The sequence below is a fragment of the Manihot esculenta genome, chromosome 12 (genome assembly GCF_001659605.2).
Source record: "Manihot esculenta cultivar AM560-2 chromosome 12, M.esculenta_v8, whole genome shotgun sequence".
In the NCBI taxonomy this organism is placed as follows: Eukaryota; Viridiplantae; Streptophyta; class Magnoliopsida; order Malpighiales; family Euphorbiaceae; genus Manihot; species Manihot esculenta.
This window is the reverse complement of record NC_035172.2, coordinates 30,804,503-30,876,591: the sequence shown is the minus strand read 5'-3', so window position 1 is coordinate 30,876,591 and position 72,089 is coordinate 30,804,503. Positions and strand designations below refer to the sequence as shown.

The window sequence follows — 72,089 nt, the reverse complement described above, 5'->3', positions numbered from 1 at the left end:
AAGCCTCAAAGCTAATAGCAAAAATGGGACTAAGTCTTTGCACAATCATATAGAGAAATGTGCAAAGAAAGGCAATCAAAACATAGTCAAATGTCTAGAGAAGCAAAAGTAGATTTCTATGGATAAAAGAAGTGATGGAAAAGTGCATTTTGGAAACTTTACATTTGATCAAGAAAAATCAAGAAGGGAGTTAGCATGTGCTATTATATTACATGAGTATCCACTTTCCATTACTGAACATGTGGGATTTAGAAAGTTTGTTGCCAGTCTTCAACCACTCTTCAAAATGGTTTCTCGAAATACCATTAAGAAAGATGTTTTGGATATCTATGATCTTTAGTTTAATAAATTATACAAATCTTTGGAGAAACTCAAGAGTCGAATAACAATCACTACTGATATGTGGACATCAAATCAAAAGAAAGGTTACATGTCTATCACAACACATTATATTGATGACTCTTGGGTGCTACAAAATCGGATTTTGCGGTAAATTTCTTTTATCTCTATCTTTGTTATTATGAAGATTTGTTTTCAATAAGATTTAACTCGATATTTTATTAATTTTTTCTTATTTTTATTATGTAGATTTGTGTATGTCCCAACATCTCATACTAAGGAGGAGCTTGCCAAATATCTAATGGAGGCTTTTAGCAAGTGGAATATAGAGACTAAAATTTCTACAATCACTGTAGATAATTGCTCTACTAATGATGGTATGCTTTCTATTGTGATTAATAAATTGTTTGGTGATCTTTTATGTGATGGGGCTGTATAGCATATGAGGTGTTGTGCACATATTTTAAATCTTGTTGTTAAGGATGGGTTAGCCACTATTGAGAGTTCCCTTTCAAGGATTAGGGATAGTATAGTATTTTGGGTAGCTTCTCCTCAACGAATAGAAAAATTTGAAGAAATGGCTAGACAATTGAAGATTACTTGTACAAAAAAGTTGAGTTTAGATTGTAAAACAAGATGAAACTCAACATATCATATGCTTCAAACTGCAATTGAGTACAAAGATATTTTTCCTAGATTGAAAATTAGGGAAAAGAGTTACAAGGATGTGCCTACTTATGATGATTGGGAAATGGCAAAAAGAGTTGCAGAAAAATTAGAAACTTTTCATAGCATCACTGAAATATTTTCTGGGAGAAAATATCCACCTGCTAATTGTTTTTTCATTTCCATTTGCCAATTGCAAAATTCAATAGTGGAATGGATGAGTTCTGATGATGATGTTATAAAGTCAATATCTGCCAGAATGTTTGAAAAATTTGAAAAATATTGGAGTATGGTTCACATTGTTTTGGCTGTTGCTGCCATATTGGATCCACGGTATAAGATAAAAGTGGTGGAATACTATTTTCTAATGATTTATGGTAATGATGCATCGAATGAGATTGAACAAGTTAAGGTTACTTGTTACAACTTACTTAATGATTACCAATCTCGAGCTGTCAAGCCAAAATCTCAAAGTTCATCTTCAGTTCCACCTATTTCAATTTCAGAAAATCAAGGTTTTTTTAAGAAAGACTTTAGTAATCTAGTTGCATTCTTAACTCTTCTTCCACTAGTGTCCATGTGAAATCTGAATTAGATCATTTTCTTGAAGAGCTTGTTTTACCATGGATGCAAGAATTTGATATTCTTAATTGGTGGAAGATAAATGGGATAAAATATCCTACATTACAAATGATTGCTAGAGATTTTTTGGCTGTACATGTGTCTTCAATTGCATCTGAGTCTGCTTTTAGTACTGAAGGTAGAGTTGTTAGTATTCATAGAAGTAGACTCCATGAAGATACTTTGGAAGCATTGATGTGCTCACAAAATTGGTTATGGTCAGAAATTGAAGGTAATTACAACAATAAACTCTTATTTTTATTTTATTTTATTTTAATGTAAAGCTGATAAATGTTAATAATTTTTTCTATATTACTATGTAGCTGGTTGTTCAAATGAGAGTATATCTTGTTTATGAGATGCTGAGGATGATGTGAATTAAATCATGCATTTCACAATTTTAATATGTAAGTTTGATTTTTATTCCATTATTTTTTATGATAATGTGTATTATTTTACAATTGTGATATTCTAATTTTTCTGTATTTATTTTTTTGAAGGTTTTCAAGCACAATTTGATATTGGGGATTGAAATAGCCAATTGAATATATTTTATATTCAATCAATGTAGTTTAATGAACTTTTGGAATATTTCATTTGTTCAAAATTTTATGTTGGATAGATAATTGATTAATGGTTGTGTTATGATGAATTTGTAATATATTTATTTTGTTTTAGTATATCTAAATTTCCTGATTCAGGTTTGTTATTTGGGTTATAATATCCAAATCTTTAAATTTTTTATCATTGAATTGAAGTAAAAAAATCAGGTTCGGTCGGGTTCGGGTATTGTACGGGAATTGTTAAACGGATTTGGGACTGGTACGGATATTAAAATTAAAATACTAAACGAGTTTGGGACGGATTCAAAAATCTTACATATAATCGGGTTCGAATTTGGGTACTCTCAATTTCGCAGGTACCCTACCCATTGCCATCCCTAGTGATGCTCACCTAATGCGATTCTCCGTTTGATAAATTATTCCCACCCAATGTGGTCCTCCATTCTATAAGAGAAGAACAATATGACCGTCGATTGAAGTTTGCAACTAGAATTCGAAGTATAAAAAGAACTTTCGAATGGAAATTTACGAAAGGAAAATAACAGTTTTCGGAGATAAGGCTTACGAGAGAAGAAAAAATAATGTGATTAAGTTAGAAATTTGAATTTGGAGATTTAAGACATACATAAATGAGGTTATTTTAATTTTTTTTCTTTTGGACTAATGGGAAAAATGAGTATAATTTAACGGAAATCTTTTACAATTGACGAAATTAAACGGTAAAGGTATTTTAATGTAATTTTAAAATTATAAGAATATTTTAATTGGTTAGGGTTTAGTATAGGGCACAATAATAATTATTCTAAAAAAAAATTAAATCAGAACCAAAACTTAAATGAAAAATATTTAAAGTTGATTAATTTGGCTAAACATTTAAAATAGAAATAATAGTTTTTAAGGAAAATAATTTTCCAGAGACAAAGGGCACAATAATAATTTTTCATAATATTTTTTAATATTTAAATTTAAATATTTTTAACAGAATTAAAACACTGCTTTCAAAATTATTATCGAATATCGAATAGATCTTGAGATGGAGACAGGTAACGTAGAATGGAGTGAAAGATGCTGAGTGCAACAACTAGTGTCTCCCCTATATATGTAGAGTCCAAAGGTAACTGCTTCTGTTTGTGGATAACAACTAAGCATCAAAATTATTGCTTTGGTTGTGGAATATATATATATAAAGATATAAAACATCCAAATTTCAGGATTTCCTTTGTTAATTTCTGCCCCCACTTCACATGCACAATTATATCAATTTTACTATGTAACCTCATATCAATCAGCTGCTGCTGCTGCCTCTTGGGCCTCCTTCTTCTTATGCCTGTCGATTTTTTTGCATTTCTAATGACTAATTCTTCCCACTAGTGTCCAAATACCATCTCTTTCAGTATTCATCTTAAGGAATTTTCAAAATTTTTAAAAAATAAATTTAGGTTCGATTTTATTTATTGCATCGTTAGTATATATTCTTGCATTGATGGGTTTAGATGAAATGTAGGGTTTTGCAATGATGCTGACAAATAACTTATCGACAAACATAGTCTTAGTAATGCTGGCAAATCACAAAGCAAACTCATCCTGAACTGTCACTTACGTGACATAGGATGTAAGTTGAAGAAATAGAGTAATGGGTCAAATCAGAGGAATGAAACTAATTTATCATTTGTTTAGAATAAAAAATTCATTTATTTTATAAAAAATTTTAGTTTTAAATAAATAATTAAGTACAATATTAATGTGATAATGTTAAATTTGAATAAGTCTTCTAAAATGAATTAGATTTAGTTTAAATTTAATATGGTATTAAATAAATTTTTTATTGATATTGAGTTTTTTATAAATATTTTATATTTTAGTTTAATTATAAACGTGAATGGTGTGATGAATGAAATTTATCCGTTTAAAAAAAGATAATGTGTCTTTTATAAACATTCTTCTTTCTTCAATTAAATTTGAAGAGTTTGATGAATGAGATTTATAAATTTTAGAGTGAGTTAGTACTAATTTAAATTTAATAAATAAAATATTATTACAGATGAATTTATTATATATTAGGGAAATTTAATTGAATAAAATAAAAATTTAAATAAATTAACAATGTGCTAATTAATTTTTTATATAAAAATTAAAGAGTAAATTATTTTTTTGACCTTAAAATATTAAATATTTAGAATTACTTTGCCCGGTCTGATTGAGTGGTTGAAAATATTTTACTTACTTTGAGTCTCATACTTTTAATATGCTATTAAAAAAATAAATTTAAAATCACATTTTTAATTTTAATTTTTTAGGAGTCCTCTATTATAATTAAATTTAGGGAAATTTATAATTTAGTTCTTGGGTATTGCCATTATTAACAAGTCAGTCCCTATATTTTTAGAAACCTATTAAAATGTCTTTATCTTTTCTCTCCGTCAACAAAATAGTCATTCTGTCTATTTTTGCAGTTAAAAATATAGTAAAAGACCAAATTATCTATTCTTTTCCTCCTCCTCCATCTTCATTGATTCTTCTTTTTCTTTTATTTTTCTTCGATTTTTCTTCTCCTTCTTCATTGATTCTTCTTCTTCTTTTATTTTTCTTCGATTTTTCTTTTTATTCTTCTTCTTTTAAGGAGGAGCAAGATATTTTTATTCTTCTTTTTTCTTTTTATTCTTCATCATCTTCTTCTTCTCGTTCCTTTTCTTTTTTTTCTTCTTTTTCTCCTTCATCATCATCATCTTCTTTTTTTTAAGGAGGAGAAGGAGGGAGAGGAGGATGAGGGACTATTTTATTGACGGAAAGAAAAAATAAAGACGTTTTAATAGATCTAAAAAAAGAAAATGACGTTTTAATAGATTTTTAGAAATATATGGACTGACTTATTATTAATAATAATATTTAAGTACTAAATAAAGGTTTTATTTTAGGCAAAATTGGATTTTAAAAATTTTATCTCTTATCATTTATCTATTTTTAATGGAAAAGGTAACAGAAGGACTATTTCGTTGATGGAAAAAAAAGTCAATGACGTTTTAATAGGTTTCTGAAAATGTATGGACTGACTTGTTAATAATGATAAGATTTAGGGACTAAAATGTAAATCTCCCTTAAATTTATTTATCTCACATTATCATTTTTAGACGAGGTTAGCGTAAATGGCTAACGATTCAAAAGAATGAGGTATTATTTCATTATAAAATTAATTTCATGACCGCATTTGAATACGCGTGATTATTACAAAAAAACATTAAAATAAGCTAAAAAAAAATTTTACTTTTAAAAAATTTAAAGTTTATTGCCATAAATTTATAATAACAAAATTATGATTATAGAGATTTTATAATAAATTATAACTATTTAAAAAAAATAAATGGTAGCAATAATAAATATTACTGTTAATTATTTATATTGTTGTTGGTATATATTTTTTTTATATATTTTGTGATAATTATAGGTTTTATTGTTATAGATTAATTAATATAATAATAAAATTAATGTCATCGTAAAATTTTTTATTTTTAATTTTAATATTTTTTAAATAAAATTATTATTTAGTTTTTATAAAAAAATTCATTAGTTAATTACTTATTTTTAAAAAATACATTAAAATATATCTAATATTTTAAAAAGCCTACTAATTAATTCTTTTATTAATTTTACTCTTAAATATTTTACTATTTAGTGCTTATAATTTTAAAAAATTTATTAATTAATTTATTGAATTTTTAAAAAATTTATTAATTAAACTCTCAGACATTTTAAATTTTTTTATAATATTTAACAGTTAAATTAATTAATGAAAGAACTAATTAATAAATTTTTTAAAATGTTAAGAATTTTTTAATATATTTTTTAAAATTATGAAACTAATTAATAAATTTTTTAATATTATAGAAATTAAATGATAATTTTTTATTTATTATAATGAATATATTTTACGACTTTTCATAGATCCGCTCTGAAACTTGTTGGTTATGTTAAAAACCATTGAAAATTTAAACATGAGGTCTGATTATCTAAAATTTTTTATATCATTGATAATTAAATAAAATAAAAATCATTAATTTATCTTATTGCCAAGCATAAAAATCATTCCATAGTATTAGCTACTCCGTTTGGATACATGTAATTGAGCAATTTGTAAGAAAATCATATGAACACTGGATTTCTCCATCCCAGTCAGGGCCAAGCCCTCGATCGCAGCTCATCATTCAGAAGCCCACACATCCTCTGCACTAACAGGTCAGGCCCTTTCGAGCCTTGATACCGGGCCCCTCCGAATTTCTCAACCAGGCCGGCCTCGCCTTTACTGCACCTCGGACCGATCTCCTTTGGGCCCAGCTTTGCTCCTATCTTCCGGCCCAGTCCAGAACCAGAAGGAAGACTCATTCATCTGCCTTGTGGACCCCTCTATACACGCACAAGGAGAATCAAAGGTCGTTACGCATGGAGCAGAGATCTGATTCCCTCGTACGTTCGTATCAATGTAGCAGGGACAGGTGGACCAACGATATACGTTCTGTTAGCACGTCACTAGCAGACAAAAGGAAACATATAAAAGGAGAAATACTCTCCTCTAGGTCTAAACTTTTTCTAGTTTTACAGAACCCCTTGTAAAACTCTATTTCTCTGGATCTCAGATCATCAATTGGCGCCGTCTGTGGGAAAACGAAAGAGATCTTTTCATCACCGGAGTTCCACTCTTAACAAAACCCACTGAGATCCACGATGGCTAATCACAACGAAAGCAACCTTAACATCCCAAATGACCTGAGCTCTGCCCAAGAGGGGCAACCGTTCTCCTTTTCTAGCCCTACAACACTAAACAACCAAACACCCATTCCTCTCAATCCCTCGCCAAGCTTGGCAGGGAATGCTCCCACCGCTACCTTATCCAACCAGGACCTTCAAACCATGACCCTCCAACTACAGAATACCGCCCACTGGTTGGGGCAGATAATGCAACAAAGGGGCCTCAGCACCCCGATGAACACACTCCCAGTGGTAGAAGAACCCCAAACCAATGAGCCCCAATCTATCCCCGACCGCCTTCAAACCAGCAGCCGCGGTACCGGGGAAAGGGAGAGAAGAGCCGGAGAAGAGGAAGAGCCAGAGGCCCGAATCCATGGAAGGAGGGTGAGGGAGATGATAGAAAATGATGAGGCTGACAACTATTCTGCCGGGACAACCAAGTGGACCAGAAGTGAAGCAGAGGAGGAGGAACACCGCCTGGAGAAGAAGCCCAGGCCGGAAGAGGAGGACGTGGACCAAAAGTTGCAGAAGTTGAGAGAGCAGCTCTTGGCCGAGCTGGGAAAGAAGGATCAAAGCCAAACCTTCCTGCCCACTTCTTCACCTTTCTCAAAATGGGTACAGCAGAAGACTGTCCCTAAGAAGTTTATGATGCCATCAATGGCGGCTTATGACGGAACTGGTAACCCGAGGGAGCACGTCATGAACTACAAGACCTTCATGGAACTGCAAATTTTATCGGATGCCTTGATGTGCAAGGTATTCCCAACGACGCTTTCGGGGCCAGCGCAAGCGTGGTTCAACAGCCTGGAGACCGGAAGCATTGGAAGTTTTGGAGATCTGGCCACTCGCTTCATCAGCCGGTTCATCGCCGGGGTGCCAGCGGATAGGAAGACGAGCTATCTAGAAACAGTAAGGCAGAGAAGGGAGGAATCGCTTAGAGAGTATGTAACTCGTTTCAATGCGGAGGCCCTGCAGATTCCCGAGCTCGATGAGGGAAGGGCGGTGGAGGCCATGCAAAAGGGGACGACCTCTGCCGAGTTCTTCGGCTCATTAAGCAGGAAGCCTTCGACCTCACTGGCCGAGCTGATGAAGAGGGCTGAGAAGTATATAAGGCAGGATGACGCTCTGGTGACAAGCCGATTCGCCAAGGGAGTGGCAGGCAAGGAGAAAGCCCCGGAGGAAAGGAGGCCGGAGAAGCATGAGAAGAAACATGGCAAAAGGCCTGAGCCTTACAGACAGCCCTGGGAGCGAAGGGACCAAAGACCTCTTCCCCCTCGGGTCTCAGAGCAGAGGCTACTCCCTTCATGGGTTCCGGAGAAGCCGACCCCACTTAATGCCTCTAGAGCCGAAGTGCTCGTAGCTGTCCAAGACAAGGAATTCTTACAATGGCCCAAACCCCTGAAATCGGAAGCCGACCAGCGAAATCCCGACAAATACTGTCAGTTCCATCATACTCATGGTCACGACACCAATAACTGTTTCCAGTTGATTGCAGAAATCGAGAGGTTGATAAAGAGAGGACACCTGAAGAACTTCGTGAAGAAACCGGAAGGACAGAGACCTCAGCCCAATCCGACAGTCCAAACACCGAGAAGAACGGGAGCTAATCCTGTAAATGATGGGTCCAGTGGGACCATCAATATGATCATAGGAGGCACAGGAGGTCGGATGAGCCGAAGGGGGAAAAAGAGGAGCAGAGAGGGAGAAAACAGCAGTGTTGAGGTCATGCAGATTGCCGAACACTCTTCAATGACCATCACTTTCTCCTCGGAGGACGCTCAGGGTGTTCAGATGCCTCACAACGACGCCCTTGTTATTGAAGCCGTCATTCACAACTACCGGGTAAAGAAGATCTTGGTGGATGACGGGAGCAAGGTGAACCTGCTGCCTTACCAAGTCTTCCAGCAGATGGGAATTCCTGAAGAACAACTGGTTCGGGACCAGGCCCCGATTAAAGGGATTGGGGGAACACCAGTGACGGTGGAAGGGAAAGTAAAGCTAGCCCTTACTTTGGGAGAGGCACCAAGGACTCACACCCATTATGCGGTATTCCTGGTGGCTAAACTCCCCCTGAGCTACAACGCGATCCTGGGAAGACCTGTGCTGTTTGACTTTGAGGCCGTCACCAGTATCAGATATCTGGCGATGAAGTTCCCAACAGAAGCAGGGGTGGGAATAGCTCGGGGAAGCCAGGAGGAAGCAAGGGCAGTGTACTTAGCTACGGTAGCGGAGCCGAGCTCAACAGAGGAAGGGCTGGATTCAGAGGTCTTAGAGGTCAGGGACGAGAAAACAGAGGCCAGAACAGAGCCGGTGGGGAAACTGGAGATTTTTCCCTTATCAGAAGTAGAAACAGATAAAGTCTTCAGTCTCAACGCCGGCCTCACCAAAGAGCAGAAAACCGAGGTCATGGCCCTGATCCGCAGTCACGCGTCAAGCTTCGCCTGGAAGCCTTCTGACATGCCTGGAATTGATCCTGAGGTGATGACCCATAAGCTGAATGTCTTCCCCGAAGCTAGACCGGTAAAGCAGAAGAAGAGGGTGGTAGGAAGGGAGAAGCAACAGGCTACCAAGGAGGAAGTGCAGAAGTTAGAAAAGGCAGGCTTTATTAGGGAAGTCATGTACCCGCAGTGGTTAGCTAATCCTGTACTAGTCAAAAAGGCCAATGGCAAATATAGGATGTGCATAGATTTCACTGACCTAAATCAGGCTTACCCCAAAGATTGATATCCCCTCCCTGATATTAATAAAATGGTCGATTCTACGGCCGTTTTTGATTATATGTCGTCTTTGGATGCAATGTCGGGTTATCATCAAATCCCAATGGACAGGTCGGACGAAGAAAAGACCTCGTTCATAACAGAAGATGGGACTTATTGCTATAGAGCCATGCCTTTCGGACTGAAAAACACCGGGGCAACTTACCAAAGACTGATGAACAAAATCTTCAAAGACCAGATCGGCAGAAACGTAGAAGTTTATGTGGACGATATGGTGGTCAAGAGCTTAACTTTCCAACAGCACGTGGCAGATTTGAGGGAGGTGTTCGGAATATTAGATCAGTACAGAATGAAGCTGAATCCAGCGAAATGCGCCTTCTTCATCAGAGGAGGAAAATTCCTGGGATACATGGTGAGTGGGAAAGGCATCAAGCCCAACCCGGAGAAGGTAGAGGCCATATTGAATATGCCAGAACCGACCTGCGTAAGGGACGTCCAGAGACTAACCGGGAGAGTAGTGGCACTTAATCGATTCATGTCGAGGTCGGCAGAAAAGTGTTTACCATTCTTCAAAAAGTTGAGGAAAGTGCCAAACTTCGAATGGACAGAAGATTGTAGAGAAGCCTTTAAAGAACTCAAAAGTTATCTCAGCTCGCCTCACGTGCTTAGTAGTCCCATAGAAGGTGAAGAACTTCTGATATACCTGGCAACCTCTGAACAAGCAGTCAGCATCGTATTGGTAAGGGTGGAAGAAGGAGAGCAGAAGCCTATTTTCTATGTCAGCAAGGTGCTTAAGGATGCCGAGGTCAGATATTTGAATATTGAAAAGATAGCATACGTTCTACTACTGGCAGTCCGAAAGTTCAGGGTCTATCTGGAAGGCCACCAAGGAGTAGTAATGACAGATCAACCTTTGAAGAAGATTCTGCATAGGCCGGAGACCTCAGGCCGGATGCTAGCATGGTCCGTTGAGATTAGCCCCTACTGCCTAGAGTATCGACCTCGAACAGCCATAAAATCTCAGGCCCTTGCCGACTTCATAGCAAAGTGCACATTCAGTGAGGAACAAGGAGAATCATCTTCAGAAGTATCGGGGAAGGAAAGAAAGGAAGCACTCTTCCAAAAGTTCAGCTGGAAATTATATGTCGACGGGGTTTCAGGCGCCGGGGGCAGCGGTGCTGGAATAATGCTTAAGGGGCCTGGAGAATTTAAGGTTTGCTACGCCCTACGCTTAGAATTTAAAGCCTCCAATAATATGGCGGAGTATGAAGCCCTAATAAACGGGATGCTAGTGGCAATGGAAGTAGGGGCGACCGATCTCGAAGTAAATAGCGACTCACAACTGGTGGTCAATCAGATAACTGGGGCATATCAGGCCAGAGATCCCACCATGCAGAGCTACCTGGCAAAAGTAAAAGCAATAGAGGCCGAACTCATAGATCGGGGAGTTACCATCAAATTTCAAAGAATACCTCGAGAAGAAAATGAGGAAGCCGACCTGCTTAGTCGGTTGTCCAAAGAAGAATTAGAACAGCTCCTCGATGAAGTGTACATACAGCACGTCCACACGCCTGCTTTTAATAAAACAAACACGGTATTGCAAGTGGAACAAAGCCCGACTTGGATGACCCCATACCTAGAATATCTGGAGAAGGGAAAGCTCCCTGAGAATAAAGATGAAGCCAGAAAGATAGCAGCTCGCGCTGCCAATTACCAAGCAGTAAGAGGGACCTTGTACAGAAAAGGGAAATCCAGCCCATGGCTCCAGTGTTTGAGCCCGGAAGAGGCTACAAAGGTGATGGAAGAAATACACAGGGGAACGTGCGGAGCTCACGAAGGGGCAGGGACATTAGTCAATAAAATATTCAGGCAAGGGTACTACTGGCCCACTGTCAAAAGCGAAGCAGAAGAGTTTGTCTGAAGGTGCGATGTATGCCAGAGGTTTACTAACGCCATCAATGTCCCGGCTACTCCTCAGTCCAGCATATCCAGTCCATGGTCGTTCTCACAATGGAGAAAAGATATTCTGGGACCTTTTCCTAAAACCACGGGACAGAAAAAGTTCGTAGTAGTGGCTGTGGAGTACTTCTCAAAATGGCCAGAGGCGGTGGCAGTCCCCACAATCACAGCCCGGCAGATGATAGACTTTGTGTGGGGTCATATCATCTGCAGATTTGGCATACCAAAAGTGCTTATCTCAGACAATGGCAGACAGTTCGACTGCAATACCTTCAGAGCATTTACGGCAAACATGGGCATATGGCATAAGTTTTCTTCGGTGGCCCATCCTCAAACCAATAGCCAGACAGAGGTCACCAACCGAGCAATCCTCCAAGGGCTGAAAAAACGACTGGATGGGGCAAAGGCGAATTGGGCAGACGAGCTCAACAACATCCTGTGGGCACTCCGAACCACCCCTAGAGCGTCCACTAAGGAAACGCCCTTTGCACTTGCTTACGGCACAGAGGCCGTAGTCCCAATCGAGTTACAGGTCCCCACACATCGAATCCAGTTCAGCAACGACAGCTCCAACGGAGATAAATTAAGAAGCAACCTGGATGCCCTGGAGGAAATCTGGGAAGAAGGTCAAGTTCGAACGGCCGCCTATCAACAAAGGGCAGCCCGATATTACAACCAAAGGGTGAGGGAAAAAAGCTTGAAGGTGGGAGATTTGGCCCTAAGAAACTTGGAGGCTACGGGAAAAAGAGCAGCAATGGGCAAGTTGGCACCGACCTGGGAGGGCCCATTCAGGATAACAAAAGTGGTCAGGCCAGGCGTATACCGAATTGAAGATATGCAAGGAAACCCTGAGCCCCATGCTTGGAATATCCAGCACTTGAAGAGGTATTTCCCTTGAAATATTGGTAAAGAAAAATATTATACTCTGAAAAGCACAAATGAATAAAATAACACCATTCTTTACACAATTATGTTATCTCTATTATGAATGTCACTTCTCTTTTAAAAAGAAAGAACAGAATCTGAAGACCCTGAGACACAGAGACCTCAGAGGAAGAAGACCGGGATCCCTTAGAACTCCTGGGAAAACAAAACAAAAACGGCCGGTAAGGATCTTAAAAGACCTCCCGGAGCATGAAGACCGGGATCCCCTAGAACTCCCGAGAAAACAAAGAAGACCGGGATCCCTTAGAACTCCCGGGAAAACAAAACAAAAACGGCCGGTGAGGATCTTAAAAGACCTCCCGGAGCATGAAGACCGGGATCCCCTAGAACTCCCGGAAAAATAAAGAAGACCGGGATCCCTTAGAACTCCCGGAAAAACAAAACAAAAACGGCCGGCGAGGATCTTAAAAGACCTCCCGGAGCATGAAGACCGGGATCCCCTAGAACTCTCGGGAAAACAAAGACGACCGGGATCCCTTAGAACTCCCGGGAAAACAAAATAAAAACGGCCGGTGAGGATCTTAAAAGACCTCCCGAAGCATGAAGACCGGGATCCCCTAGAACTCTCGGGAAAACAAAGAAGACCGGGATCCCTTAGAACTCCCGGGAAAACAAAACAAAAACGGTCGGTGAAGGTCCTAAGGGCCTCCCAGTGCAAAAATTCCAATATCATATGCAGGGACAACCCATAAAAACACGTCTCCGATCTCACGCGAAAGACGAGTCCCAAGCTACCGATGAAAAACAAGATTCCGACCTCTCGAAGGAGCTCGGGGCACAATAGCCAAAAGCGCCACAGCCCCAAGCCGACCTTAAAAAGTAAGCTCGGTACGACACCAACCTCGCGAATTGACCACTGGCGCTGAACTAGCTAGCCCAGAGAGAGGTCTAAACAGCAAAGAACCCACAAAATGCTCGAGGATAGGCAGCTCGGAAAAAGAAAGGTTAAGTCCGACCTCACAAACGAGCTCAGAACACCAAAGCGAAAAAAAAAAAAAAGGCCAAAATTCCGAACTCCTGAGCTCGCGAAATAAGCAGCGTTACGGACTATAGGCATAACAACCTAAGCAAAGAGCAAAGCACCGAGCTCCCAGCTCGGATAGACTCATAACATACAACACTCAGATAGAATGAAGCTAAGTATAGAGGAAATAACAGAGAACCGAGCTTCCTCTATGAAAAGGCCCATAAAGGCAGGAACGTATAGGAGGATAACTGAAGCCATGCAAGTACAAATAAGGTACAGGGATTTACTCCCTCACTAATTATGTAATAAGTACTGAGGAAGTAAAGGGGCAATCCGAGGAAAAGCTAATGACACGAAGCAAATAAAACCTCAGCTCCAGCCCCTGTAAAGATAGAACTAAAGGCAGAAAGACGAGCCTTGCTCATCATCGAGACATGTACATGATCTGACTTACTATCATTCAGCAAAGGCTGTGCGCCCGAGCTCACATTAATAAAGTAACAAAGCGGAACTCACGAGTGCAGCTAGCCCAGCTCGGAAAGAGCTTACGAATAAGAATGCCTTTTGAAAAAAGGAAAAGTTTATAAGTCAGAGACTAAACCCCTGGTTAAAATTTTCAGCCTTGATTAGCTGAGAGACAAGAGATGAAAAACGATATAATCAATTCTTTACAAAGTTTATTAAGCACAGCTTAAGTGTTTCTTGTCAAAATCTTTAAAACTTAAACAAGTCAGACTGTTTAACAGAATAAGTGGTCCGATGAGGCTAAAACAACAAGCAAAGTAAATGCAAGTGAAATTTCATTAGAGCATATTACAACTTATTCATCTGATGAGGTCGAAGGAAAAATAGTCCTTAAGGGACTTACATTTCTAAGAATGTCATCGCCTACATTATCTTTATTTACATTCGCATCTGAAGGAGATCGGACACCCTCCAATTCAGATTTCCCAACGCCCACAACAGGCGCATTCTCCAGCCCTGGGCCGAGGTCACCCCCTTCAGGCTTGGGGTCGTCTCCTTCAGTTCCGAGGTCCTCCATATCTTCCCCGTCCAGCTCGGATTCTTCCTCAGGAGACCCAGCTGTAGTGAGAGAGGTTCCTCTAGGCAAGGGGAAATCATCTTCCCCATATAACACATTCTCGCCATCAGAATCCACTTCGGCAACTCGAAGTTCTGCCAGAGGGGTATCAGGAGCATGTCTGGCTTCTCTTAAACCCCGATTATAGCCAGTCCTGAACATGCGGAAAGCTTTCTGCCAAATAGCAACCTTCATCTCCGTAGAGGCTTTATACTCCGCAAGCTGTGACTCACAGGCCTCAGCTATAATTGCCTTCAGCTCAGGGGAATCCTTGTAGTCCTGGAGGTGAGCTTCACAGGCCTGCTCAATCTTTCTTTTTAGCTCATCCGACTCCTGATACTCCTCCAGACGCTTCTCACACTCCAGCTGGATCTTGCCCTCAGCATGTCTGGCTACCTCGAGCAGGGCCGAACATTTACGTTCTAGAGTCCTAACTTCATGGCTAAGCTGTTGATTACGAAGTTTGGACTCCTCCGCCGATGAAGCCAGATCTCTGATACGTTCAGAATTTGTGCTCAGCTCCTGCTCAAGGACCTCCACCTGAGCTAAGGCCATCTCTTTTTGAATATTCACCTTATCCAGGTGAACTTGAAGTCTTCCTAACTCAACCTTTAGGGCCTCGTACTGGCACTGGACCTCATCCTTCTGGCTTATGGCCTCATCCCTCTCACGAAGGGCCCCCACCATGGAGGACAGCTGCTTCAAAACCTCCTCACAGCGGACATCAGCAGCAGTTGCCCTCTCGTCTGACTCCTTTAAAATCTCCCGGGTGCGAGACAACTCTGCTTCCAGGGATTTGGCATGTTCATGCGCCTCGGCTGTTCTCACATCAGCCCTTTTGAGAGCCTCCAAAGCTGTATGTAGCTCGCGTTGGAGAGACTCGGAGTGCTCTCGAGCAGCTGTGAGATTGCCCCTAGCATCGCCGGTAGTAGATAAGTTCTCTTTCAGACGCGCCTCCTCAATCCGGCGATTCACAGACTCCCAGAGAGAATGGTCGCAAGCATCTACCTCCATGAAGAGGCCCGTCACCTAGTACAAAAGAACAACCATCAAAAGAAAGAAATCAAGAGAATCAAAAGAGAAACAGAAAGACAATTTACCATCAGAAGCATCTCCCTGATTATATCCCCGAGCTCCTCTCGAGACCGAGATCGGAACGACGCTTGCTCCCTCGTAGAACTGGCTAGAAGACCAGTAAGAGCAAGCAAGCGTTGATCTGAGGCCTCCATAATCCCACCAAACATCCGTTCTCTAAGGATTTTGGCAACTACACTGGCCGGAGATTGATGGGTGATGTCCTCTGTGTTCAGAATATCGTTGTCTGGAGCAGACAACAGAGGCACAACGGGAACATCTTTTCCTTTCCCAATAGGAGGGAGGGCTGGAGATGGTCCTTTAGAAGCCCTGTGCTTCTTCCGAGCAGGAGCTGGGGCAAATGCTTCAGGGGGGATGGACGCTTATCCCCGACCTTTGCTATGACGCCCTCAGACCCAGATCCAATCCCCACTGGGGCAGGGGCATCTCTGGTAGGAGCCTCTGGGACACTGTCCTCAACAAGAATGACCTCTAGTCCCGTCCTAGGAGCCTCCTCTTCAATAATGGGGGACTCAAGTCTTCCCCTTGGTGCCCCCTCAAAAGGAAAAGCAGGATCCGACTTCATCTGTTCCATGTCCCTTGCCTGCTTCACAACAACTAGAGAAGTTTCCTGCGCTTCCTCCGTAGAACCCTGATCAGACTTAGACTCCTGAACAGGTTTCAAAGCAGAGGCCGACCTGCCACGGCTAGACGGCCGAGAGGACCTGGTACCACGGGAACTCGGCTTAGGAGCTCGAGAGGAAGCTCTGGCAAGAGGTCGGCTAATCTTCCTAGAAGACACAGTCTGAGCCACCTCTTCAATGACTTCAGACACGCGACGCCCAGCCCGAAGGGCATCTAGGGCAGCGTTCATGCTTTCCCGAGACAGAACTAAGTTTTTTGGGGGCTTGACCTGGTCCATCTTAACGTCAGAAGCTGCCAAAAAACACAAAACCAGAACTAAGGAAAAAGCAGAATTGTTAAACAAGGCACTATACCCGTGTCTCGGATATCCCTAAGGTTAGACACGAACATACACTTCTCGACGTCATACTTCTTGTCAACAGAAGTCAGTCGAAGATACCCCACCTGCTCGGTAAGGTTTAGTTGGGGCAGGTCGTTGCAACCCAGGGGGACATCCTCCCAGCCTAGCCACACTCCCCACGATAAATCGGTCTCTTTTCTCAGCTCTGCCACAAGGAAATTCTCTACCCATCCCTTTATTGAATCCTTGTAGCCCGTGAAAAGAGACAATCCACTACGGGGAGAAAAATAGTAAAAATTCTGAACCGATCTAACGAGGCGGAAGAAAGTGGCGAATAGACACGCCGTGGGTGTAAAACCCCAACTCAAGCAGATAGATTCAAAACAACACATGAACAAAATGGAATTTGGGGACAACATCCGGGGGGTTATCCCAAAGTATTGGAAAACCTCGATGAAGAAAGGGGTAAAAGGGAAAGTCCTTACCGAAGTCCCTCTGCTTAAGGAAGAAGACTATGCAACGACCCCTTTGGGGATCTATCAAACCAAGAGGGGAAGGGTTTGGAAGAACTACCCTTTCATTTTGGAGAGGAGCTCGAATAAGATAAAGCGGAGTGTCTAAATACCCCCGAGAAATATACTTAGTTATGGAAGAAGGAGTAATATGCGACTCGAGGTTAGCAACATCGGGAAGTTTAGAACCCTCCATGGAAGAATAAGAGAGCGTACCTGAAATGCAACGAGGTTGAAAAAGCAGAAGAAATCGAAGGAAAACAGAGAGCAGAAGAGAACAAGTTTCCTCAGAAGGCAGAGAGAATTCGAAATGAAAGGCAATAATGAAACGAAGAGTTACTCTGGACAGTTTTGTCTTGGAGCGGCGCGGTCATTATTACTCTCGAAGTTTACCCTCTCATCAGTCGAGCAATAACTGCCGAGAAGGTAAAGGGGCAACAATTGAGGACCACTAGACTCCCCCACCCCTGTCAAGGGTCAGGCCCACGGCAATAGCCCATCATCCAAAGGCCCACACGCTATCTGCATAAAACAAACCCAACTCGTCTAGACCTTAAGACCGGGCTCCACCTGGATCTCTCACCCAGGACGGCTCGACAGATAAGATCTACCTCATCACCACTCATACGATAAATACTGAGGAGGCAAAAGGGCACGTCGTCGAAAGATCCAAGGACGCAAGCAGAGGGAAGCATGATAAAGACCAGACCTGCTCATCACCTAAAAAGGTACATGATCCGACTTATCATTGTTAAGCAAAGGCTACGAGTCCGAAGTGATGAGGACGTCGTGGAATCATACAAACCTGTGGGTCAAGACCTCAGCTCACTGGTTAAAAACAGAGCTCACGGGTACGGTTAGTTCAGCTCAGAAAGAGTAAATCGAAAGCTCAGTTGGCTAAATGAACTCTAGTTCCGATTGGCTAGAAGGCGAGAAGGAAAAAATGATACAGCGAATTCCTTAGGAAAAATTACGAAGCATGCAGTCTAAATACTTCACTCATGATAAGGAAGGAACAGCTTGAGTATGAACGAAAAACAAAAATTTCATTAAAAGAAAAATACATTACAGCATGTTACAAATACCTACATTACAGGATAAAAAGCTATCCCTAAAGGATTTACATGCCCGGATACATCATCATCTATGATTACATCACTGTCACCTACCCCACCATCTTAACTTTCGATTCAGAAGAATTCTCATAGTTCGGAAGATGAGCTTCACAGGCCGGCTGAGCTCTATCTTGTTATTATAGGGGAACTGAACAAGTTGATCCCCATAAGCATTTCTCACTGTTTCATCATAGGCAGGCTTCCTGCCGCCCAAGTGTGATGCACGATACACTCGAGCAAGCCGAGGAAAACCGGCGAGGCATTCTGAAGAGCAATGGAACAAGTGAATATTGCAAATCTACACACATACTATGTTGGACTAATTTTAGCAGGTTACCCTTGCTAATATTACGTGTGTAGACAGCATCTCGTATCTCATAATAAGCCTCAGAAACCATGTTATTCCATGAGTTCGAGTCAGGAGCAGACATCAGGGACACCACGAGAATCTCCTTCTCCTCCCCGGAAGAAAGAAAGACAGGAGCCCGGGCAGGAGCAGGGGGAAGAGGTTGTCCGGACGACCTGGAAAACATGATTCTGGCAACTTGTCGAATAACCTCCCCCACCGATCGCCCCACTAGGAAGACGTCCGAAGCAACGTTCAAGCTCCCCATGGGCAGCATAAGAATCTTAGGGGGCTTAATCCGCTTCATCTTCATCCCAAAGGCTACAAAAATCACAAAAGCAAGGTTAAAACAGACCCCATGAGAGACAAAGCAGATTCGAAAGAAATAAGGGAAGGGTAAACCGTACCTCTTTCACATGACAAAGAAAACTAAACTTGCATCTTTTGGGAGATTGATCGAACCAGAGGAAGGAGGATCGGAAAGAGAGATCCCGTTGTCCGGATAATGAGCCCAAGGATGAGAAGGAGGTGTTATTAATATATAGCCAGAGGCTGAGATTTTAATGTAAGACAGGGCGACCTTATACTCTAGGCTAGCGGCATCAGAATCCTTAAAGGCTATTCACAAAAGAGGAAAGAAAGCGTATCGGGAAGATAAAGGCAGGAAAGTGAGGATAACAGTATGCACAAAGAGCAGGGGAAAGCTAGAAATAGAAAAAAGACGGAGAAGATTTAAAGCTACATGTGACAAAAAGATGAAAGGGCGTCATGGAGCAAGCCGAATTCAAACAGGCGCGGTCATAATGATTCTCGATGTTTACCCCCTCGACAGTTGGGGCAATAACTGCCGAGGAGGTAAAGGGGCAATTGATGACCACTGGATTTCTCCATCCCAGTCAAGGGCCAAGCCCTCGATCGCGGCCCATCGCTCAGAAGCCCACACATCCTCTGCACTAACAGGTCAGGCCCTTTCGAGCCTTGATACCGGGCCCCTCCGAATTTCTCAACCAGGCCGGCCTCGCCTTCACTGCACCTCGGGCCGATCTCCTTTGGGCCCAGCTTTGCTCCTATCTTCCGGCCCAGTCCAGAACCAGAAGGAAGACTCATTCATCTGCCTTGTGGACCCCTCTATACACGCACAGGGAGAATCAAAGGTCGTTACGCATGGAGCAGAGATCTGATTCCCTCGTACGTCCGTATCAATGTAGCAGGGACGGTGGACCAACGATATACGTTCTGTTAGCACGTCACTAGCAGACAAAAGGAAACATATAAAAGGAGAAATACTCTCCTCTAGGTCTAAACTTTTTTTAGTTTTACAGAACCCCTTGTAAAACCCTATTTCTCTGGATCTCAGATCATCAATTTATTTTATTCTTTACATGACTCATTGTTGAGATGAGGGCTCAAGAATAAGCATGAAATAGGCTTAATGAGAAAGGACATCCAAGTCCATCCATCTCATCACCGATAGAGACTAGATAGCGCCATAGGCACCAAAGGAGCAGATGCATCACCGCCACAAACAGGCAGGAACCAAGAGCTTTGCAAATGCTGCTTGCTCCAAGCTACCAGGGCTCTCTAAAGGGAACTGTTTCAACCATCTTAGACACATTATTTCCCACTAAATTGTGTACTTTCGCTCAAGTAATTCCGATATTAACCGTAATAATTTAATTAAAATTAATTTAAATAATTTTTAAATATATTTTTATTTAATAAAAAATAATTAATTTAAATTATTTAATAATTTTAATCTAGTCTCGTACACGGTGGACGTGGGACGGAATCTCCCACATGACTTTTAATTCTATTCAACAAAAGAGGGTCAACATCATACCTACATGTATAGATACCAAGTAGGGGTAAGCTAAGGTAGACGATGGCCTCAAAACTCTATACAAGCAGGTGAAATTGGAGTGTACCAATAACCAATAATGGGGCTAGTTAGACTTGTGTGCTACATTATTTGAATATTGGACCCAAAGAGACACTGAGATGTAAAATCACATTTCTGAGTTGAGATCGACCCATGATTTTGTGTCTTATGAACCGTCAACATTTGCAACTGGATCATGATGTTACATGAGTTGAATTCTGTACTCACAAGACCCCCCCCCCCTTTTTTCTTTTAATTAATTATTTGATAAATATAATTTGTTATAATAACATCTCATAATAATATAAAAAAAATTTCCATTTTAATTAGTTCTTCTTAATTCTAAATTTCATTGAAGTCAATCACTCATTTCATAGTGAATATGAAGAAAAGAAAGAATGACTTCACGTGCGAGTAATTATATTTTTTAAAGTGAGATTTATTATTTAATTTTTAAATATTTTTATTATTAATAAATCAGTTTTTACATTTTTAAAAATTTATTAAAATATTTTTATATTTTTTTTCATAAATAAAATAATCATTCCGTCTTTTTTTCTGTTAAAAATAGATGAGAGATGAAATAGAAAATTTTTAAAATTCAGTTTTACTCTCAAATAAAATATCTTATTTAGTATATGGGTATTGTCATTATTAACAAGTCAGTCTCTATATTTTTAGAAATCTATTAAATCATTTTTATTTTTTTTCAAATCTATTAAAATATTTTTATATTTTCTCAAATTTATTAAAAAGTCCCTATCGTTTCTCTCCGTGAATAAAATATTTCTTCGTCCTTATAAAAAAAGAAAAAGAAAAAGAAAAAGATGAAGAAAAAGAAGAAAAAAGAAGAAAAAAAAGGAAAAGAAGAGAAAAGAGAAGAAAGAGAAGAAGATGATCGCTTTCTTTTCCTCCTCCTTAAAGAAGATAAAAGAAAATGAAAAATCGAAGAAGAAGAAGAAGAAGAGGAAGAAGAGGAAGAAGAATCGAAGGAGAAGGAGAAGGAGAAAAAGAAGGAAAAGAAAAAGAGATGGTAATTTGATATTTTGCTATATTTTTAATGGCAGAAATAAATGGAAAGACTATTTCGTTTACGGCGAAAAAAGATAAGGGCGTTTTAATAAATTTCTAAAAATGTAGAGACTGATTTATTAATAATGATAATATTCAAAAAATAAATTATAAATCTCCTTTTTTAAATTTTTTTTTATGAAATTATCTTATGAATTTAAAATTTTTCATTTGTAATATTAACAAAATATCGTTGGAAAATTTGATAATAATGTTAAGAGATTTAAACTTTATTGAAAAATCCGTTCATAATACTGGGTTAAATATAATAAAATTAAAATTTGTATGCCACAAATTAATAGTTTAATCCGAGAGTGGAATCCATATGAGATGAGGGAGCTTCTGTTGGGTTACAGAAATGAAGGAAGGGTAGGGACAATCTCTTGGTCTCATCATGTATCTCTCAAAGGATCATGTGGACATCACCATCTTCATTCTTCCACACCAAAAAGACAACACAGCCTCAGCTAAATCTCCACCTTCCTTCTCTCTTTCACACATGCTCACGTGCTCTTCCACATGACCAGTTTCCCTCCCATGGACCCTTCAACTTTGAAACGGCATTGCCTTTCTGCTCTGATATATATGCAACTTCATTTCCAATTTTCAATTTCTATCCTCCAATAATTTCTTACAATATCCATCTTCTTGAATTCTGAAAGTATAAGATACATGCTTGACTCAAGCCTACAGAGGTTTTTGAGGAGGAATATGAGACTCATAAGCTTGATCTCTTAGTGCACTTTACTTTCCAGCTTGATCATATAATCCTTATCTGAATGAACAACTCTAACACAATATACAAATAACAGAGAAACCAAATATAGAAATTCATACGATTGAGACTTGAGGGATCAAATTTTATCTTTTTTAATTTCTGATTCATGGCAAAATCATAGAAGGATTCACCTTCTCTTCTCTAATCCCACCCTTTTTCTTGACTTCTCTTTCGAATCTCTATTGACTGTCTCTATCATTATGACAAATATTGAAATTAACTGTAAAAATTTTTACAATTATATTAATTTTTATGCTATATTAAGAGGGTATTTGATCAGTTTATAAACTATATTTTCAAGTTGATTTATTTATTTTAGTAAAATATATTTGGCAGGGACGTCCCTTTTTTCTCCATCTTCCAGACTGCAAAAAAGAGACGGAGACTTTTGTGGATGGTAATAAATCCCACGTGGAAGCTCCTACCTTTAGCCGCCAATGAACATGTAGCCATCTCATCCTTTTGGAATCCACTCCAGCTCCTCAAGCCCACACCACATACCTCCATCTGTACGAATTCACCCTTCCTTCTGCACATTATTACCAAAATGCCATCCATTTTAGTACAACACAACTCCCCTTGTCCAAAAGAACTCAGTTCTAAAATGGGTATCCCTCAGTTACTCTGTCACAGTTGTTTTTGTGAGGCTGAAAATGGATATTATACAATATTTTTGCTGGAGAAATGATGAGAGAGTTGAGCTTCTAATGCCATTATTGCTCAGTTTGTAAGCTTCTTGCCCAAAATTTGAAAAAGGGTCACAAGTAAATTTAAAAAAAAAAAAATCAGTTGTGAAGATAGATAGACATGCACATTGGAATCTTGCTTCTTCATTCTGAAAACCCTGAGGACTGACCAGCTCAAGCTTCCCAAAAAAAGAGGAAAATTGCTCTGAGCTACTTTGGCCTCATCATTATTTCAGTACCTGATGGAGACATGATCCCAATAAAGATCCTTTCTTCTCTGCCATGGTGGAGCTTGATCAGGACGAAACTGCACCCACCAGTGCTGCTAACATGTCCTCCAAAAAGAAAGAGCTTCTGTCCACTGCCATGAAGAGAACCAGTGAATGGTTTGAATTGATTCTTCTGTTTCTTTACCCTCTTGTTTATATATGTATTAATTTTCTTGTTTGTTTTCTGGAAACTTGTGTAATTAATGGAAATGGAACCATGAACTTTTTCAGGATTTTCTCACAGGAAATCCCCAGCGATGTCACTGTTCTTGCTGGAGGAGCTTCCTTTTCATTGCACAAGGTTGGATTTCTTAATCTTGATTCCTCTTTCTCAGTTCAAAGTATCATTACACTTGCAAGAAACTTCTTTAGAAATTGAATTCTAAGACCTTATCTTTCTTTCAAGTTGTGTCCACAAATCAAATCACGAAGCAACAGGCTTAAATTTTCCATTGTTAAATTTTATTGTCTCTTTTATAAATTGCTTGTATTGAGAATTGTTTGTTGGTCTCCTGTTCCTATGGCAGTTTCCCTTAGTCTCAAAGTGTGGATATATAAGGAAATTGGTATCTGAATCTAATGATGCTGATGTTTCTGAGATTCAAATCTCTGATATCCCTGGCGGGGCAGAAGCATTTGAACTTGCAGCTAAGTTCTGTTATGGGATAAATTTCGAAATAAGTACAGAAAACATAGCCTTGCTTCGATGTGCGGCTGAGTTTCTAGAGATGACTGAGGATTATGCAGTTGGAAACTTGGTGGCAAGAACTGAAGCCTACTTGAATGAAGTGGCACTTAAGAGTCTTGCTGGGGCAGTTTCTGTCTTACATCTATCAGAAAATCTCCTTCCACTGGCAGAAAAAGTGAAATTGGTGAGTAGATGCATTGATGCAATTGCATTCATGGCCTGCAGGGAAAGCCAGTTTTCAATGTCAGGCAGATCTGATAGCAGCAACGAGGGCGTTCTTTCTTCCACAGTTTCTCAACCAAAGCCCATTGTTGATTGGTGGGCTGAAGATCTAACTGTTCTTAGGATTGATATCTTCCAAAGAGTTTTGGTTGCAATGATGGCTAGAGGGTTTAAACAATATGCTCTTGGTCCCATTCTTATGCTCTATGCTCAGAAATCACTACGAGGTTTGGTGAGATCCTAAACCTGGAAACTTAATTTGATTCAATAATCTGGCCTATGTGTTTGCATTGCAAAACTGTTCATTTTGTTGCAGGAAATATTTGGAAAGGGAAGGAAGAAAATTGAACTGCAACAAGAGCATGAAAAGAGAGTTATTTTAGAGACAATTGTAAGTCTTCTGCCAAGGGAGAGGAATGCACTATCAGTTAGCTTCCTATCCATGCTGCTACGCGCAGCGATATATCTCGAAACGACAGTTGCTTGCCGGCTTGATTTGGAGAAGAGGATGGCCTTGCAATTAGGGCAGGCTGCCTTGGATGATCTCTTGATTCCTTCATACTCATTTACTGGAGACACATTGTTTGATGTTGATACAGTTCAGAGGATCATGATGAATTACCTCGAATTCGTAGTCGAAGGAAACCGAATGGCATACCAAGTAGATGATGAGTATGTTTCTCCTCCACCAACTGACATGGAAAGGGTTGGGAAGCTGATGGAGAACTACTTAGCAGAAATAGCCTCAGACAGGAACTTAACTGTTTCAAGATTCATTGGTGTTGCTGAACTTATTCCAGAACAATCAAGGATAACAGAAGATGGAATGTATAGAGCCATAGACATCTTCCTCAAGGTTCACTCTCTAATTTTAAATCTCTCCTTACATTAATACTAATTTTTGACAACAACCCATGTGCAAATTAGCTCCCATTTCTCTTCAAGTGAAGTTTCTGCTTTTGATTCGCTTGTCTAATCATAATTCTTCAGGCCCATCCTGCTTTAAGTGACATGGAGAGGAAGAAAGTGTGCAGTTTAATGGATTGTCAGAAGCTGTCAAGGGAGGCTTGTGCTCATGCTGCTCAAAACGACAGGCTTCCTGTGCAGACTGTGGTTCAGGTGTTATACTACGAGCAACAGCGTCTTCGAGATGTCATGAATGGCAATCTCATGGTTGGTGATTCCCCTGCACTCCCTGCCAAAATGAACTTGTACTCCACCGATATCCATCCTGTTTCTGATGAAATCTCCAGCCTGAAGAGAGAGAATGAAGACCTAAAACTCGAGCTTGTAAAAATGAAAATGCGATTGAAGGAAATCGAAAGGTCTGGTGGCAGATCAGCCGCAAGCAGTCCAATGTCCATCTCCAACACTACGCCATCTGCTGATAAACCTCCGTTGCCTCGAAGATCATTTATAAATTCAGTGTCCAAAAAGCTTGGACGGCTTTATCCTTTCGTGCGTGCTGATGGTGATTCTATTTCCAAGGGTCGGCCAAAACCCAGCAAGAATCGGCGGCATTCGATATCCTGAAACATGGGTTTCACCAGTGGCTCTGCATTGCATGGAGTATAGTGTCTTTTTCTTTTTGGGAGCTTTGTGTGTAAGACAGGCTTGAGAAGACTAGTAGCTAGCTTTCTGTTTTCGTTTTTCGCTTTTATCTTTACTTTCTGCTTTTTGTGTGATACTTCTTGTAAATAACATTGCCATTGTTTCAAAGGCTAATTACTCAAATTGATGCTCCGAAAATGTCTGAATTTGTTCAGATGTGTAATCCAAGCGGTAGCCAGAGGAGAGGAAAGAAAATGTAGTTTCTTTTTTTCCCTCACAGATGGACGCATGAATACAAGGTTCAGGGTGAGAAATAATGTACCGTTGCAAAAAAATTGTGTTGAAAGCTGTTCTAGGCAGCGATAGAGCATTTCCAAATAGCACCATCTCTTTATCCGTAGACAAAAGAGCCAGACTGGAACAAGGTGTACGAGAAGCAAGGCGGTACCCCATGACTAAATTTGCCATGAATTATATAGTTATATGATTTTTTTTTATTATAAAGAATATCTTAAACTATTATTAAAAGGTTAAATATATTCAAGTAAAATAAAATAAATTGATTAGAGCATAGCTCATATTCAGATTTTGATAAAATTTTTAATAATAATTTTAAAATAAATTTCGATAAAAAATAAAATTTAATATTTTTAACTTTCACAGTATAATACAGAAAATTTAGACTTTTAATGACTCCAATTGACAGAATTTTGGGATGACAAAAAAGTTTCTATTAGAGGTGAGTAATATTAATTAAAAACAAATGATGAACTGAATTAATTAAAAATTTAATTTGCTTTTTTACTCTTTTAGTTTAATTCGATTTTATTTTTAAAAATTTTAATTAATTCGATTCGATTTGATTTTTATCATAAAAAATAAATAAAATTTAATGATAAAATATTATATTATTTTTTATAATATAAAAAGGTTAAACTTTAGATTAAAAAATATAAAAAAAAAACACATTAAAAACATAACTAATAAAATCGAATTAAATCAGATCGATTCAGTTGAAATCTTTCTACTCAAAATCAATTTGATTCAATTTTTATAAATATTAAAATTTCAATTTTTAATTTATTTAATTCGATTTAATTTTAAACCTAAAAATACTAACCCATTATTTCTATAATACTTTCCCAAGTTGCTGGGACTTAGCCTCCCCTTTAAGTAGAATTAGAATAAGTTATATCTAGCCAAGAGTAGGGTTACCAAACTTGAACTATAACAATTAAAAAAATAAATTATTCTAATTCTATTTTTTTTAGTTATGATCTAAATTTTCAAAATTTCAATTTGGTTCAATTACTTTTGGAAAAATTGAAATTGTGAAACCACACCGATGTGTATTTTGCCATTATGCCTTTGGGCCCAATAGTCCATAGTATTGATGATTGCAGACTTAAGTCCTCAAGCCCATGTCGCCAATGCAAGCCCAAGTGTCCAACTGTTCAAAAGCCCCAAGGCGGATAACATTGTAGTTTTTTTTTTTTTTTTTCTCTCTCTCTTGTTTGGAAGTTTTTCTATTTTTTTTTATATATACAATCACATGTATCCCTAATTTGCTAGATTGATATTAAATCTTAACACACCTTTTTTGCTGATGATTATGTGTTCTTTACTAAAACATCCCTTTAAGAAGCCAATCGAATTTTAGAAATTCTTGATGAGTACTCTCATGCTAGTGGCCAATGTATCAACTATTTCAAATCATGCACATTTATATAGTTTTAATGTTTTAAAATATTTGAATATTGAGTTTGATTTTATATTGATTCATTTGAATTTTGATATTTTGAAAAGTTAAATAAGAATTAGAGAATAACAAAAGAAAAATCGTATTCGGACTCTATATTCTGAAATTAAAAGAGTCGCGGGCGTAATTAAATTTACAAAATAATAAGAAAACATAGTCATACTTGAATTCCAACTCCTGAATGTACTGTGTTATGAACTACGTTATGAGCATATACCGTATTTGACGAGAAGAATCAGAGTTCAATTCTAAATCCGAAATGCAAATAAATAACAGTCATCTACCAAAATACATCAGACTCGACTTTGATTTTGGCTACTAGTATTTAGATTAAATTAGGATTTTTAATACAGCTGTAACGAGGGCCCATAAGATTATGCTTGCTAATGGTAACTTTATGTCGAGATTCGTCCTATTTAGGAGAAAACGAGTTTTAATGATAAATTAGGTGTTAAGGTGTTTGTATCTTTTTTTTTTCGAGTGAGACCACATTACCTTTATTAAATTTTTACTACGTGACTTATTTTGTAGTGATAACCCATGATTTACATTGTACGATCCTGGTCTAATATTATTACCAATCATTAATAATAAAATATGGAAATAAAATACATTAAGATTATGGGAAACAATTAATTACATGATTGTATTTTTATTTTTTCATATTCATTAGTTTGAAATTTAATTAAGAACTTGTTTAGAATTATATGTATTATTTTAAATTTTTATACTAAGTATTCATAAACTAAAAGTTCATAGATTTATTAATTGTATTAATATAAGACTAATGAATTTTGTTTAATATATATATACATATTACTAACGATAAAAGTATATTATAGATGTAGATTAATTGTATTTAATTTTAATATTAAGAAATTAGAAATTTGTATATTAATTAATAGTATTAATAAAACCAATAAATTTTATTTAATATATATTAATTATTAATAATAAAATACATTATTAAAAAATCACATTCTTTAAACAGACCAATAGTTAAAGGTCATAATAAGATAAGGGTAAAATGGACAATTGAAAAAAGCAATAGAGCGCCGTTCGTCAATTTTAGGTGAATTTATTTTAGAGGTTGATTTTATTATATTCAGGAAAAATTACTATATCGCGTAATTAATGAATTCATCTCTCTAATTTTAGATCTCAACACTTTTCAGCGTTAAAATTTAATTTCATTAAAATTAAAGGTGTTTCTGTAAAAAATACCGTTAATGATAAAAAAAAAATAATCAAATTATCCTTTTTACAACCCAACACTTTCGAGTTCAGTGTATTTTTTGAATATAAACCAAGTTAAACGAGCTTTTATGGATTCAGTATCGAATAATTCATGAGCAATTTGGTTCAATTATAATGCTAGAGAATGACTGTTCATCCTTCAAATTCAGAGTCTGAAACATATGTTTGAGGTAATAATCCTATAAAATCAGTCAAAGATTTGAAGTCTACAGTAAGACCAGAAATCTTCTCAACTAAGATATATAGACCTTGTATATATGCAGTACCTGGTAGTAGCAGAATGTGGGGTCTATATATCTAAATTATTGAATCCTTTTGGATAAAGAACTTCTGAAAAAGTAGGAATGGCTTAAGGGACAGGGATAGCAGAAGTGCATGCTCATGTTTTTGCAAAATCATCATACAACAGAAAAGATGGTGCCTTTGAAAATCAGAGAAATGAATGTTCAGAAGGGATCTCCATCCTGTGAAAGCTATGCATTTTTGTTTTTTTAAGGAAAGGCAGGCCTTATTCAGATTAAAGACCTTAATTATTGAGATGGGGAATCTGATGTTCATCTGGTGGCAGACAAAAAAAAAAAAAAGAAGCTCCTCTACTTCTATATGGTGGGGTTAGGTTTTCAAGTGTTGGGTTGATTATGAAAAGCATTGAATAGAAGAGGAAGCTGCGAGCGAGTCAAAAACTAGTTTAAGGGAGCTGAAGAAACAATAGCAGTTTTAGAGTTTTCTCTAGCCTGCTTTAATTTGGAAAGGCAACTATGTCTCTCAAGTAGAGAAAAAAATAATAATAATAATAAAAATGTGAGATTCAGTAGTTTCATGTCGGTGGATTAGAGAAAATCTAAATTGTATATAATAACTAGTACGAAACTACTAAATAATTTAGATAAACTATTCTAAGTCAAGTGAAAAGTAGATTTAAAAGCTATTTAGTTTAGTTTAATTCGAATCATTTCAATAAATATAAATAAAGTCACTTGAATCAGAAAAATTATTTTGAGCCGGTGGACAAAGGAATATCTGTGTGAGATTCAGCTATTCTACATAGCGGATTACGTTAAAACTGGCTTAAATAATCTTTAGATTTATTTTCTTCTCGTTCAAAATAATTAACTCAAACTATTTTAGTAGTTTTTGTCAATTCTATATATATATATATATAATCCACGATATATGATTTTTTAGAAATGACAAATGCTTAAAATTCTAATCACCCAAAATAGTTAACTTAAATTATTTAATAATTTTTATCAATTCTATATATATATAAAATCCACGATGTATGATTTTTTAGGAATGGCAAGGACTTCTACCTTAATCAGAGGCCTTAAGAACACTTTGCTTAATGGGTCTGACTAATGCAAATCCAGTCAGGTTTCAGATATCATATGGAATACACATGTGAAAATCTTTTAGCCCTCATTTACTAATTACCAGCTAGCTGGGGATCCTAGCATTTTGAGTAACTGTTTCATAGCAAATATTGAGATGCTGCACTGTTTATCTGGTTGAATGAGAAAGTATGCATCTTAAAGAGATCATATCCAAGAAACTAGAGTAGCTTTCACCTCCATTAAAGGTTAAAGCTCTTAAGCTTTTTCTATTGAAAAATATTTTCCTGATGGGAATGTCCAATAAAAAACAAAAATTTAGTTTAATTAAATTCATCTATGGCTATAGATGTGTAGTAAAGCCTTCAAGTCTTGAGTCTAATGAAGATATTTCCGACATGGATATCATTTTCAGACACGTATAGACAATTCTGTCTGCTTATACAAATTTCAATTGCATCAGCAACTATGATAAGCGATTTGAAGATCTGAGAACAGTCCATTTGCAGATTTTAATAATGGATTTTGCAAGTCAAGAAAAAAAAAACAAGTTATCTCTACACTGGGACACCCATCAGGCGAAAGACTAAACAGAAAAATCCATACAAGCACAGATGATAGAATTAGCATCTAGGAATCAGTCTATAATTTTATCATATTATATAAAGACTTTTTGAAGATATTTCGTTTGTTCAAGTCATGTTCAGACTCATAACTGGGATAAGCCAAGGTTGCTGTTTTAATCTCTCTTGTCTGAATTGTTCATCAACATCAATGCTTGTTGTATTTTCAGTTTGATATCCACCCAATGTGTTCATGTCAGGAACCTGAACAAGCCCCAATTCAAGTCCGCCTGATTCTTCTCTTTTTGTATTCACTATCTGATGCCTTAATGAACTTGTCCTGTTTATCTGGCTGGATCCGGTGGAAGATGAAGAGAAGCTTGGTCCTGAATCTGATGTTAGTGGTGTCTCAGGTTTCTTCCTCGTTCTGTTATAATAGCTTGAAGGGCCCAGCGTTAGCTCAATCTCACTCTCATCTATAAGCTCTAGGACTCTATCTCTGCATGATGATTCTGCAGCGTAATCTTCAGCTGGCCTTTCCAAGTCTAGTTTCATCATGGGCTTCCGTTGCATCTCACGAGCATGATTAGTATCTGCAAAGTTAATATTCTTGAAGTTGCATAATTCTTCACAATGTGTATTAGTCCTGTTGTTACCAATGTTCCTCATCAGAATCTTCTGGATTTGATATAGTCGATGAAGCTCATGCACCTGCAACATCCGAAATCATTACTCAACATATATAATAATAACGACTGAACGAGAAAATGGAGGCAGAAACTAAAGAATCACCTGCTCTTTGAATGTTTCTTCATGTTTTAACATGGCCATTCTCATGTACTCCTTGTCATAGGGCTTAAGAAAATTCTCCATGTTTGAGTTAGCCTTTGAATTGTACACAGAATCCTTCCTTTTAAAGAAGCCGCTGTGCTCAGAAAATGAATCTGGATCACATTTCCAGATTGCTGTGATTCATTTTATCTTCTTCTCATCACTCTTGAATCTGTCAATGGAGGAAAAAGAACAGTGCATGTAATGTTAAACTTAGGAAACACCCTCTGGTTAATGATAGTTATAGCTAGATTCCTTACTTACCAAGCAGTAAGATATTAAAGAAACATTAGTGTCAAGTACTAATATGAAAGGATTATTACATCAACTATTTCAAGTATATTTTGTCTTCAAGCATCTTGTTTTATTCTTACATTTCACACTGTTTTGGACCACAAATCATAGTTTCATCTACAAAAATATCTACCAACACCAGCAATAATTCTATACAACCCATCTTCATTATCCCTTCTCATCAGCAATTCAATGAAGCCCACAATAATTTGCCCTAAGTTTACTTTTCCAAGAAGATTAGTTATTTAATGGTAAACCTCTTTTGATCCAGCATATGATATATAATCTCCATTAAAAGAATTTAGAAACAAGATAGAAGAAGAAATATTCAGTTTGTAATATGGGTATATATAGTATTGTTAACCTCTGAAATGCATATGATCAAGATCCAACAAAAATATTTAAAACACTTAGTTTGAAAAACGTGAATCTGATTGATCACACAGAAGGGAAACTGAAGAAAAATTGATAATTGAAAAGCAGATGTGTGAACAACTTTCTGGGAAATTAAATGTATCCTTTTCTAATATTCCCTGCCATATAGAATTCATAAGAAAAAGGTAGAAGAAAAAGGTAAAAGATAGACGATCTTCTGACCTGTAAGAGATTGAAGGGATTCTGAGAAGATGAAAGCTTATTGTGGTCTGAAGATGGAGAGAATAATCAAAACTTAAAAACGAAATCTTTCTTAGAAGGAAAAAAGCCAACAGATTTTAGTTGTCGTTGCACCAAGAACCTCTCTCAGCTGGTAACAGCCAAAGCTTTGTTTGTTTGAGAGAGAAAGGAAATCATATAACTTGCCTTCATATTCTCCATCAGTATATACTGCAAAAGAAAGAATAAAATAAAAACTGGAGAGAAGAATTTAAGATTCTTTCCTTCTCACACACACACAGAAACCAAAGTGTTGTTGCATCTGGGGTTTGAGGCATGCCAAACAAATCCCAGTGCCTTAGCCAATGCCATTCAAGTTTTGTGAAATAGATGCCCCAGACAGGTCCAGCAGTGCACCTATATAAAATTGGATATAAATATAATAATATATTTATATTTATATTTTTTATCATTTTTGAGGATCACAAGGAACTTACATTGCTCTAGACAATTATCAATAAAACAGCTTAGGCTGCTAAGGTGAATCACATGCAATCAAGAATTCTATATAACCAGCAACAGTTGTCTCAGTTATCTATAAACACATTTTGTATATTTTTCTATGTTAATGCAGATTAATATGAAGGAGCTTAAGGTGGCACCTCCTGCCTCCGCCGACAATTAGATCTCCACCGTACATTAACTGGGTATCTCTTGTAAACAGTCCAAAAGTTAAAAAAGACTGACCACAGGATCTCTAAGCTGAATTATCTCTCACAATAATCACTATTTATCAACGATAAATAAATGGGATTAATTTCTTTTTTCTTCTTTTTCCCTGCAGAATAAAGATCTTGTTTATATATATATATATATATATATATATATATATATATATATATATATATATATAGTATGTATATATATAAGAAGACCCCAGCATAATGATTAATAGTATCTGTAAATATATAGGCCATGTGAATGGGAGATGGGTCAAGAAATTAAATCTGCAAGTTAAATCGTATCAGACGGTCCAGATTAATAAATTCGAACTGATCCAATGAAATATGGTACACATTAAATGTACTTGCTTGTGAATCCCTCAACAATGGTGTATATATATATATAAAAGCAATAGATCTCTTGCTTTCTGTATGGAGAGGAAGAGAGAGAGAGAGAGAGAGAATGAGCTGGATGTCTTTGTCACTGTTATGTTTGGACCATGAAATTGGATCTGATTACGAATAATGATATAAATATGAATTATATATATACTATAAAGAGACAAAATATGCTTGAAGAAGGAAAAGAAAAGAGAAAAATGAATCCACGTATGCTCGTGCTTATCAAGAAATTATGATAACCTTCACATGCATGTAGGGCTTATGTGAGAAAGAAGTTGTTTCTTTCACTGTGTGTTTTCTTTCAATAAACCTAAAATAATGCAGCACTAGAATTTAGAAGAAAGTGAGTGAGAGAGAGAGAGAGTGACATGGAAGCACGCGTTGCCGGTGAGGGGAGGTGCAGCCGTATGGGGAGGTGGGTCCATTGGGGTTGCTGAAAAGGCTGAGCTAGAAAGCCATTGGTGGGGGTGTGAGGGCTGCACTGTGTGGCTACTGTGTGCTTGGTCCTACCAATTTCAGGCTAAAGATAAAAAAAATGATATGATCCATTGTGACTCTAAGAAAACAAAGGAATGGCCACAAATTTGTGTGTTTTCTGACAGTAGAATAGTCATAGATGACAAGCGAGAAGGGTACAGAACAGAAGATATATAGTATTAATTTACTTTTTTTCGTATTCTTTTGTGTTTTAGAAATTCAAAACAAGACTCTCTCTTCCAAATGCCTCTGAGGAATCTTGTTTCTGCCATGTTCATGTCGGTGTGTTTTCCTTCTCCAGCCCTTCCCCCTGGATGTTTTCCAGAATCTCACTGTATGCTTGGAAATTTGGATCCTTAATTAATTATGCATTTTTATTAATCTTTCATGCTCATGCTACAAAAATATATAAAATAAAAATAAATTATAATATAATACTAACCTGTTCATCAAAACTCATTCTCACGTTTTTTGTATATAAAGTTATTATTAACGAATATAATTTAATATATTTTCATTTTGCATAATTTTTTATTAATTAGCCGGTACTAATCAGATTATCAAAAATCGCTGTAATTAATTTTATCAATATAAAAATTAATGGTTATAAAAATTAAAATACATAATTTTTATATAATTATTCTTAAATTTTAAATAATTTCTTTCATCTATTGTTTTATTTAATTTATTAATTTGAATGTTGATTTATATAAACGCCAATTACCTTATGTAAATTAATTAGTCGTAACACAATTTTATTTCCACCTTCATAATGTCTTAGTTTGATTAATCCCTCGACCATTATACTTTCATGCACATTTTTACAACCTAACTATGAAAAGGAAATTTGCATTATATTAGAAGAAATTTATTAATAGAGTTTAATTTTTAATGTTTTATTTTATATTAAGAAATAAACATGTACTACAAAAATAAAAATTAAATTATTTAATTATTAATTTTTATTTAGTAGTATATAGTCAAATTCTTCTTGTTTTATTAAGTATTAAATTAATAAGGAAATGGAATTGATGTTGTCAAATCAAAGCACGTATTTGTGGATAAGTGAAGGATTTGCATGATAATAAACTAATAAAGTATGGATACTTTCACTAACTTTGAGATGCATGTCGTTTTTATAGCAAAATAAAGTTAATTTCCATCGTTTTAGATTAAAAAATAATAAAATTTGTTAAAAACTGCGTTATATATCCTCATAACGTGATAATGCTCCCGGGATATAATTGATAATTTTTTAATTATTAATAATGACAAGCTATCATAATTAATTAACAAATAATAATTTATCCACTATTTAAAATATTGCTAATAAAATTTAAAATATACATAAAATTTATTTTCTAAAACTGTTTAATCATGATTCAATAAACTTAATAGAAGATTATTATGAATATATAAGAGGATGACGTGTGCAATGATTTTAAAATAAATAAGAAGTTGATTTTATGACATTAAAAATGAAGAAAATATAGATTTATGTTGAGTGATAATCATATTTCATGTTTGATTTTAGATTAATTACATTGGTTGGCTTTTATAAATTGTTATGAGATTTAGAAAAAGTAGAATTTCAGGGAATGTGTATAAATTTGGTTCAGAAAGATTACATATTTCTCTTTTATTTTTTTTTTTTATTTTCTAGTGACATATAACCACTCTCATCTCTATCAGACGATCATTTAATTCTCTTCTGATATACATACTATTGATAGGGTTCTGAGATAGTTGAGCCTGCTCTCGTACTTACCATCACGTAACCATACTAGACTTTCCTTTGATGGATTCAAGTTTAGAGTCAGTCCGGTCTATTTTAATTATGAATTGGATGATGCACCGGTAAAATGACTTGCTTAAAGGATTTTACTGGATTTTAAGTCTTTTTTTTTTTAGAGTCCGATCTCAATCCGAGTATCAAAACCTCAATGGTCATCAAGTTTATATTTAAAAAATAATTTTTAAATATACAAATAATTAGAAGGTTATATTAACTATTATTTTCCTTTGCGCAAAATAAAAATTTCTAATTATTTTTATGTAATTTTTAATTGAAGTACAAAAGCTCAATTTTTTTTTTTAATTTCCATTGAGGCCCCTAATCAAAATTCTATAAAGAAAATCCCTTATATATATATATATTTCTTTATCATCTATATAAATGGAGTCTTACTCTTCATCAGCAAACTATGGCTGTGGGAGTAGTAGTAGTTGCTATGCATATGGGCTTTTTTTTTTTTTTTTAAATTCAAACTCTGTGATGATCCAGAGTCATGACCACCTGTCTAGTGAATTATTTGGTTGCTTCTAAAATTAATTTTTTTTATAAAATATTTTTTTAAAATTATATTAAACTATATATCATATTGAATTTAATTACTATTAATTTATAGTACGTTCTAATAATGATGGTAGATAGTGGAATCTGGAATCTACGTATTATTTAATGAAGTGAATTATTTATTTATTTAATTAATCATCTCAAATTTAGAAAAAGATTAATATAATCTAGTTGTTAGTGGAGAAACACGTGGTGCTCAATATCCACATAGGAACCTCTGCATTGGGCAATTTTGAATAATAATAATAATATTTTGGAATTTTTTTTTAATAATATGATTAAAATAAATAAATAAATAGTAGAAATAGACAGCCCTAGGAGTTAGCAATGGGGCACTTGCTTAGTTCTTGTCAAGAACTAAATGGATTAGATGTGTTCCCCATTTCTATAATCATTGATCAATTGAAATTAAAATTTGCAAGTTTTCATCTGAGCCTTTGGTGATTAATTGTGGGTGTTTTTAACTTTAGTGAACCTATACCTAACTTTTGTTTTAAAGGGAAAATTGAGATTTTAATAGATAATATAAAAAATAAAATAAAATAAAATTTTTTTTAAAAGATTGAAAAATATTATTACTTTAAAATATTTAAAGAAATTATACAAAGAGACGAGATATGAATTTAAATTTCTTAACCTGACTGAGAACGAGTCGATGATAAAATTAAAAAAAATAAAATTTATGAAATTATAAAATAAGTTTCTTAAAATTCCATCATGAGGGCTTTTATGCTATTTACTAAGTTTTTCCATTGGCATGAATTTATAATAGATATTGCAAAAAAATAAAAAATAGTAAATAAATTATTTTGTTTAATTTACATGCTAAAATAAAATTTCTTTTTTTTTCTTTAAAAATTAAAAAAAAAATCCATAATTTAAGAGCATCATTCACCAACCAACAACACGCAAAACTAAGAAACGAGGTCCACAAGACATGGACCATATATACTCATCATCAATTCATAAAAATACAATTAAATATAAAAAAAATAATTTTAATTACGTCATCAATCCAAAAGGAAAAATCACATGGACAAATGTAGCAGAACCATCATGATTTAGAGGCCAACGTGGACTCAATTTTCTCACAACTTTAAGAAGAGCTTTTCATTGGAAGATATCATTATTATTATGAAAAAATTATTATTAATTTTTAAATTTTATGGTTATTAATAAATGAATTTTATATTTTTAAAAATTTATTAAAATATTTTTATCTTTTTTTATAACAATAAAATAATTCACTCATTTATTTTTATATTAAAAATATAGTAAAAATTAAATTATCTTTTTTTCTTCGTCTTTCTTTTTTTTTTAAAAACAAGAGAAGCCATTATTTTTTTTTATTTTTCTTTTTTCTTCAATCTTCATTTTTTTTTCTTTGAGAATGAGAAAAAAAGAGATTATTTTATTTAAAAAAAATAAGAATATTTTAATAAATTGGAGAAAAATAAAAATATTTTAATAAATTTTTAAAAATATAGAAATTAATTTATTAATAATAACAATAATTAAAAATTAATTTTTTATTTTAGATTTTGAGAAATTCAGGTTCTATTATATGGGTCCATTATAGTTTACAGCTCAGAATTTGACATCAGCAAAACAATGAGTACTTGAGTATATTATCAAATTCAATTTGATTTTGATAGGTGATGTTCTGATTTAGAAATTATATATGTCACCTACCTAATGGCTTTTGTAAAGATCTTATTCGATAAAAGAAAAAAAGAATCCTCAATCTATTAAAAGAAAAAAAGAGATGCAAATTTTGGCAATCCAATTCTCAAAGAAGATTTAGAAGTTAATTTTTGTACCTATTGAAATGAAAGCATTTGCTCAAGACAATTATAGTTCATTATAGCAGAAAGGAAACCTTTGATGACATTTTGTGGCAGATAAAATGCCTTTGCCTATATTCTTATTGATAAAAAAAAAATTTAAACATTTATATATATATAATTTATATTGTAAATCTATTAAATTTTTAATTAAATTGATTTTTTTTGTCTTAATTTTATATTGATGAGATAGAAATTTAAAAAAAAAAAATACAAAAGCCTAATTTAACTTTGTTTAGCGGTTACAAAAGTCTATTTTTTTTTATAACAACAATGTATCGAATTTTGACAAGAGCGCTATAGTGGACAGCCAACTATTTAATGCGAAACCGACTAAAGAGATAAAAGTGATACATTTGAAAATCCGCCTTCTCAAATAAGTAATTTAATATAATCGATTTTAAGAGCATCTTTATCATATTTTATCATATTTGAGACTGGAGTCACCATATATACAATGAGTTTTAATGAGTGCTGGGCCATAGTCAAGCCTTTGTAGGGGAGTCAGGTCCAAAACTCATTAGAGCCCACTACGTAAACTGACCTATTAGCGTGCAACTCAGTCCACAATCGAGCAGATCGGGCTGACCGGGGCTCGAACTCATCAGAGAGAAACTCAGCTCATCTGACATGATGGGGAGTAGGAGAGCAGACCCAGCTATGCCACGACCCAATCAACACGAGTGCCGGAAGGAAATTAAATGGCCGCATGACGATGGTGAGCAAGCATATACGCTTGTATGTACGGCTTTGTGTGTGATAGCGACAGGCGGTGCTGTAGCAGGATGGCGGTTATGCGTCACTAAAGTATAAGGAAAGAAGGAATAAAAGAGGAAGACGTAAATCATTCAGACTAAATTTACTCACTCATACCAAAACTCTACTTCTTTCTTGATCTCAAACCATCAAGTTTAATTTTTATAGACTTTGGGCTTACCTTTTTAGACATGTATGGACTTAAGGTTTATTTTAAAGGGTATCAGTAATTTTTTTTTTTAAAGTAAAACTACTGATTGTATTAATAAAATTTCATCAAATAAAGAGGGATATCATCCCAAATAAAGAGACGATTATGTCTAATAGATTCTCTAACTAAAATATGAGCAGATGGAGTTGTATTATGACTTTTGCCAAATAAGGAGAATTGCCTATTATGTGTTGCCAAATTAGTGTTTTCAAAATTGTTAGTTGATGCCAATCTTGTCACAAATCCCGTCGGAGCAGCCACCCGATGAACAGGTACTATGAGAAAATCACCCCAACCAAATTTGATATTTTCTTTCTTCAACCTCAACCACAAGTCACATAAAGCCTCCATATGACCCAGTTTCCCACATAACTAGCAAAAAATAGTTAGTTTTTTGTATTGAAACTTTACAGTAAACACCACTATCATCTCCAACAACCTTCTTCTGCCGTTTCAAAGGTTGTCGAATGTCCAAACAAACTTTAACTCTCATAGGGCTCCGCGACATAGCTGAAGCATTTTTCATATCATACTCTTTATAATGGCCAACAAAATCCCCAACAAATTTAGCAAACGTCTCATTATAATAACTAGAAGGGAGATATTTAATCAGAACCCAAAAATCAAAATGAGTTAGAGGGATATAGAGAGGATTTTCATTACCTTGTATCTCCTTCCAAACAAGGAGGAATCGATTGTATAACCAAGAGTCCCCATTCTCTATATTTTCAAAATCAACACTATTAAAAAACCGAAACAGACATTTTTTTGCCTTTAATTCCATAATAAATACCCCCTCTAAAGGTTGCCATAAATCTGCCAAAAAGATCTGTATATTCTGAAAATTGATTGGATTGTACGTGAGAAACATCCCCAGCATATAAAAATCATAAGTGACGATCTGAATATCTCTAGAGCTCTTAATAGGGACAACAACATTTTCTTCTTTATCGATAATCAATTGACGCAGATCGTCTTCCATGGAAAAAGGGAAAGAAGAAGTTAGATTTAAGGAAGAGGAAAAGACAAGAGGAATCAACATATTCTTTTTCATTGATAGTCAATTGACGCAAATTGTCTTTCATGGGAAAGGGGAAAGAAGAAATTAGATTTAAGGAAGATGAAAAGATAAGAGTATCGAGTTACAAAGGGACCACAGAGAAAACTTATATCGAAAGTAATTTTTGGATTTAGCCTATTAGTTAAAGGTATCACTAATTAACCTCACTCTCCAAAGCAAACTCGATTTTGGGGAATAAGTGTTCAAAATTAGCTTTTCCTTGATTATATTTAATATCATTTGCATAATTGACTTGATGGAATTTATTAAAAAAATCTATTATTCGAAATTTCCTACCTAAATTATTTATTAAAAAAAATCAGAGAACTTAATAGAACAAATCTAGTATTTTGGAAATCATTTATCATCTTTCATTTGAAAAGAGAAAATTAATAAGTTTTATTGTTTTTTTTAAAAAAAGGTGACACAGGTCTGGCTTGTGGGTTTGGGTATTGGATGCAAAATTGTGAGCCCAATTGAGCCGCTGCTAATGGCTTGTGGGTTCGGTCCATGTCTGTGTTCCCAAAATGTTAAGACCTGCACATTGGTCCATCTAATTGTTCTTTTACATCAAAATTTTATAATTTCTTTCTAAGAAAATAATTCAATTAAATTATTAGACAATCATCAATGACTATTTCTTTTAAAATGAGTTTTCAATCAAAAGAATAATTTTTTTTAATTTATAAAATAAAAATTAAAATATAATTAAATTTTTATATATAAAAAAAATCATTTCAATCTCTAATTTGTCTCATCTTAAATCAAACTAATTAATAATTAATCTTACTGAAAACCAGAATTAAATTAAATTTGTAGGGACCTCTATTATTATCAAATGATAGAAAATAAATTGTTTTTTATAAATATTTTTTTATAAATAAATTATTAAATATTAGCTATAATTAAAGTGACAGGATGGAAAAAGAAAAAGAAAAGGAGAAAGAGATAAGAATACGATGTAATCCGCCAAACTTTATCTAAAAATTAATTATATTTTATCACCTTATTTAGTAATTTAAAAATAAATTATTATGAAATTATATCTGCTGAGAATAACAAATTCAGCTGAAATAAATTTATTTATTTGTTTATCGTCAATTTTTTTTTATCTCAATTTATTTATCATTTTTTTAATTGCATTTAAAAGAATGCAATAAGGAAGTAATTTATAAAAATTTATATTATTGGAATAATTTCTACGTTCATTATCCTAAAGGTAAAGAGTTTTTTTTTTTTTTTTTGGAAAAGAAAAAGTTTCACAGTCGTTGCCGGAGAATAGTTGGTCGTACGAGGAACTTGCAAAAAAGTCATGTTGAAAATGGGAATGAAAGAATAACTACAACTGTTGAGATAATGACTTAAACAAGAAAGAAACTTCAAACTGTATAAAGTATCATATAAAATTAGAGTAGGCAGTATTTACTTTAAATTAAAAAAAATTAATTTAATTTAAATTGAAAAAAAAATTAAATTTAGTTTAAATTGAAAAAAAAATTAAATTTAGTTTAAATTGAAAAAAAATAAATTATATTAATATAAAATTCTGAAAAACGACGGGAAATATAATATTAATAATTTCTTTTTCCCAAAGATTTTATTGTTGAAAGGGAAGGAGCGTGAATGCGGATGTAATTCAAAGTTCACGTGCTTAAGAAACGTATAAAATGAGGAGTCTGAGATTTATAATTTAATTAATTAATTAAAATTTCAAGAAACAAGTTGATGTGTCTTCCTCGGTGACTGTTCCATTCAAGAACATTTTAATAAATATAAAAAAAATAAAAACATTTTAATAAATTTTTAAAAATATAAAAATTAATTTATTAATAATAATAATATTCAATATCAAATAATATATTTTATTTGAAGATAAAATTAAATTTTAAAAATTTTATCTTTTATTTTTTATGTATTTTTAATAGATAAAAAATATAAAATATATTTTTAAAAATATAAAGATTAATTTATTAATAATAATAATACTTAATAACTAAATAATAAATTTTTTTTATTTTTTTATATTATTAATTTATTTAAATTATAAAATAAAATATTATCTTTTAAATTTTAAAAATTAAATTTAAAATTTATAAATAAAATAAATTCATACCATCTCATTTCAACATGCATAATTATCTCCTTAGCTATCGCTTGACTTATCTACATAATCATATTTTTTTCCACGTGATTACTATTTATATTTAATTTTCCAAAAAATATTATATTTTAAAAAATTACTGGATATGTTTCAAATCATTTTTGGGCATCTTCAAAATTTAGCATTCATTGTTTTTTTAGAAAATTCAACGTATATTCCCCCCTCTAAGTACGCTATAAATTTTAAACTTACACTCAAACTTAGCAATAAATTATATAAACAGAAATTCTACCCCTTCCCTTCTGGCACACACTTTCTTGGTTTTACTCAACACTTGCAATAAATTATATAAAAAGAAATATTATGCTAAGTTTATAGTTTAATATTTATAGTAGCTGAAGATCAATTAATAAATTTTTCGTATTATAAAATTAAATAATAATTTTTTATTTTTTAATATAAAAAAATAAAAAATAAATATTAAAAAATTTTCTTTTGAACTGTAAAAAAATATTATGATATTGATAAAACATTTCCTGGGCATAGTAAAAATTTCCTAAATAATATCTAAAGTAGATATTAAAAGTTTTTTCTATTTATGAATTTTTTTATATCTATTTCTTAAGATAAATATAAATTTTTTTCTATTTTTAATGTTTAATTCTAATTCAAATTTATTTTTTATTTTTAATGTTTAAATTTAATTCATTCTAAATTCTAGATCGCTAAATTTCTCATATAATGTTGGATAAAAGTCTATATATATCAATTAAATAGAAATGAAGACTTTTCTACTAATTGATTAAGTTGTCTAAAGTAAATATCAAAAAAAATTTTATTTGTAAATATTTTATATCTATTCTCTAAAATAAATATAAAAAAAATTATTTCTAATATTTAATTCTAATTTATTCTATAATGTTTCTTAGAAATCTATATATACTAAATCAATAAATACTAAATTAATAAGAGAGAAATACTTTTCTACTAATTGACTAGAGGGCAGAGATTATATCAAAATAATTTCGACGGTAGAGACTACACTAAAATAATTTCGACTGCAGAGATTTATTTAAACTTTTTAAAAGTGGAGGAAGTTAATTAAGAAAAGTAATATTAGCATGAAGGTAAATATTATATTATTATAATTTTTTAATATTTTATATTTAATTTTCAACTCATGATTCATATAATTTTTTTTATGAAAAATTAAAATTAAATTAATCATGTTTCAAAAAAATATTCTTAAACATGATAAATTAATGTATCATTAAATGATAAATATTATATAAATATATTAAAAATTTTAAAATAATATATATAAATAATAATTATATTATTAACAAATTAAAATAAATGCACGTTAATTAATACTGATTTATAAAAAGGAAAAAAAAAATCAAATTGAAAATTCTCCGAATAATTTTGAGTGCGGTTGTTGCTCGACTAAGCAGCAACGGGCTTCCCTTCACTCTTTATAAAAGGTATGTCAAAATCAAGCAATAGTGTTCTTTGTTGGCACCAACCGGGATAATTTGTTGCATGATAACGTTAATGACAATGACATTAACTTCTAAGTCAAACTTCCCTTTTAATTTTTTTTTTTTTTCCATTTTCAAATTTGGAATTTATTGATGATAATGCAAGTGGAATTGGATGCCCATTGATTTTTCGCTAGACGTCCTTTTAGTTTGTTCATGCTCACTTCCAAATTAATAACATAAATTAAAATTCTACTGGACCATTTCTTTTATAATTTTTATTTATTTATTTTATTATTATTCACTTTATATTTATACTTATAATAATATATAAATAGTTTATTATAATTTTATTTATTTTTAAATTTTTAAATAAAATTTAATGTATTTAAAATAAATATAGTTGAAAAGTTCATAAAAAAATTATATTTTTAATGCGTGCGTAAAAAAATAAAAAATTTTGAATGGAAAGAGTATTTAATTTTTATAATTCAATAAATCTAATTATTTGATTTTTTTATTTTGAAAATATATAATTTAGTTTCTTATATTTTTACACAATTAATATTTAGTTTATATATTTTTTTTCAAAATGTTAATTATTTAATTTCCATTTATTTAGAAGTTAATAATGTGTGAAATTATAAAACTGTAATTGCAATTTTTATAATTTTAAAAGAGTTATTGGTAAAAAAAACATGTAATTTTGATTTTGTTATAATTATATTCTATATTTTTTTAATTAAAATTTAATTTTTTAAAATTAATTTAATTGTACATTAGTGTTTTTTATATCTTTAAAAATTAATGAAATTATTATCAATGCCACATCAACATGACACGTCAATGAATTTTAAAGTAAAATTGATAATATTTTAAAATTTTAGAATAAAATTATAATAAAATTAAAAGTATAACATTTTTTTATAATTATTTATTTTATTAATATTATTTTTAGGAGATAGAGAAATAGAAACTGAATTTATAATTTGAGATAGATTACAAATTCTTTTAGTCATTTAACTAAATCAGACTAGATAATTGAATACTTAATTCATGTATTATTAATTTTTTTATATTTCACTTCAAATATTAATATAATTTAGAAAAAAGTGGTAGATTAATATTATACGTGAAAGTTAAAAAAAATAATTTTAAAAAAATATTTTATTATTTTTAATATTTTCAAATTCAATTATGTTAAGTATTATTTTAAATTATTTTTTAATAATTTATAATTAATATATTTTATAAGATTATTTTTTTAACAATAATTTTAAAAATAATATTAAATAATAAATATATTAGACGGATTTAGAAAAAATTACTTTTTAATACTTTATAACTAATATATTTAATAAAGTTATTTCCTTAACGATAATTTTAACTAAAATTCTTTAGTCGAAATAAAATCAAGAAAAATTATTATTATAAAATTATTGATAAAAATTTTAAAAAAAATTAAATAATAATATAATTAATTATTTTTAAATATATTTAATAATAAAAAAAATAAATTAATAATTTTATAAATTTTCGACTGTATAAATAACGATAGAATATATTTAATTAGATATTAAAAAATATAGTTTAATTGACAAAAAATAAAAATATAGGATGAAAATACAACAAAAATAAAATACAGAGCTTTTTTTATAATTAATTCTAAACTTTACTGGCGTGACATAATAACATGGCGTTCACGTGGTAAGTAGTGTGATAATTCCGTTAATTTTTGAATGGTACAAATAACGATAGGTGGAATTAAAATAATTTTAAAAAATTAAATTTTAATTATAAAAAATAAGGTGTAATTACAATAAAATTAAAAATGTAAGTTTTTGTGTGATTAACTATTTTAAAATAACAAATATTTATTGCTTACAATTCATGGGAAGAATTAAACCACTAATGATTTGAAAAGAAATTTACCTATTAATATGTTTTAAAAATAGCAAGATCAAATACTTAATTTATTAAATTGAACTTTATGTAATTTTTCTATCAAAATAATTGACTGATCAACTAAAAAATTTAGTTTAATTTTATATTTTTTAAGTTTTGTTCAATTTTAATTTTAAAAAAATTTAATTATTTCAGTTCAATCTATATTTAATTAATCATGAAAAATTTAATAAAATCAAATTGAATTGATTAATTAATAATATTATATTATATTAATAATATATAGAAATTACACTAATTAAAATTAAAATATTTTAATTAAATTTTAAAATATTAAAAATAATATATAAAAAATAAAAAAAATTAAAAAATTTAATTAGTCAAATTAAACTAAATTAAAATAAATCAAACTGATTTAATTTAAATTTATTTATTCTCTAATTTGATTTGGCAAATTATGCCGTGTATAAAATATATCATGTGTATGTACACCTATCACTTATAAAAATTTAAATTTTTCTTGAACTGTAGATATTGAGATGCACGTGTAAACGCTTTACAGATTCTATGGAATTTTCCACGTATGAAGCCAAGCTAGCTAGCACCTTAAGCAATTGATATCCAATCCATCTACAGTGTAAACCATGACTAGTTGCATCTGCATCTAAAAATTAAGTTATTTATATAATAAAAATAATAACGTATAATATATTGTATAAATTAATTTAAATTTGATTAAAAATAATTTAAAAAATTACTATAATTAAAATAAATTTAAAAATTAAATTTTTTAATTTAAAATACAAAATTTAAACGAGGACAGTAAAATTATTTTCTTTTTGACATAATAGGCCAAAGAAAAAGTCATAAAAACCAATCATATGGCTAGCATGGATTTAGACTTATTATAGATAGGAACGAAAATAAAGCACAATTATGAGGTGTCACGTGAAGATTGATAAAGCAGGTTACACAATTTAGTAGTCGTGATCCCAAGATTTTTGAATATATTAAAATATTTTTAAAATTTTAAAAAAATTGCCCAATGTCACAAAAACATGAATGACCAAAATAAATATAAGTATTATACTCATTAAATGCTTTACGAACACATATTTTAATATGGATTAGAAAAAATAATAAGAAGATCAAGTGGTTTCTCAAACTCAACCTTAAAGTCGAAAGGCGAGACAAGACCAAGTACTGCCGTTTTTATTAAGACTACGGACATATAACAGAGGAGTACTGGCAATTGAAAGACAAGATTGAGAAATTAATAAAGAATGATACATTTTGAAAGTTCATTGGGAGGAAAGGAGATCTGAACCCAAGGTAATCACCCCTAATAGAGAACCTGTAGGGACTATTCATGAAATTACAAAAGGATCCAACAATAGAGACTTGGTCCATAAAAGAATAAGAAGTAGTAGATGTCGAGTCTGGTAAGTTGACCGAATACTAGAAAAGACCATTTGGGGTCCTGAAGGTTATTCGTCTAAGGTATTATAAGTTAGCCAAGCTAGATGGCCGAATCATTCCCTACTCTTGGAATATTTGTAATCTAAGAAAATTTTATTAATAACAGTTAACGGTTTATTTTTCATATTTTGTGCTATTCAGTGAAAGGAGTATTGGGGTTGCTTTCTTCAAAATGATGAAAGAATATTAAGAAAATGCAATAAGGCAACTGCTAGGCTATTTGGGCATTGGACCCATTAAATAAAGGTCATAAGGCAATTTTAGCTAGGCTATCCGGACGTTGGACCCACTAAATAAGGTCATAAGGCAACCGCCAGACCAATCGGGTGTTGGACCCACTAAAATAAAGGCCATAAGGCAATTTTCGGCAAGCCATCTGGGTATTGAACTCACTAAACAAGGCCACAAGGTGAGTTTCGCTAGGCCCGAAGACTAGGCATTGGACCCAATAATCAAGGCACTCATATCAAGTCACAAGACGGGTTCCACCAAGCCAAAAGATTGGACATTAGTCCAACCAAAAAAGGCATTCATGTTAAGCCACAAGGCGGGTGTAATACCCGGCTCGATCAGGCATCGGAATTCGTACCGTCTGGTGGAATTCGTGCATGTCAGTGGTGTTGAGAAGGGTAAAAGAATGTTTTCTATGTTTTGAATAAGTTTTGGATTCAGTTTTGAAGAGAAAAGACTTTGGGGACTTTTGCCATGTTCGGCCGCCGAAGGTAATGTTCGGCCGCCGAAAGTATTTAGATTCGGCTTCCGAAGGTCATGTTCGGCCGCCGAAAGTATTTAGATTCGGCTTCCGAAGGTCATGTTCGGCCCCCGAACGTTGCATAGTTTTGCATGCAGGTTTGGCAGCCGAAGGTGAGTCGGCCAGCCCTCTATTTCAGCGCCTCCAGTCGGTGAATTGGATGGATTTCCGTTCCTTTCACTTCCTGAGGTGAGGCCACGTCCTCCCTGAGTCACTTGCTTTGGTTTTGGTGAAGGGTTTGAGTGAAAAAGAGAGGTTTGGTAGTGTGGAGAAAGTGAAGGGAAGGTGGTGCATGTCCTTAGGTTCAGGTTGATCAGCTTCTGTTTTCAGGAGGTAAGGGCAGCTTTTTAACTTGTTTTAATGATTTATACCAGCTTTTAAAGAGGTGAAGGGTAGAGTTGCGTGTATAGGGTTTAAGTTTAGTTTTTGATGAGTTATGTATAAAAGCTTGTATATGTGTGTTGTTTGTTGTTTTGTTGGGGTTGTAAGTTAGTTTTGGACCCCTTTGTTCATATACTTGAGTATATATGTGTTAAGGAGTTGTGTTATGCATGTTTAGAGAGGTGGAAAGGATGGAGGAGCTAGGTTGCGGGTGAAGCTGAGTTCTTGAAGAACTCAGGTTCGGCAGCCGAAGGAGCATTCGGCCGCCGAACCTCTTGCATGGTGGCTTAGGCTGCCACAGCTTGCCCCCGAGTGTTTTAAGGTTCGGCTCTGTTTAGGGGTTTCGGCCGCCGAAGGTGCCGCCGAAAGTTAGAGACTTTCGTCTCTGGAATATGTTGTGGCCCCCGAACTTTGCCCCCGAAAGGGTTCGGCAGCCGAAAGTGGAGATTCGGCCGCCGAAAGTAGGCGAGTTTCGGCTCTGGACAGGGCATTCGGCCGCCGAACCTGCTGCCGAATGTGTTCTGTCTAGCCTTTCTTTTGCATGCCTTAGGTGCTTGTTTTAGGAGCTTTGTAAGGGGTTTTGGGATGTTGTTTACGACGTGTTTAGAGTGTGTTTGACACCTCATTCGAGTCCTTTTGTGTAGGATTGGACCCGAGAGAGCGAGGAGGTCATCAGTGGTAGGTGTTGCTGAGTCAGTTCTGTTTTCTGCTAGAGGAGCAGAGGTGAGTGGAACTAAACTTAATGCTTTTCATTAAGAAATAAACTACTTCCAGCATCGTTCATGCATCATAAGTATATAGTAGGTTGCGTGCATTAGAGTTCACGAATATGCCGCATTGCATTACGTACTTGTTGTTGTGGGTAAATGCTGAATGATCCAATAGTCTCAGACAGGAAGTCCAGGAGCCTTTGACTACGCCCTGGCAGGTATATGTGAAGTCCAGGAGCCTTTGACTACGCCCTGGCAAATGGTAAGTACCGATGACAGGAAGACCAGGTGCTCGATTCTACGCCCTGGCACAGAGTTACTGGGACTATGTGGTGACAGGTTTACCCTTGATGTGGATTGTCTGTGATATGATGCATTCCATAAGATCATGTGTTAATGACTTGTTTTATTTACTGTTCTACTCACTGGGCTTTAGAGCTCATCCCACTCCCTTAATCCCAGTTTTGCAGGTTCAGAGTAGCTGGGGAGAGTCAGCAACAGCAGAGTGTTGATTAAAGGACTGTATGTGTAATAGCCTAGTGTGGACATGATGTAACTGAAAAGAGTTATATGTAAAAGCATGTAATAGCGTGTAAGTTAGTATGAGATGGTTTAGAATGTGCTTTGCCTAGTGTTTGGTTATCCCTTGCGTATGCATGTATCCTGTTTTTAGTTTCTTGATGAGAAATGAGTCAAACCAGGCTTAATAAATGTTGTGTTGCGACCACTCCAGTACATTGTAACTGTGAGGGAAGACAGGGTGTGATTCCTTTGACCCAAGACCAGACCGTGAGAGAAGATCGGGTTTGAGTCCCGTGACTCTATGGACAGAATTACTGGTGTGAGCCCAGGGGGCTATGTCAGATTGGTGTATCTGATTGTTATTATGGTTAAGTCTGGTAGTTATACAGAAAAAGTGTAAAAGACTAGTAGTCGAGTCGGATCATGTATGGGATGTTTGGAGTTCAGGTTAGGCTTGCTACGGGTTCTGGCGGCCTTAAGCCGATCTGGATCCTAGCGCCGAGCAGTTTGGGCCGTTACAGAGAGGTACCGGTTTCCGGGCTGTTACAGATGGTATCAGAGCAAGGTTCCTCCAAAGTACGGTGTGCGAGCATGTTTGTTCAAGGATTAGAGATCCCACATCGGAAAGAGGTTGCTTCAGTCATAGAAAGGCAAGCACAATAAGTAAATCATGTCCACTAGGTGGTTACGTTTTGTTTTGCATGCTGATGTGAAATGTCATGATATGCTATGCATGTATATGTTCTATGTTCCTATGTCTGTCATATGAACTATATGTGTGCTAATGTTTGCTTATTTGTGTTTTGTGTTTTCAGAAAAGCTAAGATGAGTGGACTTAGTCCGCAGATTGATTCAGATCCGTCTGAAGGGTCTTTTGATGAAAGTAGGGAAGGAATGGATTTGGAGAGAGTAACTGGAGATAGGAAAGAGATGGAAGTGGATGTGCAAAGAAGGGACATAGGTTTGCAGGTGAATATGGACAAAGAATCTTTAGAGGATATGCAGGCCAAGGATTCCAGACTTTCAGGTATAGGAGAGAATGATCCCTCCACTTGGAGTACAGCTACTTGGAAAGGAGTGAAGTGGGGGAGAGATAAAAAGAAAACAGTTAGAGGCATTACAGGGTCAAAGAAAAAGGAGTTCTGGAATAGGATAAACCCTAGGGTGTATAGTGATGCTGGTCCGAGTTCTGGTATAGGTAGATCAAAATGTCTGAGGTGTGGACGGTTGCATAAGGGAGTCTGTCGTGTAGGGATAACAGGATGTTATAGGTGTGGTCAGGAAGGGCATATGATACGTGAGTGTCCTGTTGCGCCTTGGATAGTTCAGTCCCAGCGGACTTTTTCTGGTAGAGCTGTTCAGCAGGAGGCAGCCACATTTGACACAGAGGTGCCAGGTATGTTTATGTTTTTGCATTGTCTGCTGTCTCTATGTTGTGCGATTAGTAGAAGAAAACAGAGTTAGATGATCAGAGTAGCAAGTAAGAAATAGAAATTTTGAGGAAAGGGAATAGCGAGAGATTAGTGAACTAAAGAAACGGTAACGAGAGAGAACTGCTATGAGATGTGGTAACCTTGAGTTGATATTTGCAGTTATAGTCCGTGATCTTTTCATCTCATAGAGAGACAGTACAATAGAAGAGAGTTTAGCGTAGACGAGAGTAGAAGCAGTCTGGGAATAGGTGGTAGTGGAGGCAGAGAAAAGTGTTCTTCTTTTCTTCTGTAGATTCCCGAGGGAAGTTCCGTTAGCGTTAGTTGGAGCTTCACCCTGATTCCATAAGAGGCTACCACATCAAACACGGTGATGTCGGGTACGTTCACTTGGAAGTGTTTGGATGTGTATGCTCTTTGATTTGGACCCTAGTGTTTCGCTTACCTTTCTGTTTGTGAGCCATTGATAGGGTGGGTTTGATGACTTCTGGGCTTAAAGAGGTTTCGTTGGGTTAGTAGACCCGAGTGTGATCCATCTGTGGCAGAGTCAGTCTGTCGGTGTAATTTAGAGTGTGTTGAGAGTAGTGGATGCAATCCAGCTGACCTTATGGTTCTAGAGTTGACTAGTGATGTCAATCTAGGGCGGATTGGCTAGCTACTCATGGTACTACCTGTGTCTGTAGAGACAAGGTAGGAAAGTTCAGAGTATAGAGGCTAGGATGGATCAGAGTGAGTCCTTAGCGAGGACAGAGTCTAGGGATGCCTAGAAGTTGGTGTCAGCCCCGTAAGCTCATAGTTTTTTCAGGAAAGGTTGCTAGGGGGTTTTTGCTCTTGTGAGCAAGGGTTGCAATCAGGTCAGGGAATCAGCCTCAGTACCGTTGCTCGTCTCTACTAGATGTTTCCAGTATGGAAGCTAGGTAGCTAAGGAGTTTTATCTGACTTAGTACCTCACCCTGGAATGTTCCAGAGTTGTGATGGGAAACGAAGGATGAATCCTTGAGCTTTATAGTACCGGTCAATGGTGACTAAGTATAGATTGATCTAAGAAGAACAGCAAGTAAGGATCGATTGTGGTTTTCTTAGGTAAAACCTAGATTTGAGTATGATCTGTTGAGAGTTAGAAGGTGAAAGTTAGAAAAGAGATTAGTATAGAGAGGATAAAGAGAAAAAGGAGTACGGATCAGAGGAGCACAGCGGAAGCGGTACAGTTCAGGAATAGCTTTCGTTCTTAAGTGTTTCCTTGGTTAGTTTTAACATTCGAGGACGAATGTTTTTAAAGGGGGGAAGATTGTAATACCCGGCTCGATCAGGCATCGGAATTCGTACCGTTTGGTGGAATTCGTGCATGTCAGTGGTGTTGAGAAGGGTAAAAGAATGTTTTATATGTTTTGAATAAGTTTTGGATTCAGTTTTGAAGAGAAAAGACTTTGGGGACTTTTGCCATGTTCGGCCGCCGAAGGTAATGTTCGGCCGCCGAAAGTATTTAGATTCGGCTTCCGAAGGTCATGTTCGGCCCCCGAACGTTGCATGGTTTTGCATGCAGGTTTGGCAGCCGAAGGTGAGTCGGCCAGCCCTCTATTTCAGTGCCTCCAGTCGGTGAATTGGATGGATTTCCGTTCCTTTCACTTCCTGAGGTGAGGCCACGTCCTCCCTGAGTCACTTGCTTTGGTTTTATCACCTTGTACTGTTTTAATGGGTTGATGGTGAAGGGTTTGAGTGAAAAAGAGAGGTTTGGTAGTGTGGAGAAGGTGAAGGGAAGGTGGTGCATGTCCTTAGGTTCAGGTTGATCAGCTTCTGTTTTCAGGAGGTAAGGGCAGCTTTTTAACTTGTTTTAATGATTTATACCAGCTTTTAAAGAGGTTAAGGGTAGAGTTGCGTGTATAGGGTTTAAGGTTAGTTTTTGATGAGTTATGTATAAAAGCTTGTATATGTGTGTTGTTTGTTGTTTTGTTGTGGTTGTAAGTTAGTTTTGGACCCCTTTGTTCATATACTTGAGTATATATGTGTTAAGGAGTTGTGTTATGCATGTTTAGAGAGGTGGAAAGGATGGAGGAGCTAGGTTGCGGGTGAAGCTGAGTTCTTGAAGAACTCAGGTTCGGCAGCCGAAGGAGCATTCGGCCGCCGAACCTCTTGCATGGTGGCTTAGGCTGCCACAGCTTGCCCCCGAGTGTTTTAAGGTTCGGCTCTGTTTAGGGGTTTCGGCCGCCGAAGGTGCCGTCGAAAGTTAGAGACTTTCGTCTCTGGAATATGTTGTGGCCCCCGAACTTTGCCCCCGAAAGGGTTCGGCAGCCGAAAGTGGAGATTCGGCCGCCGAAAGTAGGCGAGTTTCGGCTCTGGACAGGGCATTCGGCCGCCGAACCTGCTGCCGAATGTGTTCTGTCTAGCCTTTCTTTTGCATGCCTTAGGTGCTTGTTTTAGGAGCTTTGTAAGGGGTTTTGGGATGTTGTTTACGACGTGTTTAGAGTGTGTTTGACACCTCATTCGAGTCCTTTTGTGTAGGATTGGACCCGAGAGAGCGAGGAGGTCATCAGTGGTAGGTGTTGCTGAGTCAGTTCTGTTTTCTGCTAGAGGAGCAGAGGTGAGTGGAACTAAACTTAATGCTTTTCATTAAGAAATAAACTAATTCCAGCATCGTTCATGCATCATGAGTATATAGTAGGTTGCGTGCATTAGAGTTCACGAATATGCCGCATTGCATTACGTACTTGTTGTTGTGGGTAAATGCTGAATGATCCAATAGTCTCAGACAGGAAGTCCAGGAGCCTTTGACTACGCCCTGGCAAATGGTAAGTACCGATGACAGGAAGACCAGGTGCTCGATTCTACGCCCTGGCACAGAGTTACTGGGACTATGTGGTGACAGGTTTACCCTTGATGTGGATTGTCTGTGATATGATGCATTCCATAAGATCATGTGTTAATGACTTATTTTATTTACTGTTCTACTCACTGGGCTTTAGAGCTCATCCCACTCCCTTAATCCCAGTTTTGCAGGTTCAGAGTAGCTGGGGAGAGTCAGCAACAGCAGAGTGTTGATTAAAGGACTGTATGTGTAATAGCCTAGTGTGGACATGATGTAACTGAAAAGAGTTATATGTAAAAGCATGTAATAGCGTGTAAGTTAGTATGAGATGGTTTAGAATGTGCTTTGCCTAGTGTTTGGTTATCCCTTGCGTATGCATGTATCCTGTTTTTAGTTTCTTGATGAGAAATGAGTCAAACCAGGCTTAATAAATGTTGTGTTGCGACCACTCCAGTACATTGTAACTGTGAGGGAAGACAGGGTGTGATTCCTTTGACCCAAGACCAGACCGTGAGAGAAGATCGGGTTTGAGTCCCGTGACTCTATGGACAGAATTACTGGTGTGAGCCCAGGGGGCTATGTCAGATTGGTGTATCTGATTGTTATTATGGTTAAGTCTGGTAGTTATACAGAAAAAGTGTAAAAGACTAGTAGTCGAGTCGGATCATGTATGGGATGTTTGGAGTTCAGGTTAGGCTTGCTACGGGTTCTGGCGGCCTTAAGCCGATCTGGATCCTAGCGCCGAGCAGTTTGGGCCGTTACAGAGAAGTACCGGTTTCCGGGCTGTTACAGCGGGTTCCGCCAAGCTAAAAGATCGGGCGTCGATCCCACTAAAAAAAGCACTCGCGCTAGGCCACAAGGCGTGTTCCACCAGTCTAGAAGACCGGGCGTTGGTCCCACTAAAAAAGGCATTTATGCTAGGCCACAAGGCGGATTCCACCAAACCAGAAGACCGGATGTTGGTCTCACTAAAAAAGACACTCATGCCAGGCCACAAGGCGAGTTTCACCAGGATAGAAGACCGGGTGTTGGTCCCACTAAAAAAGGTATTCATGCCAGGCCAAAAGGCGGGTTCCTCTAGGCTAGAAGACTAGGCATTGATTCTACTAAAAAGACACTCATGCCAAGCCACAAGGCAGATTCTGCTAGGCTAGAAGACCAGGCGTTGGTCCCACTAAAAAAGGCATTCGTGTCAGGCCACTTGGCAGGTTCTGCTAGGCCAGAAGATTGGGCATTGGCCCAGCAAAAGGGCATTCATGCCAGGCTATGAGACGAGCACAACTACCGAGTGTTAATCCCATTTTCAAGGCATTTGAAGTCCAAGTCACAAGACAAGTGTTTGTAATAAGGTATTAGTCTCAAGATTATAAGAAATCCTATAACATATCTCAAGCCCGAGGCAAGCATTTGCCAGACCATATGTCCGAATGTTAACACCATTGTTCAAAAGCTTTTAAGTTATTTATCTTATCACCACCATGGTGGTTGGGTATTAATCCTTTAGTGGTCTTTTAAAAAAGAAATATATAATTTATGGTTAAATGCTAATCATACAAAACTGTCAAAATAAAATGGAAAAAATTTTCATTCAAATAAAAGGAGTATTACAGGATAGGAGGACATCATCTGTAACGACCCGAAAATCCGGACCGCTACCGGCGCTAGGATCCAGATCGGCATAAGGCCGTCGGGACCCGTAGCAAGCCTACTATGCATCCTGTACAGCTGGTATAATCCCAAACATGATCCAACATTTTCATTAAACATTTAAAACTTTACCTTCAACCAGTTTGACCTGTGTATGCACTATGACTGAGCTCATAGAACCCCTAGGGTCAGCATACCCTACGTCAAACTCGGTCCATCACATGAACAACATAAAATAAAACTCATGTACAAAGGGATTATCCAACTCGGGCCAAGCACAATACTATAACTCTGAACATATAACATAAAGTCATATTACAATATAACTCTTTTACATCCTTACATTACATCATGTCCACTACTACTCTGTTACATATCAAGACCATAACCATATCTCGTTGTCTTCCTGAGCTACCTCTGACCCTGCAAACCTGGGGTTAGGGGAGAGGGGTGAGCTAAAAAGCCCAGTGAGCAGAAACCATAAAAGAAAACAGTTCATTTTAACGTATGCTATCATGGAATGCGTCACATCACAAATATATCACCTCAAGGATGAATCTGTCACCAATAGCCCTCTACATATCAATCTCGTACCATAACAAGTCAACAATACTCTATGCCAGGGGCGATACGGCCACGCCTGGACTCCACATACTCTATGCCAGGGGCGATACGGCCACACCTGGACTACTCATGCTCTATGCCAGGGGCGATACGGCCACACCTGGACTACTCATCTCGTATCATATCGTACATGCCATATCATATTATTTCATATCATGTCATAACATACTGAGGGCTAGAGGATCATCCAGTATCCATCCACATCCTTATCATCGTATTATGCAATGCATCATATTCGTGAATTCTAATGCAAACAACCTATTACATAACATGGTATTCATGATGCATGAACATGCTTGAACATGCTGAAAACATTTGATTTAAAACATAAGGGTTAGTTCCACTCACCTCTGGCTAGCTCTGGACTAACTCTGAAGCAGCTAACACTGCTAAACACCTCGGTTCCTCGGGTCCGATCCTACACAGGTGGACTCCAGTGAGGTGCCAAACATACTCTAAACAACTCATAAACAACTACCCAAAAACCCCCTAAAGCATCACTTAAACATGCATAGAAAATACTCAAGAAAAGGCTGGACAGGGCACTTTCGGCGGCACCTTCGGCGGCCGAAAGTCCCAGACAGAGACGAAAGTCAGGCAGGTTCGGTGGCACCTTCGGCGGCCGAACCCTCTCTCCAGAGACGAAAGTCAGGCACTTTCGGCGGCCGAACATTACCTTCGGCGGCCGAAAGTCTGCTTTCAAGCCAAAACTCAACTTTCGGGGGCAAGGTTAGGCGGCCAATCCCTGCATCCTCAGGCAGGTTCGGCGGCCGAAACCACCTTCGGCGGCCGAACCTGAGTTCATCCAGAACTCAGCCCTTGTGCATTTCAAGCCTCCCAAACCTTTCATACACCCCAAAACAAGCACCCAACTTCTCAAACACATGCATACATCCTTAACCATGCACAAAGGAGCTCAAACAAGCTTATACTCCCAAAAACAACATCTAAAGCATACATAGATAGTTTATGACCCACATAGGCCAAAACCCTCAAAACAAACCAAACCTCACATACTCTCTCCCAATCATGCATACTCTCTCCCATATGCTCAAGGGGCTTGAAAACTAACTTAAACCCCAACACAAACATCACAAGAACATACATTATCATACATTGGGCATAAAACCCACACAAACCCTAACATGCATATCTACCCATACTCAACCATCAAAACCTCTTAAAACTCACTTAAAACTTCGTGAAACGTAAAAGAAAGCATAGATCCACACTTACCTCTTGAAGATCGAGGGTTTGTGCGAGCTCTAACTTGGAGATGGGAGGAAACTACTCCTTGGGTCTCCAAGCTCCCAAAACTTGATCTAAGCTTGAAAACTCTTCAAAACGACCATGGAACTCATAAAAATATGAAGGAGATGAAGAGAAAACATGAAAATGACCAAAGGAGGACATGAACACACCTGAGCTCGAGAATGGGGAGAAATCTCGCCCATTTTCGGTCTGAGGGGCTTTTATAGGTGGCCAGCCAAACCTCCTTCGGCGGCCTAACATGCATGCAAAACACCCCCATGTTCGGCGGCCGAACCTGGTTTGTTCAAACATAGCTTTCGGAGGCCAAAAGCGCTCCCCAAAACCAACTCATGTTCGGCGGCCGAACTTCACTTTCGGCGGCCGAACCTGGCAAAAACCTCCTTGGTCTTTTCTTTTCAAAACTCACTTCTTTTTCATTTAAAACCATGAAATCAGTAAAAATCATTTTAGAGATCACATTTTACCCCTCTAGAAGACTCTGGCATCATCAAAAGTTCCATATTCCGACGGAGATTCCGCCGGAAGGTAGGGATTTCGATGCCGAAATCTAGCCGGGTATTACATCATCAGTCACCTCCTCTCGAGCTTCTAATACGGGTACATCATTGGCTATTATAGTAAAAGCTGGGTTAGGATGGTTGTCTTCAGTTATACCTTCCTCGTCCTCATCCTCGTCCTTCTATGGAAGGATGTCAACTATCCAGGCAAAGTCCTCAGAAGAAAACCGCTTCACCAGCTCCTTCTTGACTGAGTCTTGGCCCTCGATGAACATCTCTCTTTCCTAGGCCACCGTCTCTTGGAGCTAGGCCTCTAATTCAGCAATTCTATTAGAGGCGGCTCAGTTCTCCTCAACTTGATATTGCAGCCCCCGGATTGGAGCTGAAGCATAGCCATTTGATCCTTAGCACTTTTAGCTCGATTCTCAAGGGTAAGTCGGGAAGCATTGGCCTCACCCACGTCTGCCTGGAGCTTGTCCATTTACTATAGAGTTTCTTTCATCGTGCCTTTCACTTCGTCAACCTAAGTCTTCACTCTCGAGCATTCCTCTGCTAGTAGCCTTCTGTCCATTTCTTGAGCACCAAACCACCACCTTAGGACTTTATTATGCACTTTGGCCATGTAGGCGTAGAGGGCACTCTCTAGGGTAGAATAAATGATGTTGTCAACTTCGTCTCGACCCTGTTCAGGCGACGAAAGTCTTGGGGCCTCAGAGCATTCTTAGTCAATAGGACGATTAGGTTGGGATCCTCGAGGAGAGAGGGTGTTCGAGTTAGCGCCAACGCTAGGCATCGATGCTAGAAGGCCACGAGGAATCAACCCCCACGGTCACAAGAATGGGCTCAGTAGAAGTGGAAACTACAACAGAAGGCTAAAAAACTAGGACAGATACAGAAGCACCCATTGCAGAAGACTCAAGCTGTGAGTGACTCAAATCTTCTATTGTAAGTTGGGGAGGAGGAGGAAGCATGATCACTTTTTCTGCTTGGCGGACATGCTTGGGAAAGGGACCGGTTGCTCCAATGACAGCTTTGCCTTTGTGGGCAGCACACGTCGTTTCAGCAAATTTACTTCTTGACCCGACCATATCTGTGTAAATTGAAAAGTAAGTAAGACAGTTTAAAATCTAAATGAAGGCAAAAAGAAAAATACCCTGATCTCTAGATAGGGAAGTGCTCTCTCCAAGGCTGAAAAGGTTGGGCGGGTGAGGATCTCGAGTCTGACTTGCCTGGAGATGACTCTTCCAAGACAAAACGACGTTTCACACCACCTTGGTAATGTCTATTTTCTGAGGGGACCTAGCTATTGTCAAGAGAAAGGCTAATGCCTCGTCCTCATCCCACTTCGATTGGACTCCATCCTTTTTCAGTTCCACCCACAGGTTTCAGCTCGTTCGGAGATGTCCAAAACCCTCGAACACTCAGTGACGAAGGATAAAAACTTATTCTTCCATCGCTTTAATGAAAAAGGTATCCGGTTGAATATCGTCTAGTATTTTTGCCCGCTGAAAAATAAGAACTCTTTATTTCTCCGAGTATCCAACTGATACAGCTAGGAGAAGAGGGCCACGCTTGGCTCGATGTTGTTATTGAAACAAACAAACCGAAAGGCCACCAAGATTCTCTAGCCATTGGGATGTAGTTGGGTGACCGCAAGTTTATAAAATCGAAGGACCCTAATAAAAAATGGGTCCATGGGGAACTGAAAACCCGCCTTCAGATGCTCTTCATAGACAATTGGGGTATCCTCCGTAGGGATCTAATCATTCGCACGGACGCCCGAGGATGGAACAAAGACACATAAGGTTTTTCAAGAAATTTGGTATTGGCCATGAAGACGATCTATGTCTTGCTCTGTTATTATGGATGGGATGTTACTAATTAGGCTACCTTCATTTTTCAGAGCAACCCTTAATAAAATGATAGGAGCTAAGGCACGGATGAAGCCATCGAAGAAGGAGCTTGAGGCAGAACCTCCACTGGGAGTAAGAGAAGAAGAGGAAGTATTCATTCTAAAAGGAAAAAAGAAAACATAAATTACCATGAAAGCAAGGGAGTATAAACAACAAAGAAGGAGTGGCCGAATCTTTCTAGAAACAGAGATGATGATTGTGAGCAAAAGTGATACTTGGAGAAGAAGGGTTTTTATAAAACGGGTTTGATAGCAGACCTTAAATGCGGCTCGAGAAATATGACAACCATCATTGAAGAGCTAGGTAAGCAAAACGACGTGAGTAGGGAAAACCAATATCAATAAGCCACATGCCCCAAATCGTGAGAATAACTGTCACATTCAAATATGAAGAATCAAAAACCAGTGGAGGAACCTCTGATGCTACATAAAAATCACCCAAAGTGAGCCATGAGCTGTTATTACGAAATAAGGCCACATGGAAAGCATCTAATAAGCCGGTATCCGGTCTCACTCGAGGAAAGGAAGATCCAGACACTGTTACGCTCGGTTCTTCATCAAGACTCGCCCTCCCTTGAAGAGGTTGAGCCTTCACATGAAGTTATCGTTAGTAGGCACAATCCAGCAGACTCATGTTATGTCTGTAATCATGAAATCACTGACTAGCTAAACTGGCGAGATCCGTTATTAAATAACCGGCCACATCATCGCCGGATTATTAAAAAATGTCATGTTTAACTCTATCTTCTTAAGTATAAAAGCCAACGATCACAGAAATAAACGTATGCAATTCTCTTACACTATTACTCTCAAGTTCTAAGCAATTTCATTTTGTTGCCCTTCTCTTTAAACTTACCAATTTAAGTGTCAGAGTGGCTGCCATAGGTGTGAACCACTTCACTTTCTCTTTTTTACAGGTTTAATCAATCCCAGCATAACTCTACTTTCGGTCGCATCACAACTTTAATTAATTATATTTTTATAATCTATAAATTTATATTAAACTTAAATATCGAAATGAATCAACCAAATTTCGTCATTTATACCATTTTCCTTTTTCTCATTTATGACCATCTCGATCCTCCATCAAATGAGTATCCTTTAATGTACCAGTTTTAACTACCAAGTAAAGGTCCATGGCCCATATTGAAAGGAAAAGTTATATAATACTATAGTTTTTATTGTGTTAAATATTTATATGGTACAACAAATTAATAGGCGGAGACATTTATATAACATAATTACTTGTTTTGTAAAATAAAGCAATTGCTAGTTAATTACATATTATTAAGATTCATTCATCTACTTGTAGGGTATATTTATTTATACATTTTTTTTTTTATCAAAAGTTAGATAGATTTCAATTTATGCATTTCTATCTTATTGAACGATGGTGATGTATGGAAAAGGAAAAGCTGAAGCAAGAAGCAAACTTAATGTGCCAAAAGGTCTAGTTGTATCCCATTTGTTAAGGCCTTTTTCTCCTTTTTTCTAGGTGTTTCATTCATCTATTGTTTCTTGTATGGACCATGTTGGTTTGGTATCAATTCAAGCCTTATGTATACTTCTCATCAGTCTCAAACAGAACGCCCAAGGGAGGAGCGTAGCAGTTAGCTGATTTACGAAAAAAACAAAGGCGGCCACTGCATCCATGTCTCTTTCAACATTAGCCTCTTGGCTGTCGTAAAAGATTCCCCAATATATATATATGGCCAACTCGCTTCTTTACTCCACTCCTCAGATCAGCCTCTGCTTATAGTTATAGCTTGATAATGGCCATGATGGGTCGTTTCCAGCTTATTCTTCTACTGCCACTCTCTTTCAGTTTGTGCTTTTTTTCTAGTTCTGTGTCAGCTCAGCTCAGACAAAATTATTACGCCAATATTTGCCCGAATGTGGAATCTATTGTTAGAAATGCAGTTCAAAAGAAATTTCAGCAGACTTTTGTCACTATCCCTGGAACCCTCCGTCTCTTCTTCCATGATTGCTTTGTGCAGGTAGCCATTTATTTCCTTCAGAAAATTAAGAAGAAAAAAAAAAAAACCATGACTCCATTTTAGCTTGCTTAATTTGTTTCTGTTTACATATGTATATATAAAGGGATGTGATGCTTCTGTTATAATCCAATCTACTCCGAACAACAAAGCAGAGAAAGACCACCCTGATAATTTGTCATTGGCCGGAGATGGATTTGACACGGTCATCAAGGCCAAAGCCGCCGTGGATGCCATTCCCAGCTGCAGAAACAAGGTGTCGTGTGCAGATATTCTTGCCATGGCAACTAGAGATGTGGTGGCTCTGGTGAGTCCACAGTCCTTGTGTAATTTCTACCTGAAATTTCATTGTCGTAATTCATTTATTCTGTATACGTGAATGTGATGTAAATGCAGTCTGGTGGACCCTCATATGCTGTTGAATTGGGAAGATTGGATGGCCTCAGATCTAGTGCTGCTAACGTTAATGGCAATCTGCCTAAGGAAAGTTTCAATCTGAATCAGCTCAACTCTCTCTTTGCTTCTCGTGGCCTCTCCCAAGCTGACATGATTGCCCTCTCAGGTTCAAAAATTTCATATACTCTACCAATAAAAAAAATAATATATTTTAATTTTACTAGTCCGATCCATAATTTTTTATTTAAGGCATAATAAATAAGGATATATTAAAATAAATTCATTAATTATTATTTTCTTAAAAAAATGAATTATAATTTAGTATGAATAAGGCAAAGTGGATTTTTTTTTTTGGGTAAAATTATAAAGGGAACATCTGTAGATTCTCGTCCCGTTTGACAGGTCAATTTTGTTTTGGACTTTATTTACTTTAATATAGTCCTATGACCTGGCATTGGTTGTTAACTACTCAGCAAATTGAAAAGTCAAAGTTTTGATTCAGTGATGCTAATCACCATTAATCTGATTTTTCTACAGCTGCACACACCCTTGGATTCTCCCACTGCAATAAATTCAGCAACAGGATATACAATTTCAGCCGTCAAAATCCAGTGGACCCTACACTCAACAAGGCTTATGCAGCTGATTTACAGCAGATGTGCCCCAGGAACGTGGACCCCAGGATAGCCATTAACATGGACCCGATCACACCGAACACCTTCGACAACGTGTACTTCAAGAACCTCCAGAATGGAAAGGGACTCTTCACTTCGGACCAAGTTCTCTTCACGGACCCAAGGTCCAGGCCCACTGTTAATACATGGGCCAGCAACTCCCAAGCCTTTGAAAACGCCTTTGTTACCGCCATGACGAAGTTGGGCCGGGTCGGAGTCAAGACGGGTAGAAATGGAAATATTCGTCGAGACTGTGCCGTTTTAAATTAAAATGAAATTCAAGAAAATAGGAAAGATAAAAAAAAAAAAATCTTTATTTGTAGATTGAATAAAATGTGGGAATAAATTGATAGTGAAAAGAGGAAGGTTGAATTTTGAGCAACTTTCTTAATCTAAACCAATAGGGATCAATAGTGTTATGTTGAAATTGAAATAATTTATTAAATTAGATAAATTCTGAATTTTAGTTTGATTTTTTTTATTTAATTTTAATTTTTAAAAAATTCAATTATTTTGATTTGATTAGATCTTAATAAAAAAATTTAATAAAATTAAATTAAATAAAATAATTATTTTATTTAGTTCAATTGAAATTCAACTGACAGAATACATGTAATTGTTAAAAGAATGATATGACTTGACACATAGGGCAGTGGAAATTTGTCCAATTTGCAGCCATGCAATATAATACTTAGTAGCAAACAGAAGAGGCCAAGAGCATGTGATGGTGATTAGCAGTCCACATCAAAAGTTCTGTTGCCAAGCTTATCTTGTTATTCAAAGTGAACGTGGCAGATTAGGATGTTGTTTATGAACCTTGAAATTTAAACCACTAAAAAACAAGATTACAGCTGGAATGATTAATAAAAAAGATTAAGACAGTTTTGCTACTTACCTAGATATTCCTATTATGCACATGTTTCATTTTTTAAGCTGAAGTTTCAAGATATCGTCCGACAAGAAATGCATATCAGGTTTCAATCCAGCAGTATTTTATGTTTTTTCCCTGGAAAGGGCATCCAAGGTTTTGATGCTTTCAGTTTTTTTAACCTCAACCAATTGACTAACATCCAAACAACGAGGTTTTTAAGCTATTTGTTTCCAGAACACTAAAAATCATCATCCCAAGTAAATAAACTACTCAGAAACCTGATTTATAAGCATGCTATCCATATCTGTCAATGATTTTCATCCATGTGAATCAACTACTTTGGGACATGTTTGCTTATCAAAAGTCAGGGCCACACCCACAGAACAGTTGCATTCAATTTAAGCTCTCCATCCTAGAGATCTGTCAAAATGAATTCTCAACTGGAAAAGCACTGCTCTTTATTGATTCCAAAGCATAAGCTGCTGTGTATCCTGCCTGGTGAATTCATTTTACCAGATAACCAAAGATGAACGACTTTTAAAGGGTTAAATATCATTTGAGCTGAAATCACCTGCCATTGTTCTATAACAGCAGTTAAATCTCATCCTTCTCTTTTCTGCAAACGCTTCACCCATCGACCTTGAAAAGTAGAGCATTGTATCCATGTCAATCAATTACTACATTACATGGAACACAAAGTCACCAAGACTGAGTCTTGGGACTGCATAGTAAAACCCTCTAACCAAGGAAGCAGCGGGTTCCTCAGACTAATTTTCCACTTTGAATAGTGCTTAAGAAAACAAATTAAAATCAGCCCTGAATCATATTCAACAAAATTTTTAGTTCGAAGTAAATATATTGATTCATCAGCTTATCAATATACATCCACGAGTCGTGCTCCAATTCTGCACCCGCCAAAGAGAAAATGGAAAGGAAACAGGCGTATACCATCCTAGCTTCTTATTTACCTTGTTATGCCTCTTGAGAGGACATATCCAATTCTTCCTCTGAAGAATTGGATGAAAGATTTGCAGCAGAGATTTTTGCAGATGCATGTCAAATCTACTGAGTTCCTGATTCACTCTCCGCTAGTGTTACAGATCTAACACAGGAAGCAACTATAGCTTAGCAAGCTCAATTGAGTGAGAAACTACAGCTTACTACAATAGTATGATCGATGCTTTGATCTCTTTCACCGCTCATTTAACTCATAGAAGATCGTGTACCAATTATAAAGAAAGAGCAATATGATGCTGGAACTCAAGGCTGCATTTCACATGGTGCACCTCATTCAAAATGCTGTTCCTGACTAACCAAAAAGCAGCTCAGTCATCAAAATCATTTCCTAACGAATTTTAAGCTTAAAGAAGAAAAAAGTATGCACCACACCTTCAATTAGACAGCCAGAAGAGAACTACAAAATCAACCCTTGGCAAAAGGTGGTAGTAGCGAAATCTTGAGATGAATTTTAGGAGAGATGCACAAATATTATATTACACAATTTGAAAAGATTAGCTTACCTGTAACAACAATGACAGAAAGGCATGAGCATATCCCTTTTCATAGTCTGAATTGAACATACATGAATAGCATTTAGATGTAATACCCGACTAAACTCCAGTGTCGGAATTTCCACTTTCCGACGGAATCTCCATCAGAATCCGAAATCCCGAAACTGTGATATTTAGAAGGGTAAAATAAGGTTTTCATAAAATGAATTTGAAATTTTTGAATCGTGTTAAAAGAAAAGAAAGAGAAAAGAGTTTTAGAGGAATCCTAAGGTTCGGCCGCCGAACGTGGTTTCCTCAGCCACCTATAAATAGCCATCAGCTCGAAAATACGAGATTTCTTTCTCCATTTTCGGGCAGAGGTGAGTTCATACACCATCTTTGGCATTTTTGCTGAATTTCTTCAAATCCCTCAAAGAATTCATGTTTTTTCTGCTGTTGTTTTGAAGATTAAATGGTGTTTCAGAATCCTAGCTCTTGGAACCCTCGGAACTCTTTCATCCATCTCCAAAACCTCCCCTTGCTTGCTGCCACTTTAGTATTCTTCAAGAGGTAAGTTGGATCTTCACCTTTCTTCTACTTTCTAAAGGTTTCAGCAAGTTCAATAGGTGTTTTAGGGGGTTTGTTGATGCATGCAAGTTGGTTTTTCTTTTAGTTGATAGGTTTGAGCTTAGGGTTGATAGTGGACGTTTTTCTCTTGGGTTTTGATGATGCATGTTGAGGTTTAGACTAGATCTAGATATCTCTTATGCATGTTGAGGGTGTTCTGTTGCTTTTGAGCTTTTGCATATGTGTTTGGAGGCTTTTAGGAGGCTGCATATTTAGGACAGAATCGGGTTCTGCCTTGCTGGAGAACCCAGGTTTGGCCGCCGAAGCAAGGTTCGACCGCTGAACCTACTTGGGAAGGCAGCCATTTGGCCACCTAAACTACCCTCGAAGATTTCAACCTTCGGATCTGTAACGGGCTTTAGGTTGCCGAACCTGCCCCCGAAGGTTTTAACCATCAGATCTGTGAAGAGTTTTAGGCCGCCGAACCTGCCCCCGAAAGTTTTGACTTTCGGATCTGTGAAGGACCTTTGACCGCTGAACCTGCCGCCAAAAGTCACCTGCCCAACCTTTTACTGCTTGATTTCTATGTATGTTTTGGTATGTTTTTAGGGGTTTCTTGGTGGGTTGTTTAGAGTATTGTAAAAGTTATATTTGGTCCCTCATTTGAGTCCATCTGTGTTGGATCGAACTTGGGAGACCGTAGAGACCTGTAGTGAGATAACTGCTTCAATTTTAGGTGAGCGTCAGACAGAGGTGAGTAGAACTGAACTGATTTATTATTTCAAAGAAATCAAAACTTTATAAGCATGCTCATGCATCACGAATGTCATGTATATGTAATTAGGTTGTTTTGCATTAGAACTCACGAATATAATGCATTGCATAGTTATTGTTGTTGTGGATGAATGTTGGATGACCCACTAGCCCTACAGGTTGAGGCCCATTCTACGCCCTTGGCAATATGTAAGAGAAAGTCCAGGTCGAGACTCATTCTACGCCCCTGGCATTATGAATATGTTATGATATGTTTAAGAGGAAATCCTGAGGAGCACCCATCGTGGGTCGGGCACTATTGGAATTCATAGAGGGTTACTGGTGACAAATCCATCTTGATGTGCATTGTTTGTATTGTGACGCATTCATTCGATCATACGTTTTATTAAACTATCCTTTTTATGTTCTGCTCACTAGACTCTTGTAGCTTATCCCCTTTTCCCCTAACCTCAGGTTTGCAAGATCAGAGTTAGCTCGGGAAAGTCGGCTAAATTGCTGGTATAGCCTTTTGTAATAGTATAGTTGTGGACATGTATTATTTTATGGATTAGAATTGTGTTTTGCCCTAGTATTTGTCCTTGTAATTCATGTTTTCATGATCCTTTATGTAAAAGTTTTAAGTATGAGTTTATGTTTGAACTGAGCTTAAGGCATGTTATATTGACCATATTGGAGTATTTGATGAGGGTTCTAGTATGGGATTTTATATTTTCAATTATGATGCATGCACAGATCGAATCTTGGTTCATGAAATGATTAGGTTTTTGTTATATCATGTGATCATGTATGGAATTTTATCAGGTGTAACAGGATGTATGATAGACTTGATACGGGCTCCAGCGACCTTAAGTCGATCTGAACCCTAGCGCCGATAGCGGTCCGATTTTCGGGTCGTTACATTAGATATCAGGATTTTGATGTAAAACCAAATCTCCTACAGCAATAAAAACTAGGTCTCTGTAATGCATGTTGTATTTGCTTTTCTCCTCTTGAAAAAAACAACTCAGAACTATCACTGAGCAAATAAGGATCCATACAAGCAAATTATATATATATATATATATATATATATATATATATATATATATATATATATATATATATATGAAAATTGCCTTTACATGATCACAAGAATGGAATTGATTTTCGAGGTTTTCAAATTTCATATGGTAAATTTCTTTTGTGTTTGTTTACTTTTCATATTGGGCTACTGGCATTTCATCCAGAAGACAGAAAAAATGAGACCTTGGGAGTTGAAGGGGGTAGTGGTGAAGTTTATGAACACTTTGTTGCACATTATAAAACATGTGAACTCAAACGGATAGATTTTAAGGATATAAATAAGTCAATGCAACAATAATGGAATGAGCTTAAACAGATAGACACCAGAGACACCCATTGAATATTGATATAGTTACTCTTGTAAACAGATCTCACACTCAGAAAGAGGGACAGACACTGTGGCAGATTCTAGAAAAAAGCATAACATCCCAGGCACAAAGTAAGCAGTAGACCAACTATACATGAGGCAAGTAACGGCACAAGAGAACAATACGAGGGAGTAACTATTCAAGCATAATAATAACACAAAGAAAATAATTGCACTTCCACACCAGAAAAAATATATGAAAGTGTGCCTTGGAGTACTACTATTCAACCCACCCATAAATGGCATCCAGTAAAATTTATTGTAAAAAGCTATTAAAAATAGTTTTCTTTTTTCCTTTCAACATGATGGCTCCATCATGGCACATTTTCATGCAGGATTAAAGATTACAACAATGCAATATGTGCCTGTTTAGGACATGGCAGAGATTGAAAACAGAGAATTTATCAGTGCATTCTCAAACTTGGTTTATTAGAACTCCTCTGACAAAGGTGTTAATGACTATAGGCCTGAAAATTGGAAATGTAAGCTTTATTCACAAATATAATAAATTGAACAAACAAACTATAGGGTCAGTTGGAGGAGGAAACTGACCAATTTGGCACCAGTATATTCTTACAATGTCAATGTATTCACACTCTACCATGTCACACCCTGGAGATAATGAGTCCAAAGGCCTACGTACAGTCTGATCAACTTCATCCCACCAAATCTTGTAATACTATTAACTCACAATATCTTGGAACCTAAACTTCCCATCCCACCAAATCTTGCATTAATATTCTTGTTCATTCTTCTGATGCATGAAATAAAACCTTCTCTAGTTGAGTTGGCCACTCTTCTTCAAGGGTCTGAGGGTTTAGTTCTACTGCAAGCTGAAAATCTAACATGGACACTGCAATGGACCCCCTAGTTTTTTAATATATCTCACAGGCCATACACCTTTCAAACCAGATACGGATTGAATCTGTCCTTGGCCTGCACGTTTCCCTCCAGCTAGACCTATACAGGGATTCATCAATCCCTTCAAGTAAACATCCAAGCTGTTATTTAACAAATTGGCACAATCAACTGAAACTTTTATTCCTTCCATCTCCAACTTATGCTCCAACCTCTTCCTTGAAGAATTGGAATCAGGTAATTCACCGCTTTTCTGACATGTCCCCATGTAATAAGAAGATGCTAAGTCATTATAAAGCACTTCTCATGCCCCTTTAGCATTAAAGGAGATACCAAGAGGAGCTCTAATGGGGCTCCTACTACAAATGTTGGGGCTTCCAGCAGCCTGATCATCCTCTTCTCCATCTTCCACAGAGCATGGGGGTCTACTGCACATAGAAAGCAGCTCAGTAGTACTCTGTTCTTGGTTTTTAGGGACTGAATCTTCAAATGCAGTAGTGTGGCTCTTCTCATGAGGGCCAAGAGTGCTATGGTGATCCCTAAACTTGCATGCACTAAGAATTGACCTCCCTGTACAAGGAGATTGGAGAAAATCGCTACATAGGGATTGAAGGCTACCTTTTTATACCTATTAGGCACTTTGCCACTTAGATCACCTTTTGCTTTGCTCTCCTTCGTCGGGAGAGTCTTGAAGAATTGTGCCTCTTTTATAATTGATCTGAGGAGGAGGTTATGAAGTAGTACATTTTCTCTCCCTACTGTACCAGTGCAGAGTCTATCAAAATCAGATTTGTTAACCTTAAGACTCAGAAACTTTGTGAGAAGGTCAACGTACTTCTGGTCTCTTAGATACCCAAGCATCTTCTCAATCTGCAATTTCAGCTCCAATGTGTCTGTCCAGGAAAATGCCGAGATGCTGGAATTTTTCAAAACTCCTCACTAGCAATCATCAAAAGAAGTTTATGCTAACCGTTGCATTGGAAATTACAATAAAAATAATTTCCAATTAAAATCACAAAACAAGCAAAATTCTAGATTCCAAAAAGCTGTGTGCCAATAGCAAGTTCGTTACTTCTATCAGAACATAAAGAACCTGAACTTATCTGTTTCTAGCAGTTCATTTTTTGTCTAAGCAAAGTCAACAGTAGAAGCTAATACAATTAAAGTAACTAAATTCTAGAAAAAAAAGGACACAAAACCCATATGCAAATTAATAATGAAACATGAATTTTAACTTCATTTCACCCATTACTCCTTCAATTCAATTAGTTGTTCACGAAATCAAAGCTTAAACAGGGAATACAAAATACATAAATTTCACCACCCAACTTCAATTTCACATAAACAAACAGAGAAAACAACAAAGATGGGAAAGAATAGAAAATCCAAAAATTATAAGGAAAATTGGAGCTCCACAAAGCACCTTTCTGAAAAATTGACCAGCAAATAAAAATAAACCCAGAAATTGAGTAAGGCACTATAAATATTGAAGTAAAGAAAGAAGAAAAATGAAGTCAAGGAGAAGAGAAAGGCGAAGTTAAATTGAAAAATACCTAATTGAATTTGGAACAGGGTTTACTGTGTTATTGAGTGCAAATTGTGAATACTTGTTTTCAAGGGAGCGAGAGCTGAGAGAGATTAGGCTAGCAAATGGCAAACAGGAAAAAAAGCGAGGGTTTATACGTGGGTCAATGTGCACGTGCGTTTTGACAAGTGTTAAATGTATGCTGCCTTTTGAGTTTTTCTTTTTCTTTTTCTAATTTTACTTTTATAAAAAAAATAAATAAAAAAAATTTAAATCTTAAAAAATAATTTTAATTTCTAATTTATTCGATTTGATTAATTTTAAATGTTTAATTCAATTTTAAATCGAGAAATACTCACATATTAGTATAAAAAATTTTATTCATGATGCATAAATATGTATTAATTTGAATTATATTATTGAATCTCACATATTTATTATATTTTAATTTCACTTTAACTTAAAATTTTATAATTTTTCATAATATTGATATTTTTTTCACAGTTTCTTCACTTTTTATTTATTTTATATAAAATTTTTCTTTTTTAATATTTTTAATTAATAAAATTTTAAACCCTAAAAAATTTTCTCTAGCGGAAGAGCCGGATGCTATCCTAGTTCCCTTCAATATTTTAGAATTTTACACTTTATTTGTATGAGGGAAAAATAATTTTCATAATTTTTCTTTTGTAAATATTTAATAAAAAAGGGAAAATGATGCAAAAGAGAAGAATAAAAGAGAAATTCTATTTCTTATTTTCATCCACATTGAAATGAAATTAAGGAAAATATTGTATTATTTATATTAAAATTGAGAAAAAATGAAATTAAAAAATAAAAGCGAAAATATAACTATCATTTATTTTCGATTAATGATCAATAATTTTATTGTTAATATTTTAAATAGTTAATAAATAAGTGATTTGTAATTTATTTTAATTATTATTTTTTTATAATTTAATCGGAAAATTTTGTCTTTTTTTTCTTGCTGTGATTACTAAGCTATTTAAATATCATTAGTGATAAGCTAGCCAACTCAGCCAATAAAAATAGAAAGGAAAATTGTTTGGGGGAAAAAAGAAAGAATTGAGAGGAAGAAGATGAATTAAGCAGACATCCAAGCAGTGGCAAATACAACATTATGTCCTTTCCAAGTAAGAACGAGGTCGTCTTCTTCCTTCTTCAATCCCCACCCAGCTGCATGTTCCCCAAGCATTGTCTTAACTTCAGAAACTGCATCTTCACCGAAAGAAATGCTTCTAAAATTAGCATTCTTCATCCGCTGAACCCACATGCTCTTTGTTTCCAGCCTCTCAACCCTTTGCAGACCTTCATGAGCGATCACATTCTCAATCTTCCAGCATATGTCTGCTTCATACCACTGCCTTTGCTTGCTTCCCCTTGGAAGAAATGTGTCCATTGTATCATAAGGAATCCATAGATAATTGAAGGCTGACCTTAATCTACACACCAGATTGTTTGATATTAAATCTGCATCTTCATCTACTAACACTACAATTGTTGGATCTAAACTCCAAAGGGATTTCAGAAACATGGTTCGAAGAGAAGACTCGACAACAGAGTATGGATTTGATGAGTTGGTACGAGGAATACTACTAGAAATGGTTTCTTCAGGGATGTAATGGAGCAACATCTGACAGTTTACAACAAGAGCCTCGCCATTTTCTGTGTAGACCAAATTCTGCACTCGTAGCTGCTCGATTAAAGAAGAGAATCCATCTGCATAACTTGAATGGACGACTCT

General features: G+C 36.0%; 4 protein-coding genes and 2 long non-coding RNA genes across 7 annotated transcripts in view; 2 read left to right on the top strand and 4 right to left on the bottom strand.

Moving 5' to 3' along the window:
- Window positions 1-22,970: 22,970 nt before the first annotated feature.
- On the top strand, window positions 22,971-25,988 carry LOC110628192 (BTB/POZ domain-containing protein SR1IP1). The gene is made up of 5 exons (XM_021774726.2): window positions 22,971-23,430; window positions 23,545-23,614; window positions 23,841-24,455; window positions 24,540-25,079; window positions 25,214-25,988. The coding sequence occupies exons 1-5, from the start codon at window positions 23,327-23,329 to the stop codon at window positions 25,754-25,756; spliced, it is 1,872 nt and encodes a 623-aa protein (XP_021630418.1). The 5' UTR covers window positions 22,971-23,326; the 3' UTR covers window positions 25,757-25,988.
- A 4,691-nt stretch (window positions 25,989-30,679) lies between these two features.
- On the bottom strand, window positions 30,680-32,819 carry LOC110627459. Its single transcript, XM_021773770.2, has 3 exons — window positions 32,407-32,819; window positions 31,477-31,687; window positions 30,680-31,395 (listed from the first exon to the last, which is right to left on the bottom strand). The coding sequence occupies exons 2-3, from the start codon at window positions 31,555-31,557 to the stop codon at window positions 30,814-30,816; spliced, it is 663 nt and encodes a 220-aa protein (XP_021629462.1). The 5' UTR covers window positions 31,558-31,687; window positions 32,407-32,819; the 3' UTR covers window positions 30,680-30,813.
- Window positions 32,820-61,221: 28,402 nt separating this feature from the next.
- Window positions 61,222-63,192, top strand: LOC110627374 (peroxidase 73). Its single transcript, XM_021773661.2, has 4 exons — window positions 61,222-61,743; window positions 61,847-62,047; window positions 62,137-62,302; window positions 62,674-63,192. The coding sequence occupies exons 1-4, from the start codon at window positions 61,519-61,521 to the stop codon at window positions 63,078-63,080; spliced, it is 999 nt and encodes a 332-aa protein (XP_021629353.1). The 5' UTR covers window positions 61,222-61,518; the 3' UTR covers window positions 63,081-63,192.
- A 746-nt stretch (window positions 63,193-63,938) lies between these two features.
- LOC122721393 lies at window positions 63,939-66,440 on the bottom strand. Of its 2 annotated transcripts, none has more exons than XR_006348070.1 (2): window positions 65,071-66,440; window positions 63,939-64,990 (listed from the first exon to the last, which is right to left on the bottom strand). It is a non-coding gene; the product is annotated as an uncharacterized LOC122721393 (long non-coding RNA). The 2 variants fall into 2 exon arrangements; XR_006348069.1 differs by having other exon boundaries at window positions 63,939-64,986.
- A 1,975-nt stretch (window positions 66,441-68,415) lies between these two features.
- On the bottom strand, window positions 68,416-70,515 carry LOC110628701. The gene is made up of 2 exons (XR_006348071.1): window positions 70,353-70,515; window positions 68,416-69,738 (listed from the first exon to the last, which is right to left on the bottom strand). It is a non-coding gene; the product is annotated as an uncharacterized LOC110628701 (long non-coding RNA).
- An 871-nt stretch (window positions 70,516-71,386) lies between these two features.
- LOC110627285 (scarecrow-like protein 32) overlaps window positions 71,387-72,089 on the bottom strand; it is a 1,654-nt gene continuing 951 nt past the window's right edge. The window contains exon 1 of the mRNA XM_021773543.2: window positions 71,387-72,089. This exon is cut by the window's right edge and continues 951 nt beyond it. Within this exon, the coding sequence (XP_021629235.1) occupies window positions 71,430-72,089 (660 nt within the window). The 3' untranslated portion in view covers window positions 71,387-71,429.

Coding starts and splice junctions, on each gene's coding strand:
- LOC110627459 (XM_021773770.2), bottom strand. CDS start 31,557: ATGGAGAATTTTCTTAAGCCCTATGACAAGGAGTACATGAGAATGGCC. Junction 31,396..31,476: donor AAGAAACATTCAAAGAGCAG/GTGATTCTTTAG, acceptor CGGATGTTGCAG/GTGCATGAGCTTCATCGACT.
- LOC110628192 (XM_021774726.2), top strand. CDS start 23,327: ATGGTGGAGCTTGATCAGGACGAAACTGCACCCACCAGTGCTGCTAAC. Junction 23,431..23,544: donor ATGAAGAGAACCAGTGAATG/GTTTGAATTGAT, acceptor GAACTTTTTCAG/GATTTTCTCACAGGAAATCC. Junction 25,080..25,213: donor CCATAGACATCTTCCTCAAG/GTTCACTCTCTA, acceptor ATAATTCTTCAG/GCCCATCCTGCTTTAAGTGA.
- LOC110627374 (XM_021773661.2), top strand. CDS start 61,519: ATGGCCATGATGGGTCGTTTCCAGCTTATTCTTCTACTGCCACTCTCT. Junction 62,048..62,136: donor CTAGAGATGTGGTGGCTCTG/GTGAGTCCACAG, acceptor ATGTAAATGCAG/TCTGGTGGACCCTCATATGC. Junction 62,303..62,673: donor TGACATGATTGCCCTCTCAG/GTTCAAAAATTT, acceptor ATTTTTCTACAG/CTGCACACACCCTTGGATTC.